This window comes from Magnolia sinica, chromosome 19, assembly GCF_029962835.1.
Source record: "Magnolia sinica isolate HGM2019 chromosome 19, MsV1, whole genome shotgun sequence".
Lineage (NCBI taxonomy): Eukaryota > Viridiplantae > Streptophyta > Magnoliopsida > Magnoliales > Magnoliaceae > Magnolia > Magnolia sinica.
Genome location: NC_080591.1, coordinates 57,487,267 through 57,559,355, shown reverse-complemented (window position 1 = coordinate 57,559,355; position 72,089 = coordinate 57,487,267). Strand labels below are relative to the sequence as shown.

The window sequence follows — 72,089 nt, the reverse complement described above, 5'->3', positions numbered from 1 at the left end:
CGATACACCTTATGTTCCTCCCTTTGCATAACAAAGCCTTCAGGCTGGTCAATATATACCTCTTCTTCCAGAATTCCATTCAAGAATGCAGATTTCACACCCAGTTGGTAGATCATCTAACTGTAACGGGGTGCAAGGGAGATAATCATCCTCACAGTGTCAAGGCGAGCAACAGGAGCGAAGACTTCTTCATAGTCCACCCCATACTTCTGTTTGTAGCCCTTTGCTACGAGCCTTGTCTTGTAGTGATCGATCTCACCATCAGTATTTTTCTTGATCTTGTACACCCATTTGACGCTAATAATTTTCTGGCAATTAGGAAGCGTAGTCAGCTCCCATGTGTCATTTTTCTCAATGGCATGAATTTCTTCTTTCATAGTGATTCTCCAACATTCTTCTTTTATTGCCTCTTGAAATGTCAGAGGCTCATGATCTACATACAAGCAGAAAAGATTAACCTCTTCAGTTTACTCATATATGTCGCTTAAGCTTTTCATTTTTATAGGTGCCATGGGTGAGGATGAGCTGGCCGAATTTTGACTTGATGGGGTACTTCCAGGAGTGATAGAATGTACTCCTGGACTTCTGTGTACTGATGATATGGCCGAAGAAGGTATTGCGGGCGTTTGCTCTTGACGGTCATGCATTTCTTCATGTTCTTTTGTTTCAACTTGAATATCTTTGGTTGATTCTTCATCGTTCCATATCCAAGCTTCTTCCTCACTAAAGACCACATCTCTACTCACCACTACTTTATTGGTTAGTGGATTATAGAGCTTGTAGGCTTTAGATTCTTCACTGTAGCCGATGAAGATACATTTCTCGCCACGATCATCAAGCTTCCTTCTTCTTGCTTTTGGAACTTGAGCGTAGGCGACACACCCAAAGATCCTTAGGTGCGCCACGCTCAGTTTGTAGCCACCTCATGCCTCCTGTGGTGTCATATTTCTTACACTCTTGGTTGGACACTGATTGAGCAAGTAGGCAATACATGCAATTGCCTCTGCCCAAAAGCTTTTTGGTAAGCCTTTCTCTTTAAGCATGGTTCTTGTCATGTTGAGAATGGTGCGGTTATTTTCTTCCACAATGCCATTCTGTTGTGGCATATAGGCTGTAGTGTGTTGCTGCTTGATGCCTTGTTCCTTGCAAAAATCTCGAAATGCATTTGAGGTGTACTCTCCACCTCTATCAGATCTGAGTACTTTAATTTTGTGACCACTTTCAACTTTAACATGAGCTTTGAAAATTTTAAAGATAGTGAAAGCGGAAGATTTTTCTTTGATGCAATACACCCAAAGTCTTCTTATGAAATCATCAATGAAGGTAATAAAGTATTTATTACCTTCAAGAGAGGGTGTTTCAAGTGGTCCGCAAATATCAATATAAACCAATTGAAGTGGTTCCTTTGCCCTTTTGGACGCTCCACTTGGGAAGGAGTTCCTTTGTTGCTTACCGAGTGTTCATACCTCACACACATGTTCTAGAGCTTCAATAGCCGGCAAGCCATGCACCATACTTGATGAGGATAAGAGTTTAAGGCCATTGAAATGGAGATGCCCAAGGCAAAGATGCCATCTCCATGAATCATTCTTCACGAGTCCATAGAGGCACTTCTCAGCCTTTGTGTTAATATGGAGCGGAAACATGCGATTCTTCACCATTTAGACTTGAGCCACAAGTCTCCTGTGACCATTTCTTATAGAGAGAGAATAATTCTCCAAGTGTATGACATACCCCTTCTCAAGGAGTTAGCCGATACTGAGGATTTTATTTTTCATGTTTGGTACGTAATACACATTAGACATATAATTTGGCTCACTATTCTTCTGATAGATTTTAACTTTTCCTTTACCTATCGCGGGTATCTTTGATGAGTTGCCAAAACTCACGTTGCCACGAACTCCTTCTATGAGTTCCACGAACAGTTCTTTGTTACCACTCATGTGGTTGCTTGCACCCGTGCCGAGATACCACACATCTGGCCGTTCACATGACTTTTCTTGTTCGAGGAGTGTAGAGTTTTCTTGTTCATGGTGTAATGCTTCACTATAGTTGGATCGTTCATCTTGATCCACTTTGCTCTAACACTCAAAGGCATAGTAACTGAATTTCTTGTAATTGTGGCATTAAACGTTCTTTGTGTTTCCATGACCACGTATGAACCGGCCTCTACCATTTCTCCTTCCATGGAAACTGGTAAACTTTTGTTGATTTTGTTGATGGCTTAGATGATATCCACGCCCTCTGCCTCTTGCACGATTGCTAGTGCCACGGCCCCCTCTTTGTGTATGCCCATTCTTTTGTTCATTTAGAATCAACTTAGACTCTAAGGCATGTTCAAGCATTGAACCAGCATTCGTTTGCATTCGTTGCTCATGCACTTGCAACGATCCCATCAGTTCTTCAATGGATAGTTTTTCTAAGTCCTTTGATTCTTCTATGGCCACAATCACATGCTCAAATTTGGTTGTGAGGGATTGGAGCACTTTTTCAATCACACGTATATCTTCGATCTTTTCACCATTTCTTTTCAAGTTGTTAACAATGACAAATAATCTTGAAAAATAATCAAAAATGGCATCACCTACCTTCATGTGTGCGGTCTCGAATTCAGCCCTAAGGGTTTGGAGACGAACCCTCTTTACACGATCAACTCCTTTGAAAATGGTGCTAAGAGTCTCCCATGCTTGCTTGCTTAACGTCGCTTCGGCAATTCTTTCAAAGGTGGATTCGTCCAACCCTTAATAGACAAGAAACATAGCCTTCTTGTCCTTCTTTCTTTGTTATTTGAGGTCAGTCTTTAGCCTAGCAGTGTAGGCAGCTTCTTGCTCCGTAGTGGGCTCTTCATACCTGTAGGTGACGATCTCCCATAGGTCTTGTGACCCAAACAGTGCCTTCATCTGAATACACCAATTTTCATAGTTGTCTTTTGACAACTTAGGAATTTACTGTTGGATTGCGGAAGCCATTTAATCAAAGTCTATGATACCAGTTTGTTGGCAGAGGGGGCCTTACACGTATTGGCTTTATCTATGCCTTAGATTTGAACTCAACAGACACGTGAAAAGAAAAATGAAAAAAGAAACTTTGTTACTTTACTGTTTCTTTTAAGCTTACTGACTTGATCTCAAATGGACTATAAGAGCTCCCTTATATAGACATTTTTCACCAAGGTGAAAAGATAAAAATGTCCTTTTAAATTACTCTATAGGGGCATGATATTAACTACTGTAACAAACACCAAAAAATTTATTAAAAGATTCTTCATTTCAAAGCATCTGGAATTGAACAGCCACATGGAGGAATGCATCTGGTTGCTGGAAGCTTCCTCTAACAATTACTCTCCTTGAGAATCCAACAGACAGCGGGGTAGATGCACTGGATTGGTTTGGAATTCCAACAAATACACTATAAATGGCTTGGAGATTCACTTACCGAAATACAAGAGTACTCTCTCTCGAAGGGCCCAAGGTGATCATTGGGTCCCCTCTACTAGACTACATCAATGCACCCATAAAATAGTTGGTTTAGTCTTTTCATTAATTGGTCTAGTTGGACCAATATTGAAAATCATCACCAATTTGGACCGATGATGCAGTTGAATGGTCTGATCTGATTGACATCAAAGATTAATGGTTAGATCAGACCAAAATTGAAGATCAGATTGGGCTGATATTGAAGATGGACAATATGTTTGTGTTGAAATAAGTTATCTTCAACATTAATCTAGTTGGATGGTTAATCTTTTTCTTTTTTAATCTAATCATCTTTGAATTGATTAAATCACACTATTGGCCACCATTATTGTCCAAATTAGACCATTCGTCTCCATCACTAGTCTAATCAGGCTATTGATTTTCCACATGGCCCCAATTGGACCAATTTATGGCAAAGATTAGACCAATCATCATTTGATTGGCCTATGATTAAGGATAAAACATGTGTCTCACAAGGGCAACATACATTCTGAAAACATAGTCATAACCATGATCTAAAATGGGAGAAATGCGTGTATTGTTGATAGGGAATTGGTAATCTTCATGTATATGTAGTTAGAGTAATGTATGTTTGCACATATACAACATGCAATTGTTTATAAGAGAAAATCATGTATTGAGTTGCTGTATTGGTTCCTGGTTGTGTTGTTGCAGTTATTTCGAGATCCTACAAGATTTAACCAGTTCTTCGAAAGCATTTTTGAAAGCATCAATCAGATCCTTCATATAGTGAGGCCGACAAAGCTATTGTATTTGGCCATTGGTGAGTTGAACCCATTGTTCTTATGCCAGCTTTGTGTTGTCATTCACTCTATAGGTTGGTAAACGCGGAATGTTTTATCAAAGGATTCTTGAAGGATTTTTGAAACAATATAAAATTTTGAGATTTTTCTTTAGAAAATTGTTATTGACATTAAAATTGAGTTTGGTTCTAAATCGCAATTGAGGAAGAGCTGTTAGTATCATGGTTCAAATTATTAGTTTTGTATTCGTCATAGTGAACACAATATGTATTTGTAGATAGGGCCATGATATTATGAGTTTTTTTTTAAAAGTAAATTTAATAGAACATTTTAATAAATTTAACAAGGCAACAATGGGTAATTATTTATGTGCCAAAGAAGAAATATTAATATATTGGTTGTCAGTGATGACGCTTGTTGCGCAGCATGCCAACAACGCAGTGAACCGAGATCCAATCTCCGGCCTCACCCATAAACAATAAACAAGAAGAAATATAAACTAGAAGAAGAATCAAAACATTCCAAACAAACCACAAGATAAGATATACGTGGAAAAACCCCAACAAGGGTAAAAAACCACGGATGCAAACTTCCACTATGAAGAAAAACGAAGATTACAAGGCAATATACTAACCTCTCCCTTGGAAGTACAAAGAAAACCATTTACCCACACCTTAGAATAACTCTCATAATACCTAGAAAAGCCCCAGGAACCCCTATTTATAGTTTAGGCAACTTCCCTTTCGCACCTATGCGAAAACCAACTCAAATTTCCGCAGTCCGCATAAGATCAGGGCTCAAAACTGTGTAAGCTCGACTGGTTGTGCAGAGTCCTCGACCAGTCGAGTGGCACCCTCGACCGGTCGAGCACATCCCACGACCGGTCGAGCACTTTGAAAATCCAAAACCGCAACACGCTGAAAACAAGTCGAGCCAGTTCCCGACTAGTCGAGCAGGCCACTCAACCGGTTGAGCAGGGCACTCGACTAGTCGAGCGGCCGTCCAGATGTGGCTCTACAACTCAAAAATCTCCCACTTGGAGATACATCGCCATAAACCTTCGTCTTCTACATTCAGAGTGCATCACCTCCCCATCTTCAAGCCTGAAGACCAATCAAAGCTGAACAGAGCTTTAGCATTTCCCCTGTGACCACCTTGGTCAGCATATCTGCAGAATTCTCACTTGTATAAATCTTCTCTAGAGCAATCGATCCATCTTCCAGTAACGAACGTACGAAGTGATATCTGATGGTAATATGCTTGGTCCTTGAATGAAAGGCTAAATTCTTAGCCAAGTGTATTGCACTCTAACTATCACTGTACAGCTTACAATCTGCTTGCTTCTTACCCAACTCTTCCATGAAACCTTGCATCCACACCATCTCCTTACACGATTTTGTAGTTGCAATATATTCTGCTTCTATTGTACTGATAGATATTATCTTCTGTAACTGAGAGACATAACTAACTGCAGCACTACCCAGAGTAAAGACATAACCTGTAGTGCTTCTTCTACTATCAATATTTCCTGCCAAATCTGAATCTACGTAGCCTTGTAGCTTGATTTTCAATCCACAATAGCACAGCCCTATATTTATAGTACCTACCAGGTATCTGAGGATCCACTTCATAGCTTCTCAATGTTCCTTCCCAGTGTTGTTCATGAACCTGCTAACAACTCTCATTGCTTGAGCAATGTCTAGCCTCGTGCTCACCATATCATACATGAGACTCTCAATAGTTGACGCGTATGGGACTTTAGCCATGTATTCCCATTCCTCCTGCATCTTTGCTCCTTACTCCTTAAAAAGCTTGAAGTGGTTGGCTATTGGAGTCCTAACCGGCTTAACACCTCCCATATTGAATGGTTCAAGTACCTTAGCTATGTACTCTGCCTGTGACAAAACCAGTTTCTTGTTTTCCCTTTCACGCTTTATCCTCATGCCTAGGATTTATTTTGCAGCTCCTAAATCCTTTATGGCAAATTCTCTAGACAGTTGTCTTTTTATATCTGAGATGTCCTTCATGCTTGAACCAACCACAAGCATATCATCAATATACAGAAGAAGGATGATGTACGACATATCAAACTTCTTCAAATAACAACAGTAGTCTGTATGACATCTCCTAAAACCGTTTCCTGACATGAAACTTCTTGTACCACTGCCTCGGGGCCTGCTTCACGCCATATAGACTCTTTTTCAGTTTGCACACTTTGTTCTCCTTTCCTAGTGCCACGTATCCTGTCGGTTGATGCATATATATCTCTTTTTTAAGGTCCCCATGAAGAAAGGTTGTCTTAACATCTAGCCACTTTAGATGTAAGTCCTCTGTAGCCACTATACCTAAGACCATGCGAATCATAGACATTTTCACCACAGGTGAAATTTTTTAAGTGAAATCGATACCTGCCTTTTATTGGAACCCTTTCACAACCAATCTAGCCTTGTACTATTTCGAACCATTGTGCTCCTCTTTCAGTCTGTAAACCCACTTGTTATGAAGAACTCTTTTACCCTTAGGTAGAGTAACTAGCTCCCATGTACGATTAGACTCAAGAGAGTCCATCTAATCATCCATGGCTTGCTCCCACTTAACCCGTGTATCTGACTGTAACGCCTCTTCAAAATACTCTGGTTCACCATTATCTGTTGGCAGTAAATAATGTAAGGAGGGTGAGTATCGGACCGTGGGTCTCCTCTCCCATGTAGACCTCCTCACAACCGGTGTCTGTGGCTTTGCCTCATAGTGCTTCTGTGCATGATCATCCTGTGGTGTTGTAACACCCATGTCCAGTAACTCTTCCAACTCTACGAATTCTTTCTCCTCAGCCTTATTTTTCTGTACACTGTCCTTATGCATCACTTTTTCATTGAAAATTACATCTTTGTTTCTGATGATTTTCCTGTTTTCTGTATCCCAAAACCTATAGCCAAAATCATACTACCTATAGCCTATAAATGTGCACCTCCTGGACTTCATATCTAGCTTATTTCTGTGCTCTGCATCAATGTGAACACATGAAGTGCAACCAAACACTTTGAGATGTGCAAGGTTCACTTCTTTCCCAGTCCACATTTCTTCTGGTAGCCCACCATTCAATGGTCCTGAGGGACTTCTATTGATGAGATATGCGGCAGTATTCACAACATCTGCCTAAAACATCTTAGGCAACCCTGCATGTAACCTCATGCTCCTGGCGCGCTCAAGGATGGTCTTGTTAATGCGCTCAGCCACACCATTCTGCTGCAGTGTCCCTGGAATCATTTTCTAACGTTTAATTTCATTTGCAGCACAATACTTCTCAAAATTCTTATCATTATACTCTCCCCCATTATCTGATCTGAGACATTTTACTGTTTTACCTGTCTCATTTTCTACCATTACTTTTACTTCTTAAATACATCAAATCATCAGATTTGTGCTTTAAAAAATAAACCAACAATTTTCTACTAGCATCATCAATAAAGGAAACAAAATAACGTGAACCACCAAGAGACGATACCTGTGCCGGTTCCCACACATCAGTGTGTACAAGCTCCAACAGATGTGTCTTTGGAGCGTGTCCTGTCTTCTTGAAACTTACCCTTTTCTGCTTGTAATACACGCAGTCCTCATAGAATTCCAAGTCAATAGACTTCAGCCCTGGTAGCTTCCCTTTTGACAATAGCACTTTCATCCCCTTCTCACTCATATGTCCCAACCTCTGATGCCATAATTGCCCATTCACTCCAGTTGATGCGACTGTGAGTGAACTATACGATCCTAAAGTCACGTACAAAGTACATTCCTTCTTGCCTCGAGATATCACCAAGGCACCTTTTGTAATCTTCCAAGAATCACTGGTGAATGTCGTCACATAACCGATATTGGCCAACTGCCCCACTGAGATCAAGTTCCGTTTCAAACTCGGTACATGTCTAACTTCCTTTAATTTCAAAGTCATTCCATCTTTCTAATTTATATGAATGTCTCCCTTTCCAACAATACTTCACGACTCATCATCACCTAGGTAGACTCTCCCAAAGTCACCTGACACATAGTTACGCAGAACTTCCTTACATGAAGTGGCATGAAATGAAGCACCCGAGTCTATGACCCAAGACTCATTCCTCACATCAAGAAATAAGATCAACGCCTCTCTGTCACTTTCCTCAGATAGATTCACTGAATCCTTCCCGCCTTGAGAGCTTCCTTCTTGTTTCTTGAGCGCCCTGCAATCACATTTCATGTACCCCTTCTTCCCACAATGCTAACACCTGTCTTTATTTTTTGGTCCCTTGGACTTCTTCCTCGACTTAGAACATTTGTGTGTACTGCTTGCTTTGTTCAACTATCTTCCTCTTCCTTCAACCTTTAGAACATTCCCTGAATCCCTTGAAACTCCTGATGTCTTTCTTCTAGATTCTTTGCTGAGAATTAGACTGGCCACATCATCAAATTTCAGCTTTGTCAACCCTTAAGAATTGCTCACAGCAATCACCAAACCATCTCAACTGTCTAGCAAACTGGACAAGATCAATAACACCCTGACCTCGTCCTCAAAAACAATGCCAACAGATTCTAACTGGCTCGTGACTGTATTGAACTCGTTTAGATGTTCAGCTACGCTCCCACTATCTGACATCTTCATGTTGAATAGTTGTTTCAGAAGATGAACCGTATTAGACGCTGAAGATTTTCCCTATATGGTGGTTAGGGCTTCCATTAATTCTTTTGTGGTCTTTAACTTGGATATATTGAAGGTGACACTCTTAGACAGAGAGAGTCGGATCATTGCTAAAGCCTTTCGATCCAATAAAAACCATTCATCATTTGTCATTTTTTCTGATTTCTTCTCTTTTCCTCCTAGAGGAATATAAAAATCCTTTTGCTATAGATAATCTTCTATCTACATCTTCCAGAAGGCAAAGTTTGAACCATTAAACTACTCAATTCTAGTCTTCCCTTCTTCCGTCATCGCTCCCAGTAGAACTAAACCAATAGTTCTGATACCAGTTGTTGCGCAGCACACCAACAACTTAGTGAAAAATAAGAAGAAATATAAACTAGAAGAAGAATCAAAGCATTCCAAACAAACCACAAGACAAGATATACGTGAAAAAACCCCAACAAGGGTAAAAAACCACGGATGCAAACTTCCACTATGAAGAAAAATGAAGATTACAAGGCAATATGCTAACCTCTCCCTTGGAAGTACAGAGAAAACCCTTTGCCCACACCTTGGAATAACTCTCATAATACCTAGAAAAACCCTAGGAACCCCTATTTATAGTTTAGGTAACTTCTCTTTCGCACCTATGCAAAAATCGACTCAAATTTCTGCAGTCCGCATAAGATCCGGACTCAAAACTGTGTAAGCTCGACTGGTCGTGGAGAGTCCTCGACCAATCGAGTGGCACCCTCGACCGGTCGAGCACATCCCATGACTAGTCGAGCACTTCAGAAATCCAAAACCACAACTCACTGAAAAAGAGTCGAGCTAGTCTACGACTGATCGAGCGGGCCACTCGACCGATCGAGCAAGGCACTCGACTGGTCGAGCGGCCGTCCAGATGTGGCTCCACATCTCAAAAATACTATCCCAATGTTTCCTTTTGGAACCATTAGGAATAATGGTCCATCGCTTTAGCTTTAGGTGAGGGGCATCTCCCTAGAGGTAGAATGGTCTTTTTTGCATGTTAGGTGAGGGACATCATTTTAAGGCAAAATGATTTTTTCACCTATATTTCTTACTGACTCTCATTCTTTTTCTTTTTAAATGAGCAATGTGATAAACGGGGGCCATTTTAAGATTTGACTTGTTTACTATCTGAATCAAGGGGTTTGTGTGTAAATAGGTCTGCAAAAAGTGTAATATGATGATGGTGAAAATTTTAAAATTAATGATCTTATAAATAGGATTGTGTCCATAATGTTTAATTAGCTAGGCTTACTTGGAAGGAAGAATGCTAAGTGTGCACCCCACTTTTTGTAGATGTTTTTGCATATGAGTCCCCATGCGGATACATGGAACCCATGCGGATACATGGAAAACCTGGAAGAGATTAGGACCGGTCATTCATAGGCCACGGCATGAAAGGGGCCATCCCATAAAAAGTAGGCTTATTGGATATTCCAATCCTCATTATAACAGGACCCAAAGAAAAAAAAAATAAAAAAATAAAGTGGGGTGTCTCTATACTTTCCTCAAACTGAGCTCTTAGGATTTTCTGGCTAAGGGCTCGTTTGGGAGCTTGTATTTTGGAATGCATTGGAATCCAAATCACAATTACATAAGGATCAAGGTTATTTCAAATCATCAATTGTGTTTGACAACTCATAATTGTAATGCACTGGAATTCAAAAATTGTGTTTGGATGCTATAATTGCAATGCATTGAAATTCTTTAGTATATTCATAATAACCTAAATTTAATTAACTAAACTTCCCTTAATATCTCAAACTAGTGTACACGTGATATTTGACAAAATGATTGTAATAAGCCCATTGAAATATATACTTTTTGGTATTAAAAAAATGACAAAATTTCGAGACTTGAGACTCGGCTGGGCCACAAATGCAAGGACCATAAATGAGCGACTCACTGATGTTTTTTAATTATCCATTTATATGGCCAACATTTGGACAGTTCAGATCATTCTACTGGTGCAATTTTAGTGTGAAACCAATAATTAGATTATTTTAGACTATCTTCAACGTGCTACATGTACAATAGATTAGTAGTCTACCAATATTTTTGTTAATGTGTGACTCTTTGTCTTTAAAAAGGGAACCAAAAAGGCATATAATTCCCATTACATTCGAATCACAACAAAAATGTGAAATTACAAAATGACGCAGGGAAGGACGTGAGGTCGAGCACTGTCTTCCTCAAGAGGATAATTATTCCGAATCCACGGAACTTCTCTAGACTCCTCACAGAGACTTCTCGAATCCACGAGAAAAAAAGCAGAAAATAGAAATAAATTCTAATAAATTCGAAATAGATTAATGAATCAATAAAAATGAGTTCACAACCCTTTAAATAGGGGTACCAAGCAATGGGAAAGAAATCAGAATCAAACTACAACTAAAACTCCTAGAATTCGCGACTTACTATAAATAGTAAACTTACTATTTATAGACGGTCGTGATGTCTACTAGTGCGCAAGGTTTTCGGCCAAAAATAGTAAGTGTCCTATTTGGCTTCACCAAACCTTTCTCCTAATTTTTCTAAGCTCTTTTCACGTTGGACGCAACTCCTAAAGCCCGACGGATGAAGAGTTATAATCAAACTAAAACTTACTATTTATAGTAAAAATAAAATTAAAACGGGAAAACGACCGTCGATCCAGGGGTATTTTGTAAATTCAAGCTACATAACCTGGCGTAGCTGGGTTGGTTGGCTAAAATAGTTCGTTCTACCCCAAAATTATTTATTTTACATCAGATAACTCATTCCGGATTGTGAGATACGCCCAATTTAAGGTCCAATGGTCTGGATCACTTCTGTCGTCGACCGGGCCTTTTCTGATCCATCTTGGCCATGTAACTGTCCGTGACCTGCTCTACATCAGTATCCTCCACTTCAAAAGAACTCGTCCTCGAGTTCTCGTCATGCCCTGGTTCATGATACTCGGTCAGGTCCGCGACGTTGAAAGTTCGTGAGATCGCCATGTCATCTAGAAGATCAACAACATAAGCGTTGTCATTGATCTTTCAGATGATTGGTACCGGTCCAATCTTTTTATTCTTTAACTTATTGTATGTTTCGGTCAAAAACCTTTCTTTGCGCAGATGGTCCATTACTTGGTCGCCCACCTCAAACACCTTTTGTCGCCGACGCTTGTCCGCTTGCTCCTTGTACTTTTCGTTCGAAGCATGTAGCTTGGTCTGTACCTCTGCATGAATGCCCATGATCCTGTCTGCCATATGTTCTGCTGTAATGCTTATACCTGGGAGCTTAGGTAGAGGGAGCAAGTCTAGTGTGTGGCTAGGTACTCATCTGTAAATAACCTGGAACAGGGATTTTCCTGTCGAGCGGTTCATCATGTTGTTGAATGCAAACTCCGCTTGAGACAAGGCTAAATCCCATTGCCTTAGTTTTTCTCCTGAAATACATCGAAGGAGGTTCCCAACTTGCGATTCACAACCTCGGTTTGCCCGTCAGTCTGTAAGTGGTAGGTACTACTGAACTGAAGTCGTGTATCGAATTGAGTCCACAAAGTTCACTAAAAGTGGCTTATGAACTTCGTGTCACGGTCAGAAGTGATAGTCTTGGGAACCCTGTGTAGCCGCACAATTTCTCTGAAGAATAGATTCGTCACGTGTGTTGTATCGAGAGTCTTCTTGCATGGAACAAAGTGTGTCATCTTAGAGAAACGATCTACTACCACGAATACCGAATCTATGCCGCGTTGTGTTCGTGAGAGACCAAGCACGAAGTCCATAAATAAATCCTCCCAAGGGCCGTCAGGCATGGGTAATGGGGTGTAGAGGCCCGTATTATGAGATTGCCTCTTGGAGGTCTGACAAATATAACAACGTTAGACTATTTTTCCCATATCACATACCAATTACGGCCAGTAATATTGTTCTTCTACAAGAACTCACGTCTTGTCTCGCCCAAGGTGTCCACTGAGGCCACCTCCATATAGATCTTGGATTATTTATTCCCTTAGTGAATTGTTCGGGATGCACAGTCGATTTCTCTTGAAAAGGAACCCGACTTGCACATGTAAGTCGTCGAGGTGACTTTCTTGGCATCTAACCCATGCGTCCTTGAAGTCGTCGTCGTCAGCATATAGATCTTTGAGGCGCTAGAACCCGACAACCTCATTGCTCATAGTGACTAACAAAGTTGCACGACGACTCAGCGCATCGGCTACCTTGTTCTGTTGTCCTGACTTATGTTTTAGCACGAACATGAATTCTTGCAAAAATGAGATCCATCTAGCATGCACACGGTTAATGTTAGCTTGGCTATTAATGAATTTGAGAGCTTGATGGTCCGTGTAAAGTATGAATTCCCTTTGAATTAAATAATGTCGCTAGTGTCGCAGTGCCTGGACCACCGCGTACAACTCGATCTCATATATAGACCACTTCTTGCGTGCATCGCTAAGTTTCTCACTGTAGAAGGCTACCGGCCTATCTTCTTGAGACAAAACTCCCCCAATCCTGACATATGAGGCATCAAATTCAACTTCAAATAATTTATCGAAGTTGAAAAGTACAAGAACCGGGGTCGTGGATAATCTACACTTAATTTCGGCAAAGCTCATGTCGACTTCGTTAGTCCACTGAAACTGCCCTTTCTTTATGTAATCAGTGATTGGTGACACAATGGTACTGAAATTTTTCACGAACCAATGATAGAATGTCGCTAGTCCATAAAAACTTCGCACTTCGTGAATATTTGTGGGAACCGGCCATTCTCTGATTGCCTTCACCTTTTCCTCATCCACTCGAATGCCCATGGGCGTAACCACAAAACCTATAAACAATAGGCTATCAGTCATGAAGCTATACTTTTTTAAATTGAGATACAATTTATTTTTAGTGAGTACTTGAAGGACCTCCTTGAGGTGTTCCATATGGGTGGCTTCGTCTTGACGTATATCAAAATATCATCAAAATAAACCACAACGAACCGCCCATTGAAAGGTTTCAGAACTTGGTTCATCAATCTCATGAATGTGCTAGGCGTATTCGAAAGACCGAAGGGCATGACCATCCACTCGTACAATCCTTCCTTGGTCTTAAAGGCCGTTTTCCACTCATCACCCGGCCGTATTCGAATCTGATAGTAGCTGCTCCTTAGGTCCAATTTAGAGAATATTTTTGCACCCTCTAGCATGTCCAGCATATCGTCCAACCATGGTATAGGAAACCTGTATTTTATGGTGATTTTGTTGATGGCTCGGCTGTCGACACACATGCACCAACTCCCATCTTTCTTGGGAATTAATAGAGCTGGTACAGCACATAGACTCATGCTTTCTTGAATAAGGCTCTTACGGATCAACTCCTCAACTTGCCCTTGCAGAATCTCGTACTTATTCGGACTCATTCGATAATAAGGATGATTGGGTAAACTAGATCCGGGGACAAAGTCGATATGGTGTTGGATATCCCGTATGGGGGTAACCCATCGGGAAGGTCATGGGGCCAGATTTCTTTGAATTCATGTAATAAGGGCCTCAATCTTTTAGGGATGACAGTAGACGCGAGTTCTTTCCCTTTTACAATTAATGCATAGGCCTGTCTTGTTTCTTTGGATTCTTCTATAAAGCCCCATATGGTTAAGAGAAAACGGCCCTCCACTTTAGAAGTTTCAGGTGGTCCCTCTGGATTCATAGGGGCCAATATGGTCTTCCAGTCATCCTTAATGAAGATATAGATGTTATCTCGCCCTTTATGAGTAGCGTCAAGGTCAGATTGCCGGGGTCGACCAAGTAGTATGTGACATGCTTCAATGTCAACCACATCACATACTACTTCATCCTTATAATGTTTGCCAATTGAAAAGGATATAGTGTACCGTTTAGTTACCTTTATTTTGCTGACCTTCTTGATCCAACCTATTGTGTATGGGTAGGGATGACGCTCCGTCTTCAATTACAATTTTTCCACCATGACTTTAGAGATGATGTTCTCACTACTTCCACTGTCAATGATCATGTCATAAACCTTTCAATTCACCATACACCTAGTGCGGAAGATGTTATGCCATTGTGGATGTACTTCTTTTCTTGGCGCATATAATAGTTGTCTCTTGACGAGCGACTCGCCGTGATCTTGCTGAACCCAACCTGAATCATCTGCCTCGTCCTTGGTGGTATGTTCCTATTCTTCAACATTTGGATCTTCATAGGCGTTATCAGCACTACCATCATTAATGGCGAGGTTATCCACTTTTCACTGGGACAAGTATTTGATAGGTAACCCGGTTGACCACAACAATAGCAGTTGTCGGGCCTTGGCCGAGCGTAGGGGTTCGGGATTCTACTTGGACCAGTAGCAGTCGATACGCCCCTTTGGGGTCTAACTTGCCCACTCCCCTGATCTTGGTTCTCAGACGTAAGAGGTTGAATGCGTGCTCCTACGAGCTCCTTCCCCTTGGGGTGTGGAGCTCCCTAGGGTGGACCTGTCGTAGGGATCCTTGCGGTAGGATAGGTCTGTGTATTAAGACGTTCAAGTTGCGCTTCTGCCCAAGTAGCCAACTTGATCGCATCATTCATCGTCCAGACGGACTACATCTGGACCCGATCCTGGATGCCCATACGTAATCTACCGTTGAATCGAGCGACTTGCTGCGATTCAATCTCAACCAAATCGTTACGCGCCGTCAAGCGGTAAAATTCTTCTACATATTCTCTCACTGACTGACTACCCTGTCCATAATTTTGGTATTATTGGAATAATACCTGATTGTAATCACTAGGGAGGAATTGGGCACGTAATAGCTGCTTTATCCGTTGCCATGTGCGGATTGGTGCTTTCAATTGCCTAGTTCATGCCAGTTACAGTTGTTCCCACCAAGCTGAAGCTCTGCCTTTTAACTTGTAGGCCACGAGCTTGACCTTCTTTGCCTCAGGGTGTCCATATAGTCAAAAAATCGCTCAACTTCAGAAAGCCAATCGAGAAAATCCTCAATGTGTAGTTGGCCATTGAAGTTAGGAATATTAACTCACATCTTGAATTCTCGATCTATTTGATCTACTCGATCGCCACCTTATTTGGGATGTTGAAAGATTATGTCGTCAATTTCCTCCTCACTGGATCCCCCTCCTCAGGAATGACCCTTAGATGCACTGCCGGTATTATCTTGCGATCAGGGCGATTATGAGTTTCAGCAATTGGTGGTGGAGGATTACCACCAGGAACACGGAGTTGCCCTAGGGTTTTAGCTAAGAGATCCGATATGCGGTTGATGGAAGCCTTCAGCCCTTGCATGGCTTGCCGATTCTCTTACTGTGCTGCTTCGAAAGCTGTGGCCATTAAAGGTAAATTCCCTAGAGCACTGCCCCTGGGATTGTTGCCCGACCCGTCGTTAGAAGTAATCGATTTGAGGGAAAAATCTTGATTTGATACCAAACTGACACAGGGAAGGACGTGAGGTCGAGCACCGTCTTCCTCAAGAGGATAACTATTCCAAATCCATGGAACTTCTCTGGACTCCTCACAGAGACTTCTCGAATCCATGAGAAAAGAAAGTAAAAAATAGAAATAAATTCTAATAAATTCGAAATAGATTAATGAATCATAAAAACGAGTTCACAACCCTTTAAATAGGGGTACCAAGAAATGGGAAAGAAATCAGAATCAAACTATAACTAAAACTCCTAGAATTCGTGACTTACTATAGACGCGCAAGGTTTTCGGCCAAAAATAGTAAGTGTCCTATTTGGCTTCACCAAACCGTTCTCCTAATTTTTCTAAGATCTTTTCACATTGGACGCAACTCCTAAAGCCTGACGGATGTAGAGTTATAATCAAACTAAAACTTACTATTTATAGTAAAAACGAAATTAAAACGGGGAAACAACCGTCGATCCAGGGGTATTTCAAAAATCTGGGTTGTGCAACCCGTCATAGCTAGGTTGGTTAGCTAAAGTAGCTCGTTCTACCCCCAAAATCATATATTTTATGTTAGATAACTCATTCCAGATTGTGAGATATGCCCGATTTAAGGTCCAATGGTCTGGATCACTTCTGTCGTCGACCGGGCCTTTTCTGATCCATCTTAGCCGTGTAACTATCCGCGACCCGCTCTACATCACAAAACACATCAAAATTATGTATTTAAAATACCTCTCATTACATATTTACTTCCAGAAACACAACACCAAACACAGAAAGCAACAATGAGGAATTCATTTACCCCCAAGTACATCCAAAATGGAGCTGCCACATGACTTGTAAATTAACTTTTGAGCATGGCTCATATTTATTATGGCCCATTAAATGATTGGTTTGGCTGTCCCCATGAGTACACGTGGAAGAATGCATGCTAGATGTGTGCAATCTACATTCCTCCATGGGAGGTAATGAGTAAACTACTTATATAGCAATAAAAACTTGCAATCAAATGGGAAGCAACCATTTGACATAAATCTTTGTTTCTAAATACCTTAATAGCAAACTCGACTTGATACTATATTAGTGGTAAATTTGTAAGTTGTGTTTATTTCTTACTAATAAGTGAGTTCTTCCGTTATTTCTTTATGGTTTCTAAAAGAAGTTGGTTTTTTTCTATAATTATAGAGGTAATGTAATGACACTCATCATCTTATCCACATTGTTACACTTCTTTTCTCTTTTCTTTCATTATCCTATTTCTACACTTCATGTCATCTTCACTTCAAGGTGCCACTCGCAGCTTTCATATAGGGGTCGTTTGGATGCCTTTAAGTTTTTAAGTTGTGACTTTCACAAAGTCACTTTCTGGTAAAAGTAACTTATAGGGATGTAACTTCCCACCCCACTCCACCAACTTGCCCAACTTACAGGCGTCCAAATGACCCCTTATAAACATCATATATGTTATAATGGCTTACCTGAATAAATTTATATCTAGATGGAGAAGCACCAATTGCCAAGATGAAGGGGCCAAGAAGTGAGCATTCGCAAAATGCAAAACAAGTCAAATTTAAGGTTTGTTTTTCTTCAGTTCTCCAGAATGGCTGCACTCATTTGATGTTGTTTTTTCTTCCATAGACAGATAAGGAAAGTAATCAAAATGTGTTATTGCATTTTTTCTTTACATGCATTCATAATATTGAATTAATTTACTTGTTGTTTAGGAAACTAGGGCGGATCTTCGAGAAAGTTTGTCGAAGAAGCTTAAATGCTACATTCATCTCAAATTGAAAAATGACCCGGGTTGGAAAGGCATCAAGGTTTAATGATGAATTTCATTGGAAATTAATTTTGAATTACGTACTTGGATAGAGGAAGTAATTGTAATTCTCTCCCTTTATTATTATTATTATTTTTCATTTCTAATTGTTAAAGTCTTAAATTTTGAAATAATTGGGGCACTTTGTTGGTACGAGGATTTTCGAATGAGCCCTACTAAGGGCACGTTTGCTTGTTTCATCATCCCACTTCACAGAATATACGCTAAAATTCTGACTCGATGGAAACCAGCACAATTGGTTTTTGTCAAGTTGATGCTAAAACCAAGCTTGAAACCCCTTTTCTGGAAACCCCTTTTTTGTGCAATTGCATCCTAATGGGCCCAGGTTCTTGTGCTAACTCTGTGAGATCTATGCAGTTCTTTTAGTGGGCCTCGCTTTGTTCATTCCATGGCTTGGAAATCTGGCCATTCAGATCATCGGGTGGGCCACATCATGCAATTTTTTCTTATACTAATGGCTAACCTAATTATCTATCTTGCCATCACATTTATGCATGATTAATGCTTGAAGGGCTTGATGTGAAACACTCATTGAGTTGTGGTGAGAGTAGGATTTCCAAATTAGACCCTAGTTGGTCATCTTCAAATTACTCCATATGCCTGTTAAGTCCATTTTTTTTTTTTTTTTCCTTCAAATCGATTTTTTTTTTCTTAGGTTATATTGTCTGATGCGAGTGTTCCTGGCGAGGGAGAAAATAAGATCATGTCATTCATACGCCTACAACAGAAATGTAACGGATACAATATGAATACTAGTCACTGCGTGTATGGCCAGGTATGATTGATCTTTTTGTTTTTTGTTAGCTTGTTAGTACACCCCTCTCAGTTCACACTTCACTGTTAGACACCCCCACTTGGGAATCGATACCATGACCTCGGTGTTGAAACGAGGTATCTTTCAGTCAGTCTACCACTTGAGGTATGATTGATCTTGGTGCTACTTGAATGAGCTACAAGTAGTAGACTTTTATTATTTGCTGGGTGTGCTCTAGTGGGCTGGTACCACCATAAGCTTACAACATGATGGGTCCCCTACGCATATCAATAGTGGGCATTTTCCCCTCTCAATGTGTTCCCTGTGTTGTGGCCCATCAGAGATTTCGATTGGTATCATTTCTAAGTTTTGGAGATTTTTGAGATGATGCATCTTATGGATGAGTTGGATTCTTTGAACGCGCATAAGAGGACCACACATTTGGCTGGTACACCATAAGCTTTCAGTGGTACTAGTGCCACCAGAGCGCGCAACATTATTTGATGGGTTATTAGTTTCACTTGCCATTACACTCTCTATTGAAGTTATGAATTTATTGACTTGCAGGACGCAGATCTGATAATGTTGGCTTTGGCCACCCGCGAAGTTCATTTCTCTATATTGAGGGATGTGAGTTTAGTGTCCAAAAACTTGCTTATGTTGAATTGAAAACTAATTTATAAGCAGAGTCTTGACTAGCCTGATTTTTTCTCACTAATCAATAGCTTACATTAAGTTCAGCGAGTCGCATGCATGATATGTCAAAACAGTTACATAACGGTTATTACATAATGGTAATGGTTGTAACCATTATGTGCTAATGGTTGTAACCGTTATGTGTTATGGGGCTGAAACGGTCATAACGGCCATTAAAAAAATAGCCCAAAACATAGTTTGAAAAGAAAGGCTGTGATGGCTGTTACAACCCGTATTATAACAGTAATGGTGGTGGCCATTATGGTCATTGTTATCATTACGGAACACCTTTACCACATATTGTTTTTCCTCTTTAAGCAATCAAAAACTTCACATAATATTTTTTTAAAAAAAATTCCATATTTGTTGAAGGACTAAATTGGGTAGTGATGTGAATTAATGGGTTAGGGAAATTGTTTGAAAAAAACTGTTAACCATATATAATTACACCTTTTTTATTGGACCCAGTGCTTGGTTTCTTGGGTAAAGGTTTGTTTATACATCAACTAATCTGAGGATGTGCAAGTAGGAGCCTGTGTACCCGAACTGTTTGACCCAATTTAATTAGATTTACTAATTGGGTCAAATTCAGGGCCATGGAATCTGATTCAACCATAAATTTAATTAGTCAGTATTAGGTCAATGACTCAGCTACTTATTGGGTAATCAGATATATGAATTTTTTGGTTTTGCTTTTTATTTAATTATATTTATTATTTAAATCGTACATAGGGCAACCTTCTGGCATGGGATTGCAATTTGGTTCTAGACCTGAACTTAATTTTCCATATTTAAAGCTGGTTTCTACTCTAATTTGTGCTTGAAATTATACATGATGGGATCCCATGGGATATGCCGATGCAATTGGATTTTGATCAGCCAATTCATATATGGTACCAGTGTTGATGTGATAAAGTCCCTTGATATGCATTGATACACCACACTCTGACAACTTAAGCTTTTGAAGTGAATGGTTGTTTGACAACCAGTATTGAAATCTAACAATGCTAAATCCAATTTCCTTATGTCCATATACAAGCGTACCCTTTTTGTATACAAAGAGGCCTTTTACACTCTCACACTCTTACATAAACAAGAAGTGAGACAAAAGAAAGTCGAACTTGAAAATAGAAATTTAGAAGAATCTCACTTGTATTATGTTTTTCTTACTTGATGCATTATAATAAAGCTATACATGCATGTGTGTGCGCACCCATACTCGAGGACCTTTCTACACACTTCATTTCTCATTTAATAACTTTTTACCTACCACAACTACTATTTTCATATGAATTTATTCTATGAACTTTCTTGTCGACTCTTTTTCTTTTTTTTAAAAAAAGAAATATTTTATTTCAAAAAGGGAGGAGACAGGAAAAAAAAAAAAAAAAAAAGCAGGCAGAACCCCGAACAACCTGCTGCCCACAAGACTGGAATTGACAAACAATACCACTACAACAAAGGAGCAAAACAAACAAAAATGTCAGCACCCCCAACACTACCCAAACCCACCTAGTCCAAGAAGATTGATCCCCGAACAATTTTATTTTATTTTTTTAAATCATGGAAACCGAACATCCATAGCACTTTTTTTTTTTTTCAAAAGAAGAGTTATATTCCAAGTGAAAACATTTACAACTCATTCGGGCCCAAGCCAGGCGAACAAAAAGACACTAGCTATGGCCTATCGTAAGAGGGAACAAAAAAATGACAATATACTGGGACCGTGCCCAAATCTAGAGCCCACTCAGATGGCTCCAAGACCTACTGTATCAAGGAAAATCGAACCTTTGATCTTGGTGGGGAGGTCCGCAACATGACGAGTCAGGAAGGAGTGCTGGAGAATGGACCCCAAATGGGCCATCCCATCCGCAAGGCCATTCCCTCCCTGATGATGTGGCTGAACGTGAGCAACCCGACTACCCTCATCCTGTCAATCCTCTTACTCCAGTATTCCCAGCGCCAACTGGGCTCCAACGAGCCATTGGGGAGGGCTACCGCTATCCCAGAATCAGATTCGACTTGAACCATGTTAAATCCTAACTCCAAGCAGAGCACTAGACCATTATACATAGCCCTAAGTTCGGCTCTGGTATTCGACTAGATGCCATGGCCCACCAAGAAAGCGAAACAAAACTCCCTGTTATCATGCCTGCAGATGCCACCTCCCCCAGGGGTTACCCATGGCAGAACCGTCAATGTTAAACTTAACATACCCACTACTTGGTCTAGCCCACTTAATAATTTTAGGAATGGAGGCGGAAAAGGAGGAAGCCTGGAAACTGAGCCTCTCAAGCCACGGATGGAGATGGCGAGAGGAGCCCTTATTCGAGCAAACCAACGACCACAATCTCCACTTTACCTTGGCGATCACCAAAGCTGCAAGTGGTTGAACACCTTCAAATCTAGCCACGTTCCTGGCTAACCATAGCTCCTATAAAATTAGGCAAGGAGCTAGGCCCCGAATGAGGGGGATGTGAGATGAAGCTGAAGGTGGGAGCTACCATTTCGACACCCAATTCACAACTGATGAAAAAGGGGAGTGGGCCATACTAAAAATCGAAGAAAAAGAGCCCCATATTCTAGACGCCAGATTGCTGCACAAGAAGACATGCTGTAAGGATTCAACTGAGGGCCTATGACCTTGATCAGCGAGGCAGCAGGAGCACATCGAGGCTAGCTAGATGCCTTTACCCTTGATCGATTCATCCATAGGAATGACGTCATGAATCAGCCTCCAGACAAAGAGAGAAATCTCATGAAGGAGGGGGACGTAAGATGAAGCGGAAGGTGGGCGCCACCATTTTGACACCCAATCCACAATTGACAAAAAAAGGCGAGTGGGCCATACTGAAAATTGAAGAAAAAAAGCCCCATATTCTGGACGACAGATTACTACGCAAGAAGACATGCTGTAAGGATTCAACTGAGAGCCTATAACCTTGATCAACGAGGCAGCAGGAGCATATCGAGGCCAGTTGGGATGCCTTTACCCTTGATCGATTCATCCACAGGAATGGCATCATGAATCAGCCTCCAAACAAAGAGAGAAATCTTAGGAGGCAGCTTGTAGTGCCAGACCCATTTGGCCCATCCAGAAAGGGGATATCGGTCTCTGGAGATGGTCTAGACTGATCTAACCGGGAAAATCTTGGACGGTTCCAGCGACCAGAAAATGCTAGCTAGTTTATCTGATAGGCAAAATCCACCCAATAAAATGACATCAATAACCTCCTAGGGAAGGAAGTTAAAGACAGAGGCAGTAGGGAGTGGCCCATCCGGGCCGAGGAAGTCTTTGATCTAAAGCTCTGATAACATTAAGGGAATTGACAGGATGAGAGGTTGGCAAGAGGGCCAAGTCCAGTCCAGTTGGCTAACCATAAGTTAGCATGGCCTTGGCCCACTGTTGACTGCGTGGTCTGGATAAGGAGAGGAACCAGGCCTTGACTACTCTTCCACAATGGGGATGGAGCAGAAGAAGATGACACAGCTAAGACATTGATGAGATCAGAGGCATATTTTGCTCTCATCGCGGAACTCTAAACATTAGAAGAGGACCCAAATTTGGCTGCCGAAGCCATCTTGAGGTGAGGGGCCTTCATCACCTCTTTCAGCTTCCTGAAGTCGAGCCCACCTTCAGCCTTAGGTCTAGATAGGTCATTCCAACTTCTCTAGTGAAGCGTCCACTTTCCATTGGCCCACCCCCAGAAAAAATCGGCAAACTTCTTGTCCAACTCTTTCAGAATTAACTTAAGCACAAGGGAGGTTGCCATGGAATGGATGGGAATGCTTCCCAAAACAAGTTGAACCAGGACCCCTCTCCCAGCCTGGGAGAGGCACCTAGCTTTCCAACCAGCAATACGAGCTTCTACTTTCTCCAAAAGAGGCTTGAATGGAGAGCAGTTGACACTGCCGACTATTAGGGGGAACACCCAGATAAACTGGGCAGGCCCTGGATTGCGCAATCCCTAGCAGACTCTCGATTGCCCTGGCCCTGGCGGGGGGAATCCTATTCGAGCAGAAAAAGGAGCATTTACTTCTATTTATCTTTTGACATGAAGCCTCTTGATAGGATGTGAGAAACTTATTCATCGCAAGAAGGGATCCCACACCGCCATTTAGGAACAGGATTGTATCGTCTACATATAGAAGGTGGGAAATCCGCGTGCATCCTTGCCGGAGTTTGTAAGGAGTGTAGCACCCACTGTCCATCAGCTGATGAATCCCTTTGCTTAGCATGTCTTCCACTAGTATGAATAGACTAGGAGATAAAGGGTTGCCTTGACGCAATCCCCTAGAAGAATGGAAGAAACCAGCCACCACACCATTGATTAGAACGGAAAACTAGCAATTGCTCCAACATTTCTGCACTAACTCAATCCAGGTGACACTGAATCCAAAAGAAGTCAAGACCTTTTTCAGGAACTCCCCTTCAATCTTGTCATATGCCTTCTCCATATCTAGTTTTACCATAAGATTTCTACCACAAATTTTCCTGCTGATCTCTCTTATCGATTCTTGGGCCAATGTTATGCTTTAAGCGATATTATGGCCTTTTATGAAGGCCCCTTGTTCTGAAGAAATCAACTTAGGCAGGAGGGACAAATGAGAAGATATGATCTTGGCAAATATTTTATAGATGCAATTACATAGGCTAATTAGCTTGAAACCTGAGAGTTTCTTCGGGTTGAGGAATTTGGGGATAAGGCAAATTGATGAGGTTGTGAATGCTCTTGGAATCTCCCCACCCCAAAAGAGACTCTCAGCTACTAGCTAAATGTCCTTACTGATGATATCCCAGCATCCAATGAAAAATGCACCTAAAAAACCATATGGGCCTGCCGCACCATCAAGAGGGAGGGAGTGCATTGCTTGATGTGTTTCCTGGAAGGATGACAGACTCATCAGGAAGGAATTGTCTTCGGCAGTAACCAGATGAGGAATCAATGACAAAATGGCAGGATCAATGGGAGAGGGAGCAGCTTTAAAAACCTCATTGAAATGCTTGACAGCCTCTGATTGAATACCCTATTGGTCTGAAACTACCTGACCCGAATCTAACACCATCTCCTTGATTTCAGCTTTGCGCATGTTCCCTTTGACTATGGCATGGAAGAATTTTGCATTTTTGTCGCCCTCGTTAAGCCAATTGATCTTGGCTTTTGTTTTTAATAGATTTCTTCTCTCAGCTCCACGCAGGCCAGCTTGTTCTTGGCTACCAGAATCTCTTGAAGAACACTATCCTCAGGGCCCATATACATTACCGCTGATTGGAGCATTGGTCAGCATCTTCTAGCTGATGCTTAACCTTCTTAACCTACTCAAAGATGTCGCTGAAATCTGTTTTGTTCCAAACTTTTAGGGCCATCTTCACCTTCTTGAGTTTGAGCAAGATGTTGATCATGGGCAGGGGCAAGCCATTGGCATCCCAAGAGGATTTCACGATATTCTAGAAATTCTCATGCTGCAGCCACATCCTTTGAAACTTAAAGGGCTTCACCACCTGGCCACCTGGCTGCTTGGGAAAGTGGAGGATAAGGGGAGCATGATTGGAGGAAGAGCGGGGGAGATGTTCCATCCGGAATAGTGGGAAGAGTTTACCCACTCCATGTTAGTCATAACTCGGTCGAGCCTGGTCCACACTCTAGCATTCCCGGATTGATTATTGCTCCACGTGAATCTGTTATCGGAGAATTCCGTGTCCACCGGCCCTGCTACATTGATGGCATCCGCAAATTCCTCCACACTAGCATTGTCAAATGTTCTGGAACTTCTTCTTTCAGCCAAGGTCGTCACCGCATTGAAATCGCCACCGACAGCCCAAGGACCTGAGTAGATCTAGAAATATCAGCCTAGCCTATCCAAAGCTCCCTTTTGTGGCTTCTAAAGCATTTGACGTAGACCACCGATAGCTGGATTTGGTCCTGGAGATTTTGGAAACTAACAGAAAATGTTATCATTTGGTTAGATGCAACAGAACAGCGATATTGATAGGACTATTAAAGAACACCCAAAAATTTCCACCCAAATCTCCATTGGAAATGGAAGAGTGGAAACCTAATTTGAGGCCAGTAGCCACTCTCTTTTCTTCCTTGAGCATAGGTTTGAGAATCGCTAGGATTTTTGGGCAATGCCTGAAGATGAGCTTCTTGATCTTGGATATGGTGGGATGATTACTCATGTCACAGGCATTCCAGATTAGGAAGCTATCCATAAGCTAACCATCCTGACTTCGTGGACTTCTTTCTCGATCTTCTCAGCCTGTGCTTCCAATTGTCTGAAGGCCCAGGCTGAGGAACCCTGATCCCCGAACATATATGGGATGGTTGGAAGGAGAAAGGAAGATTTGATGTTGTTGGTACTCACTTCCCATTCGGGCCAGACCATTTTCCATCGTATTTGCTTCTTTAGGGGAGAAGCATATCCTTAAGTTAAACTTTCTTCTAAAGGAGGAAACCTGGGTCCAAGCATATCAGAAGACCCACCCCGAGGGGCCATCCTGGTTGAGCAACCCCACCAAGAACTTGGAATCGCTCTTCATAACAATATTTGAGAAACCTCTAGCCACACATAGTGAAAGGCCCTCCAACAATGCTCTAACCTCGGCCTTGGGGTTAGAACTGAACATGTAACTGGTTGAGAAGACAAGATAAATTCCCCACCTCTCCCTCTATAAATCCCTCGAGCTGAGTCATCTACATTTACCATCACCCATCCCTCCTCATGCCTTATCCACTTCACCGAGGGCTAGATTAGATTCCCAGGGCTTGTAGCTCCAAGTGGCGCGAAAGGCTATCGTTCTTTGGAGGGGGGAGGGAAGGATTAATGAGATGAATCCATCGGAGCACCCTAGACATAGTGCGATTCCCATTTACCAACACCCCATTGAACTGAGATTTGTTCCTTTCCACCCAAATTTCCTAAAAATCGAGCAAGGGATCATCCCTCTCAAAGCCAAAAAACCATTTAAAGATGAGGCCAATCTCCACCATTGTTTATCTCAGGTATTAGATGTTTGGGATGGGAGAATTTGTAAATCAAAATGGACTCCAAAATACCCCCATACTTGCACCGCGAGATGCCCTGACGCAAATAAGTGATCTGGTGATTCTACCTTTGATGATTAGGTACTTTTCCATATTGCAGCATTTACACCTGAATGCCAAACTGGTACCTTTATCTTGGACTCAGCTATCCATTAAAACCGCTCCATGAATAACCCTCCACCCTAACATTGAAACTTTTGGCAGCAGCTTGGAGTGCCACATCCATCTTGCCCATGATTTCCTAGCTGACCATATCCTACACAAACCATAGGCCAAATTGACATCAAAATTACCTGAGGAGGATGCTTTCCGCACACATCTATCGACCCCATTCGATGTGAAAAATCCCTCTTCAAAGATGTGCTCCCACACCAACTACGACAACATACCAATGCTAGAATATAATGCATCAGCCCCTTCAGGCCCAACACATCCCTCACCCATAGATGTTGGAGTTCAATGGAGACTTCCTTGGTCACCTAAGAATTAAAGGAACCCATACCTGTCCAGTTGGTGGTTTATAAATTGCAGTTTCTCTTGCCAATCAACCACCTAAAGTGGCTACCCACAACATGAAATAGGTGCATAATCTTGTTTTTAAAAGGGGAGGGTGGAGGAGAAGCCAAACTAGTGACTACGAAAGAGAAATCGAAAGCATATTTAGCCCAAATAAAAGACACCTAAATGTTGGAGTGATCGTTGACTCTAGTTGACCATGCAACCTTTAACCTGAGGGTCTTCATAGCTTCCATAAGCTTTCTGCTACCCAAATCTACTTCCAATTTTGACAGGGATGTCTGCTTGCAACATAAGTGATCATCTCAGTGCTTTTAGTTGTCATCATCGGGATTCAACTCAATCCCATTTGTATGCAGACCATGCCCAATCATAGATTTTGGTGCACGGTATCTTACGATTATACTCAATTATTTTCATAATGATTTTGGATGGGGACTCCGGAAACATCTCCCCTTACACTAAGGACATGCCGAGCCTTGTGGGGCATGACACTCGAAAATTTTGGCAACATCTCCCTTATATAGGGGGACGTATGGGGACCGAGACAAATCAGGCATGAACCAAGTGCGAGTAGGGCTACAACACACTCACAACAGAGGCATCCATGAAGAGGATGTCAATGCTCTAGCATGGTCGTCGGTAGGGAGCGCTAGCACCCCCTTCAAGGCTTCTACGCAAGTGCGTTGTGCTCGAGGTGGGTTCCAATAGGGTATGTCAGTGCTCTGCCAAGTTCACTCATTTTCCTCAGTATTCCTCTTGACTTTACATTTCCAAGTAAATTCTACGAAAATACCCTTAACGATGCAATTAGCGGGGTATTTATAGGTAAATCTAGTGGGTATACCTCGCCATGTGACTAACTATGATTGGCCCATATGGTGTTAAGTGGTAATTATAACGTACTTGGTGGTGGCGAGTGAGTTAGATTGAATTGACTTGGAACCATCACTTACGCAGAAACACGTGACTTTAATAAAATCATAGTATCTCCCTCATTACAACTTTAATTGGGTTGATTTCAAAGTAGTTGGAAAGATAACTCAAAGGGCATCCATCTCAAAATAAGGTCCATTATTTTGAGACTAAAGGGCATCCATCTAAAAATAGGTCCATTACAACTTTCATGCAAGCCAAGTACCAATGGGACCTGTCCTCCCCTGGCCAGGAGCAGAGCGTGGCTACGGCCTCTCCTCTGTGGAAGAGGATTCGAGAGCTTTTCCCCCTACTGGAATCCAAGATGCAGTGGCAGATTGGGAGGGGGGAGCTCAGTTTTTGGAGAGATAACTAGGCTGGGAGAAGGCCCCTCTCATTCAGAATGCTGCAACCCATCCCAACTGGGCTGTTAGACCTCCAAATTAGGGACTGCCTGGGGCAGGCAGAGCCTCTTCCTCCATCTGTGGCGTTCAACTGCCTCCCTCAGGATGAGATTGACGTCATCTTCCATGGGGGGGCTTCTGCACGTCAGATGGCCCAGACGTCCCTTGCTGGCTGCCCGACCTGTCGGGTGAATTCTTGGTCAGCTTTGCTTAGAATTCATGCAGATCTCATAGCCCTCACGTTGGCTGGAGTTCTAAAGTGTGGTCCCCTCATCTCCCGCCTAAGATCTCCATGCTGGTTTGTAGGGTTCTTAAGGATGCAGTCCCAGTGGAGCTTGCAGTCCAGTCCAGAGGAGTCCACCTCGCTTCGCGCTGTGTCTGCTGTGATGGAGTGGCATCCCAGGGGCCTGCTACCGAGTCCATCAACCATCTGTTCTTGCTCAGCGCTAGGGCGACAGCGTTATGGTCCCATTTCGCCTATATCCTACTCTGGGAGGAGCCTTGGTTGTGGATAGGCTGGACCGTTGGTGGCGTGGCCCTTATCTAAGGGGCTGGGTTGGGTCTGTGTATAAAATGATTCCCTATTTAATCATGTGGGAACTATGGAGAGAAAGAAACCTTGCTAAATTCGAAGGCAGCCATCCCTCAATCCAGTTAGAGGCCTCTCGAGTTAGAGGGTGGATCCACGCTATCTCGAATTGGTGGTGTCCTCAGTTTACTCTTGTAGGGTTTGATAGTCGGACCCTTTCGGCATCGGGATGGTGGCCAAGCTCGTATTGACCCCTGCAAGAGAGGCACGGGTGATTAAGTGGGTTAAACCCCCTTTGGGATGGGTTAAGATGAATGTTGACAGGTTCGCCAGGGGCAACCCAGGTATGGTAGGGGGAGGTGGGATTTGTAAAGGGGAGAGAGGCAAGGTCCTTTTTGGCTTCGCTGTGGGCTATGGGACAACTTCTAACGTCAAAGCCAAAACCATGGCCATCCACGATGGGCTGTATCATTGTCTTAGAAAGGGATTCATTAAAATCATCATTGAATCTGATTCCTTGGTGGTGATTAATCTCATTTCTGGGAGTTTTCGCCCAAGCTGGAAGTGGAAATACTGGCTATCCAAGATTAAGGGGTTGCAGATCAAAGGGAAGTGAAGTTTCAGCATATCCTTCGGGAGGGCAATGGGCCAACAGACAAGCTGGCCAGAATGGGCAGCGGGTCTTAGACTTCAGCCATCTTCCATGCAATCACTGACCTCCTAAGGGAGGTTAGGGGCCTAATCTTCCTTGACAGGGTGGGCCTGGGGGCGCTCAGGTGCTAGCCCCGGGTCCTCCCGTATCTGCCATCCACATCTATGGAGGTTTTTTTTTTTCTTCTCTTTTCTAGCATTATGATAGGTTATGGCCAGGTTCTTTTCTTCCTGCCAAACCCGAATGTAAAGAGCCCATGTAAAGCTTCTTTGTGATATGAAATCAGCTAAGTTTCAAAAAAATAATAATAAAATAAGGTCCATTAGAGCCCAGATGAACTATTAAAAGTTGTCATAAAGTGATCACGAGTTGTGAATATCCATGGCCATTGGAGCCCAGATGGCCCACCAAAAGTGGCCACAATGTGATCACAAGCTGTAAATCTCCTTGGCTTTCCAAGCAAACTTCTTCATCTTAGCTCAGATTGAGTCAACTCGAGCTCTTTGAAAGGGTCAAGTGACCTTCGAACCCATGGAAATAATATCCTCAGTTCTGAGCCTCGTAATCCAAGGTTTCGGGCTTATTTCTATCGAGCACGTAGCGAAGTCCTCGAGTGATTTTTGAATCATACAATTTTAGGGATTCTACCTACACTTGACTCATCTGAAATCAGAATGGAGTGATTTCAGGTTCCTTGGAAGGTAATATAAATGACCTTTCCAATGGACCTAAGCTTACTTCATTCCGACTCCTTTTGGTCTTCAATCTGTTAGCCTGAAGTCGAGGTTGATCCGAAAAAGGAATTTTTTCAGTGTTAACTAAATCATGTAATTTAGCAAAAATATACTCGGGATCTCATCGCCCTTGCCCACCTTTATAATCAACGAACCATTAAAACACTGTGGAATTAAATGTTCAATATGGATGCGAATTTTGAATGCAATTTCTAGTTGTCATGTTGTTTATTTTGCGATTGTTGCTAGGTCTCCCCTTAATCTCACTGCAAGCTGCTGGGTGGTGGATGTGGCTGCTGCTCTATCCTCCTCCCACCATTGTTGTTACAACTAGGATAGTGTTTTTTAATTTCTTGTTTGTTGGTGGGTTTTAGCTATTATGGAGGTTATGATTCCTTTTGAATTAAAAAAAAAAAAAAAAAAAAAGTTGTTCCTAGATCAGGTAGGGTTGGGTAGCATTAGTGAGGCCTTGGGCCTCATTTAGTGCTTGGGGGTGTTATTTGTTCGAGGTATGATAGGTGGACCCTAGTTTTTTTTTTTGTTGCTAGGCTGGCTCGAATGTATATGATGGTTGTTGAGCCTTGTTTATATATGAATTATCTTTTCTTTTAAAAAAAAAATGTTCAATATGGTAAACAAGATGGTTATTTGTATGTAGCCTACTCTATTCCATCGCCTTATTAATAGTCTTCTTTATATGATAATGACTAGACCTGATATCACTTATGCTATTCAGATTGTTAGTCAATTTATTGTTGAGCCCTGTGCTTGCATATGCTTGTTATCTTGAAGATTATTAGATATTTAAGAAGCACCACTGGTCGATCTTTTTTCTTTCATCTACATCTCATCTTGAACTTGTCGCCTATGCTAATGCTAATTGGGTTGGATGTACCCTAACCTAATAATCTACTACAGGGTACTATATGTTTCTTAGGACTTCCCTTATATCTTGAAAATGCAAGAAACAAATAATCGTCTCCAAATCCAGTACGGAGGTTACTTATAGAACTATGTTTTTTGTCTACAGTGAGATTTTTTGGCAATGAGAACTCCTTTCAAATTTTGGGATGTTAGTGACCACCCGGACGCCACTTCATATTGATAGCACTAGTGTTATCTAGATTACTTCCAATCTTGTCTTTCATGAATAGACAAAACACATTGAAGTTTAGTGTAATTTCATTCATGGGAAATTTTAGTCTGGGATTATTTCTATCCCTCATGTGGCATTTCATGATCAGATTGCAGATAACCTTACAAATACTATAACAACTGCCAGACATTTCTTACTCGTTCGTAAACTATTGTTGGTTGATCTTCCACATTAATTTGAGAGAGGGTGATAATCAATGACTTGTTTATTATCCTCTGTATCCTTATTAATTTCCTTCTATATATATCATTTTAATTTCTTTCCATGTATACTCTAGTACATATCTATATAAACCCTATTTAGGGTTAAGCATTATACATAGAAAAGTCATTGGAGAATTCTCCAAATATCTTTGTGTCCTCACAAGTTATTAGTTAACTTGTTGAAGATGTCGTCTTTGAGGGGTTTCGTGAAAATATTAGCAATTTTTTTTTTTTTTACTAAACAAAAATAAGCTCTTTCTCTTTGTTCTTCACATTCTCTCGAGTGAAAGCGAATGTCAATATACTTGCTCCTTTCATAAAATACCGGGTTCTTTGCTTAAGGCAATAGATAAATTATTGTCAACGTAGACTTTTGTATTCTCCTCATAATGCATTTAAATTTTTTTTGAGAAAATTTTGTAGCCAAATTGATTGGCACACCCCTGATGATGCGGATGTAGATACAGCTCCACACATAGAAAGAGTGGCAATCAATTATTTCTTTGATTGCCATATAAAAATAGTGACTCCCATGTAAAATACAAAATCAGAAGTGTTTTTTCTATTATCTAAGTAACCTCCCCAATCACTGTGGAATAGCCTCCGAGTTTTTTTTTTTTTTCTTTTGGAAGATTAGCAAAAATATTATTACTTCCAAAAGGACAAAAGGTCAAAAAATAAGGCGAGCAAAGATCAAAGAAAATAAAAAGACCCATAGGTAAGGCACGCACGACTAGAGCCAAGAGAGAAAAGAAAAACATAACTCTTCTACAAATTAAAGATTTGCAAATGATGAATAAAGTAAGCCATAACCCATTGTACCTTTTATGTACCAAAGAATCCACTTAGCCGCATTAATGTAGGAATATTTTATCTCTTCCATGTATTGGCTCAGTAGCCTAACTCCATAGAAAAGCCTGGTCTTGTGCACATCAATTATCAAACACTTCCAACTAACCTCTTGAAGAGTGTAATATTTTTATTTTTTCTTTCATCATACTTTGTCAATTTGAGACCACATTCTACAAGTGTATTTACTGGCTTGTAATTGTCCATATTGAATTTCTTGAGAACTTCCCTTATGTAGCCTTCTTGAGAGATAAGGATTCCTTCATCAAATTGCTTCACTACCATGCCAAGGAAATATAACATGAAGCCAACATCTGTCATTTCAAATTCTTGAACTATTGATTGCTTGAACTCTTTGAACATACTTGAATTATTTCCTAAGAAAATCAAGTCATCCACATACAAGCAACAAGCAACATATCTCCATTTCCATTCACCTTACTATAAGGGATGATCATATAGAAATAATAAAATGATTTTCTTGAAAATGTTGCTTAATTATAATATTACATGCCCTTGGTGCTTGCTTCAAGCCATACAAAGCTTTTTTCTTAATTTTAAAACCCTATTTTTCATGCCATTTTCTAACATACCCCAATGGTTGCATCACATAAACATCTTCTTCAAAATAACTATTCAAGAAGGCAGATTTCATATCCATTTGAAATATTTTTCATTTATTTTACACGGCTAAAAAATTATCAATCGTACAATTTTTAAGTAATAGGAGTAGATACCTCATCATAGTTGATGTTGTATCCCTCACCACCAATATTGCTTTGTATCTTTCAACTTCTCTCACATTCTTCTTTGTATTGTACTCCCACTTAACTCCAATTACTTATTATCCTTTTGGTAGAGTGGTTAACTCCCATGTGTTAATTCTCTCGATTGTGTTGATTTCTTTGCCCTTGACTTCCCTCCACATCTTGTCTTGTATGGCATCTTTAAAACTTACTAGTTCACAATAAACAAACAGACAAAATAATGTAAAATTATTTTATTTTTCAATTGCTCATAAATTTCCCGTAGGCTCCTCATGCATCTTGGCCTTTCACTTGAACTTTTTTCAACGAAGATGATGATGATGATGATGATGATGATGATGATGACTCACCACGAGGAGATGAAGTTGAAGATTGAGGCGGAGTAGCGGGCATGCATATCACTTGATCATATTTTTTGTCTAGAGAAAAGATGTCTAGTGCTTTTCCTTTGTAGTCCAATCCCACGTGTCTTCTTCGTCGAACTCAACATCTCTACTTGTAATCATTTTTTTTTTTTCATTTCTTAGGTCATATAACTTGTAGTCTTTAGAGTGAGCATTGTAGCCAAGGAATATGTACTTTGCACTCTTGTCATCTATCTTGGACCTCTTTTGGTCAGGCACATGTGCATAACCCATGCTTCCAAAAACCTGAAAATGTGAAATGCTTGGCTATCTTGTATTCCATGCATTTTGTGGTATTTTGTTCCACACACTCCTTGTGGGGGAACAATTCATCAAATAAATTGCATAACCTATCATTATCGGCCAAAATTATTTTGACATCTTTTTGTTCTTGCTTTGGGTAATGTTAAGAATTGTCCTATTCATTCTTTTGACCACTCAATTTTGTTAAGGTGTGTATGGAACCATTAAGGGATGGTGAATCACATGCTCTTCACAATATGCTTCAAAATTTTTTGATGTCAATTTGCCTCCTTTGTGGATCTTATGGCTTTAATATGTAATCCAGTTTCATTTTCAATGGAAGCCTTGAATTTCTTGAAAGCACCAAAAACTTCAGAAAATAAACCCAAGTTTTTCAACTAAAACTATCAATAAAAAATAAGAAAATAGTTATTTTTACTAAAGGAGGAAAAAGTGGTCGGCCCACATATGTCCATATGAATAAGTTGAAGCAGCTTCATGGCTCTTCTTGATGCCTCTTTTAGAAAGCTTCTTTTAAAATATTTGCTAAGAAGGAAACCCTCACAAAGTTGATATGGATGATCAACCAATGGCAATCCCATTTTTTCTAGAGAAAGGTGGGACCACACCACCTGTAATTCTTTTAATATGAGAAATTGTATACAAGATTTCGGTGGGCACCACCAAAATTGTCCTGGGCTTCACCTATCATATAGCATAACATAGGTTAAAAAAGAACAAAACAGGAGGAACCATAGTATCACTAACTCTAGCCCTTTGACATAGCTCGTACCATGTTGAAGCTCCAAATCCAATAGTAAACACTCCAATTGGTATTAATCCAACACTACTGAACAAGCTGGAGGGGAAACAAAGAGCATATAACTAGTACACTATAGAAGCCAGGCTAGCGGATCCATCCATTGGAAGCTTGGGACCATCTTATGAACAAATGGCTTAAATAATAGCTTTATTCCTTCAAAATTAAGATGCCCAAATCTTAAGTGCCAAAGTCATGCCAGATCTTTTAAATAAGCATATAAACATTTTGCAACATCACTTTAGATATTTAATAGGAACACCTTATTTTTTTTATATGGCCACATTAGCAATCAAATTACTTATTTGATCACACCCTGATCTATAGCTCAAGTGGTAGACTGAGTGAAAGATACCTCGTTTCAACACCGAGGTTTTAGTATAGATTCCCTAATGGGGGGTGGCTGACAGTGAAGTGTGAACTGACCTTGACAGTGGGTGTACTAACAAGCTAACCAAAAAAAAATAAAAAAATACTTATTTGATCTCTTATCAAAAGATTTCGATTTTGCATATGAATATCATAGACTTTTTCTTAGAGTTACCCCAAGCTTAATATATTATTTTCATATCTAACACATAATAAACATTAAAGATAAATGGAGGATTTATATTTCTCAAATGAATTAGGATTTTACCTATCCATTTTATTAGAATTTTAGATGAGTCTCCAAATGTGATGTGGCCTCTTGCCCATTCATCTAGCTCAACGAACATGCTCCTTCTTCCACACAATTGGTTGCTTGCCCTAGTATCAAGATACTATGTGTTTTGCTCTCCACTTTCATCACCTTTATAAGCCAATAATACAGTTGGCACTTCATTTTCATTCATTTTAATATAATTACCTCTCCTCAATATGGTTAGTACGACTTCTACATTCTCAAGCATAGCGGCTGTATTTTTTATAACCAAAACATTGAACTTAACATTTGTCTTAAGATCTTAATTTCATACCTTGGCCGTGAAAAAATTATCTCCCACATCTTCTTGTAGGATCTAAAGTTTGACTATTTTCATATCTTCTACATCCCTCGTCGATATTTTGAAGTATAAGTTTTAGAGTGCAACTTGCTGAGGAATAATTAGAACGAGATGTATTGTTGATGCCAAAACGACATATCCTATATTGGACAAGTTGCCAAAATCATTCAAAAATAATTTTAATTAGAAAAAAATAAAAAGATCTGGAAAAATTAACAAGAGCAAGAAATTATGAAAACTCATGTTACAAACTTATATATTTGATATGGATTCTTAGAGATGAATTATTGCTAAGCCATTTATTAAGAAGTGAGTGCATATTGTTTTTTTCACTATTTATATCTAGGTCGATCGGGTCAATGGCAGCGCTTCGTTAGCTAAGATGTCGTATCAGGTCTCTCTCTCTCTCTCTCTCTCTCTCTCTCTCTCTCTCTAAATATCATTGCTTTATTCTTCATGTAAATATTTTAATTGAATGTGTATCATTGATGAGGCATCTAACCCTATGATTTTGGGTCTTGTGGGCCCCAAATGTGTGGGTATTTTCCTAAATTTCTCCCATATTGGAAGTTTATAACCTTTTGAACTGTGGCCTAGTGCTTATCTAAGAAAAATGTTACATCAATTGTCAACATATGAGCTTGTTTGGATTGAGAGATAATAAAAGAAAAGAAGAGGAAAAAGGAAGCACTTTTCCCATATTGGGACATTTCATAATGTTTAGATAGCAAAAATGGTAGCGGTTGCCAGATGGCAAATCATTACACTTTTTAATAGTCAATATTCCTAGCAACGCAAGATACAGGGTGAGCGTTGTCTCCCAAAAATGAGATTTTCACTTCTTCTTCTTCTTCTTCTTCTTCTTCTTCTTCTTTTTTTTTTTTTTTTTTTTTTTTTTAAGAAAAAAAAGAAAAAAGAAAAAAAGAAAAAGAAATGTGGGAGCACACCTATAACTTTGTTAATTTGGAAAATGCTTGACAAACATTAGGCAGGCACCACAAAAAGAGACAAACCTCATCTATCATATAGCATCCCCTCTTTTAGGCAAAACAAGAGTGGACCCATCAAAGAGAAAGGGTGCCAAAACTCAGAGACATAATCTACAAAAACTATACAAAAGACACATCCAACCAACCCAGAGAATAGAACCAAACAAACTGGAGAGGGGAACAAAGAGGCCAAAAGGCGATATCAATGCAGAACATGGACCCACAACTTCCCAAGCCAGCATCGATTAAAGTCAACTTGGAACTTTCAAAAAAAAAAAAAAAAAAAAAAAAGAAAAAAAAAGAAAAAGAAAAAAAGAGCAGCCACCCTTTGCCACCCGGTGGATAGCAACATAACATCAAGCCACTTAGGCCACGAAACTGCGTCACACGACAGTTTGGACTGCACCAGGTTAGGATTTCCAATCGTGTTCCAAGATATTTCTTTCACGGACAAGAGTTTCTTGTCCTAATGTATGTTATGCGCTCTTCCTTGTCCACGTGGTGGCTTTTTGACCTCCTTGTTGGGGTCCCTCCTCATGTTGAGTGGGACCCACATGTGTGGGCTTAAGTATCATTTTACTACCACATGTGTGAGAGGGTATTCTGGCCTTTTGGACAAGCAACTAAAATAAGAGAAAATGGTCTTTTTCTTAGATATTGTTAGAGAAACATTTGGGGTTTTCTTTCTCAAAGATAAGAGGAGAAAGAAGAAGAGAAATGGGGATTTTGCAAGAGAAGAAGAACAAGATCCTTCTACCACTGAAATCTCTGCATCCAGGTTCGTGAAGCTCCATCAACAATGCAGGTTCCTTTGATTGTCTTCTCCAACAGTTATGTGGGGGATTTTATACAATCCCTAATAAGATTTCATTTCTTTCATGTTGCTTGCAATATGCCTTTGGGTGATCTACTTGGGATATCCTAAGAGGTCTTTTTATGATTGTACTTTCATTATTTTGATTATAGTAGATTTGCGTCGGACTAGATCCCGTGGTTTTTTCCTTCAAATCAGAGGATTTTCCACGTAAAAATCTTGGTGTCTCTTGCATCCTATATATTTGATGATTTGCTTGTATGTGTTAGAAGTGATTTTCATTCATTAAATCTTTTATATTGTTAATCCCATTGATTTGCACATAGAAGGGAAAGTTATATTATTTCCCACCAAGTGGTATCAGAGCTTTGGGTTGGTTCTAATTATTTCATGTGTGAATCATAGAGACAAGCACAAGTCGGATGGTTAGTTTAAGCGAAAATAATTGGATGATTTAGAAAGCCAAGATGGAAGATTTATTGTATTATAAGGACTTGTATACACCCGTTAAAGGTGTTGGATCCAAACTGAAACGTATGAGTGATGATGAGTGGAAGAAACTAGACCCGGAAGCTGTTGGATTTATTTGGCAATGATTGGATGATAGTGTCTTTCATCATGTGTCTATAAAAACTTCGGCAAAATCACTTTGGAAGAAATTGAAAGGGTTGTATGAGAGAAAGATCACAGGCAATAAGGTGTTTCTTGATTAGGAAGCTTGTGAATTTGAAGTATATAGAAGGAAGCTAAATTGCGGAGCATTTGAATGAAATTCAAAATATTGTGAATCAGCTCTTCTATGAACATGATGTTAGATGAAGAGTTGCAGGCCTTGTTACTATTCAATTCTTTGCCTGACAGTTGGGATACCTTAGTGGCGTCTCTAAGTACCTCAGCTCCAGATAGAATTGTTATAATGAGCCGAGTAATAAGTAGTTTGTGAAATTGTGCGGTTTGTCTACTACGGTACGTGAGGAAGCTTGGCAAAGCTTAGAAGTACGGCTAAGTCACAGATGGGAGTGATTATGACCACTTTAAAATTCTTTACGTAATTAATATAATTTACCAATTAAAACTAATAATGCAAATTAACACTAAGGCTTTTAAGGCAAAGTGGGTCCAATCACATAGATTATAAGGAATGTGACAATTAAGCAACTAGTCTATAAGAGATAGTGAGCATGTGTATGCTTTATAAGTTAAGTACCTAACATACAATCCAATTCAAGCATTCATATAGTATAATTAAACAATCACATAAGCATGAATAAAATTATGCTCAATTAATAATCACAAACACAAGTATATATAATGATTCAGTTTTCCTACTCCACTCCTACTAGTTGCACTTTCCTCGAGTGTACCAATATTCATTATCTTAGGAGTTTTCAATTGGTTCACCCCTAACTTTTACAGCCCTTCACAAGGACCTAGACTCACATATAATCTTGTGTCAAAGGAACACATTTTCACCCATGTCGGTGGCTACCGCAATAGACTTTAGTTAGTTTTCCATTAGCTAACTAATAACTACTAGTGGTCCTAATCCAAGGCCCTATGTTTTGCCGGAGGCTCCTATGGAGACTAACACGTACGCACTTATGTTCGGTGATTATAGTCCTAATCCAAGGCCTTGCATACGCTCTTACTAGAGGCTCCCCAAGAATACTAACATGTACACACTCATGTCCAGTGAATTTGGCCCTACACAAGAGCTTAGGTCCTACAAAAGAACCTATTTGAGTTTGAATTATAAACTCTATACTCAATCCTACACAAGGAAAGAATGTGCGGACTATAAAATCGACAACTGGTCAGATTAAGCCCAGACCCTTGTAGCGACTTTCTTGAGATGCTTAATCAATGATCTCCTGTGTTTCAATCAGTTTCTCAATTTCTCCCCTGATCGTTGATGCTGATGCTTCAGCTCCTACGGTCAACCACGTTGCATATGATGCCCTAATGAGGTGACCAAGGTGGTGGGAGTTGGGTTGAATCTCCTATAAGTAATGGATAGTTAATTTCCAAAGGGGATTCACCTAGATGGTTATTCTAGGTGATTTAAACAAGGATTTGACTATAAGTTCATATCTAATCTCTAGAGGAAGGGAGAAATCAAGTTCATCTTCATATAAGAGGTTGAAATCCTCATTAGAGTGATAAATCTCAAGAAGAAAACTGTAATATATTTGGTTTAAAAGCTTAGAATGAGGGATATGAGTGGGGAATCAGACAGGTTTCTATTGCACCAAAAACTCATCCTCATGCCTAAGAATCAAATGCCTATTTTATAGAGTTCTTGTTTCAACGACTAGTTAATGACTATGTCAATAGGATTGAAAGGCCAATCGATAAGATGGAAGATCCTTCGATAGGATCGAGCTGACTTTGATACCATTAAGAAATTTGAAAATTTTTCTTTTTAGTTGCTGAACGGTTTCTTTGATTGCATCGAGTGGTCCTTCGATTTCATTAAAACCTATTGACAAGTTGTTGATAGGATCGAGAACCACTTGAAAACTGTTGTTTTGAGCAGAATGATTTACTGCAACTTTGCACCTCTTTTAACCTATCTTATCATGTTCCAATTTAGCTGATCTTAAGGCTATGTGATAATTAATTAAGGGTTTACCTATTAAAGTTATGATCATTTAGAGGCTAGGTTATTTTGGATCTAAGGTTAGGGTCACCAAGGCACCTCAATTTATCTATTCTTCACTTTCTTTATGCTCCAAGTCTTTATGTGTCTTTGGTTTTTAGCTTTTAAGGGCTCAACCGACTCATTGATACACAGACCCACGTGATTGACAAATATGTACACATATAAGTGCACTAACAGTTTTATTGAATGAAGAAACAAGACAAAAATCATTGGGTTCAACTTAATTAGAAGCACTTGTCACAGAAAATAGGATGAGAAGCAAAAGCGGAAAACCTCACCGCATGAGAAGTCAAAAGGCAAGTCTAAGTCTGGAAAGGATGTTGATTGCTATAATTGTGACAAGCTAGGCCACTACCAAAATGAGTACTGAAAGTTTAAGAAGGAGAAAAAGAAAGAAAAAGTGAAGGGGAAGAAGAAAGAAAGACACAACTGTAGTTGTCTCAGACGGTGATATTATTATCTTCTTGGGTTGTGAACAAGCATGTCTCAGTTTCACATGTCAAGACACAGATTAGTTTGTTGACATTGGTGCATCATATCATGCTACCCTTGTAAGGACTTTTTCACATATTATAAGTCAGGGGACTTTGGTGTTGTGAGGATGGATAATAGTGGCTCTTCAAAAAATTGTGGAGATGGTTTTGTGCATGTTGAAATAAATGTTGATTCTCAAGGATGTGAAACATGTACCCGATCTCCGCTTTAATTTAATTTCTTTGAGAATATTGGATGAAGAAGGCTTCAACAATCATTTTGGTGGCGGCTAATGGAGGCTTACAAAAGAGTCTCTTGTGGTGGCAAGAGGCAAGAGGTGTTACACTTTTTATAAGACTCAAGCGTAACCATATAAGGCTGAGGTGAACATAACGGAGAATGATTCTTCTATTGATCTATGGCACAAGCGATTGGGTCATATGAGCAAGAAGGGCCTACAAATTCTCACCAAGAAGAAGCTCCTTCCCAATATAAAAGATACATCTTTAACTAGTTGTGTTCATTACTTGGTTGGAAAATAAAATAGAATTTCATTTCATAAAAATCCTCTCAAAAAGAAAATAGATGTTTTGGAATTGGTTTATTCTGACGTTTGTGGTCCCATGAATATGAAAACTCTAAGTGGTGTTTCTTACTTTGTTACCTCCATAGATAATGCTTTTAGAAAGGTATGGGCATATGCCTTGAAGACTAGAGACCAACTCTTGGATGTGTTCAAGCATTTTCATACTATGGTGGAAAGGAAAACTGGTATACTGTTGAATTGTATTCGTACAGATAATGGTGGGGATTATATTGGGCCATTTAAATAGTATTGTAAAGGCTATGGAATTCGACATGAGCATTTTGTTCCCAAGACTCCATAGCACAATGATGTAGTAGAAATGATGAATCACACTATTGTGGAGAGAATCAGTTGTATGCTTTCAAAAGCCAAATTGCTAAGATTATTTTGGTGAGAAGTTATGCGAATTGCTTATTACTTAATTAATCTATCTCATTCAGCTCCTCTAAATGGAGCTATTACAGAAAGGGTATGGATTGGAAAAGATCGATGTTTCCTATGAACACCTAAAGGTGTTCGGTTGGCGAGCATTTTTCCATGTTCTCAAAGATGAGCGGTCTAAACTTGATGATAATTAAGGCAAAACAGTGCATCTTCTTGGGCGATGTGGATGAAATATTTGGGTACAGGTTATGGGATCCAATTGACAAGAAGGTGATCAGAGGCAGGGACGTGGTCTTTCTTGAAAACCAAACAGTTGAAGACTTTAAAAAAATTAAAAAGCATAGGCCTAGTGTTGATGATCTTATTGATGTATATCCAGTTCCTCCTCCCATGGTTTATGATAATGCGAGAGATGCACAGGGCTAAGAAGAAATAGTTGGTGATGTTAAACATAAAGAACAGGGGGAGCATCCCCCTCAAGAACCACCAGTTGAGCTTCAGTTGAGAAGGTCCACTTGTGTGATCCAACCGTCTAAGAGGTACTCACTTCATGAGAAAGCATGCTTACAGATGGGAGTGAACCTGAGAACTATTAATAAGCTCAAACCAATGAACATAAATGGGAGTGGCTAAGGTCTATGCAAGAGGAGATGGATTCTTTGTATAAGAAACGCACATATGACTTGGTGACGCTGTACTCACAGGACAAGAAAGTACTTAAGAACAATCGGGTATTCAGCTTGAAGACTGAAGGGAAGAACTCACAACTAAGGTACAAGGCAAGGTTGGTTGTGAAAGAATTTGGACAAAAAAAATGCATTGACTTTGATAAGATTTTCACCTAGTGGTGAAGATGTCATCCATACGGATCATATTGGGTTTGGCAACAAGCATGAATCTAGAAGTTGAGCAACTAGATGTCAAGACAGCTTTTCTTCATAGTGATTTGGAGGAAGAGATATATATGGAGCAGCCAGAAGGTTTTGAAGTTAAAAGCAAGGAGCACATAGTTTGCAAGTTGAAGAAGATCCCATATGAGTTAAAACAGGCCCTAATGCAATGGTACAAAAATTTAATTCATTTATGGCGGATCATGTGTATAAAAAAATCACTTCAAATCATTGTGTATTTACTATATATATATATATATATATTATTGTGATTTTGTTATTCTTTTGCTCTATGTTGATGATATGTTGATCGTTGGTCAAGATATTGGCAAATTGACAAGTTGAAAAAGGAGTTAAGCAAATCCTTTGCCATGAAGGACGTAGGACTCGTAAAATAAATTTTGGGCATGAAGATCTCTTGTGATAGGAAGGTCGGCAAACTTTGGTTATCATAAGAAATGTACATTGAGAAAGTATTTGAAAGGTTCCATTTAGATAAGTCAAAACCTGTAGGTTCTCCACTTGCAAGCCACTTCAAGTTAAGAAGTAAGCAAAGTCTCTCAAGTGAGAAAGAAAAAAAAAATGAAGAAAGTTCCCTATGCATTGGCAATAGAAAGTTTGATATATGTTATGGTGTGTATGACGCCCGATATTACACGTGCAGTTGTTGTTTTTAGCAAATTTCTTGCAAATCTTGGCAAAGAGCACTAGGAAGTAGCTAAATAGATTCTCAAATATCTCAGGGATTTTTCCAATGTGTGTTTATGCTTAGGAGGTGGTAAGATTGTGTTAGAAGGCTACATGCAAATATGGTAGGCGACATTGACTTTAAGGAGTCCACATCGGGATATATGCTTATTTTTGCAAGGGGGCAATGTTATGGCAGTCTAAGTTGCAAAAATGTGTAGCTTTATCTATTGCAAAAGCCTAGTAGATTGCAATGACAAAAGCTTGTAGGAAATGTTGTGGATAAAGATATTCCTTCAAGAACTTGGCTTGATGCAAGATAGTTATGTTATTTATTTTGATAGTTAGAATGTCATCCACCTTAATAAAAATCCAAGTCTCCATTCCAAGTCCAAGCATATAAATGTGAGATATCATTGGCTTCGAGATAGTTTTGCTGAAAAGTTACTACAACTTGAGAAGATCCATACCAACAAGAATGATTCAAATGTGATGATTAAGGCCTTACCTTGAGACAAGCATGAGTTTTGCAGAAGCATGGCATGTTTGGGCATGGCGGAGCCCTCCTCATGAGTTGAGAGGGGGAGATTGTTGGGTCCCTCCTCATGTTGAGTAGGACCTACATGTGTGGGCTTAAGTAGCATCTTAGCAATACATGTGTGTGACGGTGTTTTGGTCTTTTGGCCAAGCAACTAATATAAAGAGAAAATGGTCTTTTTCTTACAGATAGAGCAACATTTGGGGTTTTCTTTTTGGATAAAAGAGGAAAAAGAAGAATAGAAAATGGGATTTTGCAAGAGAAGAAGAATAAGAGCCTTCTACCACCGAAATCTCGGCATCCGAGCTCATGAAGCTTCATCCACAACGCTGGTTCCTTTGATTGTCTTTTCAAGAGTTATGTTGGGGATTTTATACAATCCCTAGTTGGTGAGAATTCCTTTCTTTCATGTTTCTTGTCTACCTTCGGGTGATGTAGTTGGGATATCCAAGAGAGGTCTCTTGATGATTGTACTTCCATTATTTGGATAATAGAGGATTTGTGCTGGAATAGGTCATGTGGTTTTTCCCTTCACATTGGAGGGTTTTCCACTTAAAAATTTTGGTGTCTTGCATCCTACATATTTGATAATTTGCTTATATGTGTTAGAAGTGATTTTCATCCATTAATTTTTTATATATTATTAATCCCACTGATTTGCACATAGAAGTAAAAGTTGCGTGGTTTTCCAACATTCCTCCACCGTTGCAAATCTACTCTAGAAGATGCGACTATTTCTATTCAGCCACAGCTCCCAAATGATTAAGCGTGGAACAATTCCTTTCACGCGACTCGGCCGGGAAGAGTTGCGAGCTGCTCCGCACCAAAGGAGAATTCTTTGGTGAATTGGCTGCTTATGTGTGGACTGGATATAAAAAATTCTACCAAATTGCTCCGAGACTGATGAAGCTAGGGAGCATTAGCTGAATAAGTGGTTTGATCCTTCCACTGCACTTGAGATAACATTGGAGGCCATACCTGCATGCACAGCTGGTTGATTGCTATGATCAAGCTCTGCTTGATGATGGTAATGAGATTCATCAGATCTCCCATTAAGCTGGCTACCAACCATTTCCTGGACCTAGGTTAAACTTCCCCGTCACTCTGGACTTGGGATGTTTCTTGAACCTTCACTTACATGAGCCCGTCTTTTTAAAAATTTTGCGCCAAGACTATATCAGGTATACAGCAAGGGCATATCGATGGAAAGGAGATGACTGACCTCTGAATGGAAGATTCTACCGAGACTGCACCATTTAGAACTCTTCAAGAAAAACTTAAAATTTTTGGAATGAATTTGTTCCAAATCCACTTGGACCACAGGTTTCTTTCCCTTGACAAACAAATCTGATTCCAAGCTTGCTTCGTGCTGAATTGTCCCGATGTCAATCTAACCCATATGAGTGAAGGTTCCACTAGCTATCCAAATAAGATCCCCAGAAAATAGAATCTATGTTTCAATAGCCCCCAAGAAATCATTGCGGACCTATTATTGGATAATCATTACAATTTTCTTTTCCTTTATTTTCCTTTATTTTGCCTCAATCCAAACATGCCCTCCGAAGAAGAAGAAAAAAAGAAGATCCAAAGGATGATCCAATCTGGGAATTTTTTAGTTCATTCCTGCACTGTTGGCAAATTAGATAACAAGCTAGACTACCAAGGCCCACTCTGAGTACACAATTGGGAGCCTCAGAACTGGGCCTGTTTGATTTTCCATGATACAGGTAAATCACGGTAAATAAGTAATTATTACTTTTTTTCACATGGTTTGAAAATGTGAAAGTAATTCCATATCGAAAATTGATACAAAAATGTTGACTTAAATCCGTGGACCCCACCGTAATCTATATGATACATCCGCACCGTCCATCTAATTTATTAAAACAGTTTGGTGCATGAACCGAAAAATGAGGCAGATTCAACATTCAAATGGCCCACCTGAAAGGAAACAGTGGTCTTCATTCATCCACCATTGAAAGTTGTTTCTTTCATGGGGCCCATATTGAGGTTTTTTCATCATCTAACCTGTTCATAGGGTCACACAGACATGGATAAGTAGAAAACACAAATATCAGCTTGATCAAAAACTTATAAGGACCCCAAGAAGTTTTTAATGGTATGTGTTTGATTTCCACAGTTTCATGTGGTGTGGTCCACTCTAGCTTTGGATCTTCCCTTTTTTTTTTGAATGGAGTGTGAACTCTTTAGTATTGTTCTTTATTGATATGTTTTGTACATTTTGGCAGTTCTTGAAAATCCAGGAATTACGCAAATATTTGATACACGCCATGAAAATTACTGAACCTCCCATAGGCTTCTGGATAAACCCCGACCGATTCATAGACGATTTCATCTTCCTGTGCTTCTTCTTGGGAAATGATTTTTTGCCTCCACTGCTTTCGTTGGAAACTCATGAGGTTCGTATATCAGCCCATTAGTTAAATTTTTTTGGTGCTAATGCATTTTGAAGAAGAATTTGGAATAACTGTTCGTAATGGACAAAGTTCTCATATAAGTGTTTGCATAGATGCATAGAAGTTCCTTGGGAATTAGGATAGGTGGAATGCCTTTAATTGAATGCTAAGTTCAATCGTTGGAGTGCACTTACAGCTTATCGATTGCACTTTGTAAGTGCAGTTGGTACACATGTGGAAATGAACCACATCTGTGTAATTCAGCTGAGCCGCTGTTCAAGCAATCTCTGCTGGTTAGAATGGTTCTTTAAAAAATCCAGTCAATACCTTCATCATGTGGGCCAGACACTGTTAAGAGAAAGCAAAAATTGTCCAATTGACAAAAAGAAGGCATGATTTTTAAGGTGGGAATCTCTAGATCATCGGCTCCCATCTATTGAATGAATGCACTCAACATTTCTTGTGAGGTCCAAAATGAATGAAAATATAAGGTTTGCTCGAATACATCCTAACATATTGCAATATGATATGTCGGGACTTTATGCTTTGGAATTGGGGCTTTCTCAATGACCCCAGATCTTTTATGTGATATGGCTCCCCTTGGATGGGGATTCCAAAAAAATTATAAGATCAAAATAGTTTCAACCCCTTGATTACATAAAGGTTATGGTGACCGTCCATTTGGAAAGCAAAATAACCAGATTTCAATTGGATGAAATAATCCAGTTTAAGATATCTCATTTGTTGTCTGTCCACCATACAAGTTGAAACTCATTGTATAAACAGTTTTGATTGCTAGAAGACGATCTAGATTCAAAGACAGAAGTCTTGACGTATCACATTGCAATGCATTGGAATGTATTCAAGCAAATCTTTGATATTATTATTTCATGGGGGAAATGCAGAAAAATGACATACCTGACTTGGTCAAATGTCGAATTTGTCAACTTTCTCCTCTTCTTTACCTTTTCATGAATATTTTGTGTTGCATTGTTTAGAATGCTGTGGATTTGCTAATGGTTGCTTACAAGAAGAACTTCAAAAGCATGGGTGGATATCTAATCGATACACAACAAGTAAAATACTACCTATCTGCTTTGTAGTTATAAAGCATGCACAATAATTACTATATTTGCATTGAGCAGTAGGGACAGTTGCTGAAACTTCCAATCTGGTCAATTTGGCCACTTGCTGTATTGAGCTCACCTTCTATTTCCTGCCAGTTTGATGGACTTTCTCCATTCACTCAATGCTGCATTGGGTTTCAGCACTTTCCAAGCCTGTGTTAATTGTGGCACTGTTTCATCCATTCCGTGATGGGCTGTGCAATGTTAATGGACTATACGCAATTGATTTCAAGTAGTTGACAACACTGATTGATGTTACTTCTGTTCATGGTCAGTTGCATGAGAAGCATGCCGCCTGTATAAACAGCAAAGGAGTACAACGGCTTATGGGTGATGTTAGTTCTTTTGGAGGAAAAGAATTAAAGGGACAGGAGGTATACCATATATGCAGATCCATTTGTGTGATGTGTTCTCGCATTTTAGTTTTGCTGATTCATGTTTGGCACTCCTTTTTTGATGCCCTGTATTATACAGTTCATCTATTTTGTTGGCACCTAAGAGTTTTATGTTCCTGCACCAATTCATTTGTTTAAATTTTTTGTTACTGATAGCATAGTTAAAAAGCTCAAAAACTCTACTTGACACAAATGTTTAGCCGGATTGGGTTGACTGGAAGACTCGGATGAGTCTTTAATTGACTCAACTTGATTTTTTGTATTTAAATTAATTTTATTGGTATATATGTGTGTGCACATGCGTGTGTGGTCATATAGAGCTAAAACATAAAAATAATGGAAAAAAGATGCATATGTATTGCAGTAGCTTTTTTTTTTTTTTTTTACACAAGCACACACACCCCACACACACTAGCTTACTTGTATTGCAGTAGCTTGTTAGTGAGACATGTTGCTCCCTCTAGTCGTGGTCTGGGGTTCAAAACCTGCATTTTTCATTAAAAATAAAAAAAATAAAAATAAAAACTCGTATCAAGTGACTGACTTGCTGAGTAACGCCCGCAACTGATTTTCATGCACACTTGGCTTGAAATCTCATCGAGTCAAGTTGACTTGGCTGAGTTTTAGAACTATGATGGATTGAAATAATACAAAGTCAATCTTTATTGGAAATGACACATTGCTTTTGTACATCTATAAAGATATAGTGATAATTTGATCTAGTAGAATAAATTCAGTGGAGTAATGTAATTTTCTTTTGAAAATTGTTGAATTTTACCTTCATCTCTAAAACCAGATTTCCACTTTGTTAAAATCTCCATGTAGGTCATTACCCCAAACATTAAATAGATATCAATTCATAACCATCAAGGAAAATTTTCCATTTAATCACTCCCACAGGTGAGCTTCTTTTCCCAAATTTCCTACTATTTATCTCCTTCACTGGTCGTAATAGGATAGCCAAGGGAATCAACATTCACAAAATGCTCCACTTATTGTGATTATATCCTTCACCCTCCAATCTCATCTTTAATAGACACATTTGGCACCTGCCTCTACCATGAGCTCAAAGTAGTGGTCCCAAATATCTCAGGCAAAGTTGCAGTGTAGAATGTACAATTTGTCATAGGACACACATATTAGGAGAACCAGGCCACTTTTTCAGTACATGTAGGGTGAAATTTTTATTTGCAATTGCAGTCCTTGCGAATGCTAGAACCCTACATGGAATTGAATCCTCCCACACTTTTGGCCATGAAGGCTTCACTTCAATCCACAGTGTAAAGCTAAAAGGATGGATTTTTTAAAGAAAAATTACCATCTGTCATCGACTCTCAAATCTTCTTAGGTTGACATTCTTATAATTTCTTGTAAAATGGTAACCTGCTTACAGATAAGGTTAGTTTCGTTTGGTTTCAGGTGGGATGCATGTATATGAAGAAACACACAATGCTTGATGTGAGGAAAATTACACTGCTTAGTAGTAGTCTTAGGTCAGCCCATCCCAATATACTGTATATGTGGGGCCGACCTTTTGAAATGATGGATGGTTTGGATCACATAAATTTCTTACATTGGCTGATTCTAACCATTAGAGCAGGCCCCCTTTCAATGTGGTGTATTGGTTGTAATATTGGATTTTTAATTAATGAAAGCTATAACCGTTTTCTGTTTTTCTTGATGGATGATATGTTTCTGTATGTCTTTGCTACATTTCAATCTTGGTTCTGAAGGTTGGAAAGCTCAATCTGATAAGGAGAAGTTTTCTATAAAAATCCTAATGAAATTTTAGGTAAACAGAAAGAAATTGTATGTTAAGCTGCCTTGACATTTGGACACTGGTACCTTGAATTATTTGTTAGCAGTGTCCAACTAATTGTTCCTTTCATATCTGTTCTGTGCAGTAGGGCTACTTTCAACAAACACGTTAGAAATTGGAAATAATTTTGTTCTGTTCTGCTTCTTATGCCAACACCTGCTGCTGGAGTTGGCTTGATTTCTCAATCAAATTGTGAACACTTACTCAACATAGAACAATTCTCAGTGATCAATACGAATTGGTTTTGCATGTGCTTCTGTTGGGCCCTCCCAATGACTGTATAGATGGGTCCAACATTTTTGTACTGCAACTTGTTCATATGCTGGATGGTTGGCATCACTATGCTCATCAGTAGTTGTAAAGCACTTTTGGCTTGAATTTGATTAGAATTTTATTTCATGGAGAAAATTGCTTGAGAGCTCTTCTTCTTGAATTTGGTTGGGTGTTTGGATTGTAATTTGCAATCAAAATACCTTCTATTTTACCTGAACTCCCTTCTCCCTTTACTTCCCTTGTTTTCTTTTGTGATCGAAGGCCGGGGTTCGTCAATCCATTGATCGTGTACATCATCACACACCCATTACAATTTGTGATTCGTACTCATAGTCCTGCTCTGCACTTCATAGTTGTTTATAGTTATTACCATTTTGAAACAGACACTTCCTTGCTCCTACACCTCAATCCATTGCAGCTTGACTTCAAGCTTTGTGCAACTATAAATTTAACCATTTGAAGTCTTTGTCTACTTCTCATTAATGATTGCCCATTCCATGAGTCATTTAATCCAAACCTCCCACTCATGATTTGACGAGTCGCTTAAAAGCATTGGGGACATTGCCAATTTCCCTATGAAGATGGGGACATTGGCATTACCCTTTATCATATGGATATATAGATAGATAAACAAATAAGTCTTACTCCGTATTTGAATGCTTATAATCCCTCCAAGTTGAATCTAAGCGTATGAAAAACAAAGCCCATGCTTTCAAACTTCAAAACTGCATTGAACAACATAATGGGATGAAGCGAACTTCAGTGCTTGAGAATAACAAACGCCTATTGGGTTTCATTTTATAAATAAAAGACGAAAATAGTTGCACTAATAAACATATTATGATTTCATGGTACATTAATTACTGTTGTTCAAATATATGCATTTCAACAACTATCCCATCTAGTAGTCATATTGTGATGAAGCAAACTCCTTGATGTCATTTGTAGGCAACTAATTTCATAAGCTGTACGTGGCCTCCAACCACAGTTCAAAACCTATTAACTTGACTCGACTCAATGTTCTTTTGGGTGGGTTGACATGAAGACTTGACTCATATCATTTCGACATTTAATTATCCTAAATTGAAAATATTGGGAATGTAAATAGATATTTGAAATAGCTAAATTTAGTTTAAATTATATAGAACATAACTCAATCTACCAACAACATGGATGCCTCATTGATTAAGAGCGTTGTTACCTTAGGTTGGGTGTTCGAAACACATTCCTATCTTCTTTACTTTTAATAAAATGTTCACTAGGAACTGATTGGCCCAATTTGAGTCATGCCAAGTCTTGTCTAGTTGACTCGAAGAATCTCCAAGTGCAGTTCAAATTTCCCAATGACTTGGCTTGTGATCTCACCAAGACGAGTTGCCTCGGCTGAGTCAGGCAACCTACCATTTGGCATATGGGTCATCCTGTCTCATAGTTCACAACACCTAAATATAAACAAACGTGTTGTATAAAGTACATTATATTGTCTTTTTCCCATCTAAACCCTCCAATTTCAATAAAAATGTGTGACTGATTGTCGTCTGTTTTTTCTCAATTTAAGAGCATTTTACAGTAGACTACATTTATCATTGAATCATTGTCCTTGTCGCTTCTTTGTAGCTAATATAGTTATTCCATCTCAATGCTACATCAGGCTTATTTCATTGGTCCACATTGTCTGATTCCATTGCTTTATTTTCTGTGATTTGCTTTGTAGTTTGAAAAATATGTGGAAGGCCTATATTGGGTCCTTTGCTATTATTTTGGAGGAGTATGGTCGTGGAGCTGGTAAGATACGTTGTTGAATGGAGCTCCTCTAGACATTGATCAGATGCTCTTTCCGTTTTTCAGTTTAACAAAGTTGGTTATTGGGCTTTCAGGTATTACGGTAAACATGATGATGCTACATGTCCTTCCGAAAGGTAAGAATCCATTTGTGGGATTCTTCTACTCTTCTGTGGTTCATCAGACATGACCTAACATCATCTGGTGCAGCGCCGACGCACTTCCAGAAGCAGATAAGGCCCCAATGATTTGTTCAGAATCAAATGTCCACCCCCCTGGTAAGAAACACTTGTGACCTCTACTATACATAACACCAATAGCTTTGGACAATTTAACCCTCATATTTAGTCTTCACAACATTAGTTAAGTGATGCTAAATTCGCAAAAAAAATTTAGCTGGTTGGCAGGGAACCATTGATACTTTACCCTAGAAAGGATGGCATAGATTGCAGCATGTATGCCATTAAAGATATGTGGGCCCACCATGTTGCTTTCACAAAATCTGCTCTGTCCATAGGGTGCTTTCCTTAATGGTAGGCCCTGCAGCCAAAAATCAGAATGTTTACAGCTCAGGTGGACCTCAACACAGGGAACAGCAGGGATCGAATGCCAACCATAGGTTTTCGTCTGGGGGCACAACGGTGTTTATCTTTCAGCAAACCCCTTCAGTTGTGAATCACTAAGTGTGAATCATCTTTCAGCAAACCCCTTCTTGGGGCTGTTTGAAGCTTCTAGCGAAGACCCACGAGGCTTTCTTTCGAGTGTGGCTGGGGAGTTACTGATGCCATTCTGGTGTTGTTTTGAGTTAGTTTTTTGCAGGCCTTGTATAGTTCTGTGCAGGTTGATCTGTATCCTTTGGCCCTTATCTTTTCTTTCTTTTTTGATTTGGTCTGTGCTTAGTGAGGCCAAAAGGCTGTTGTTATATGACAGGTGTGGCCCAATCTTTTTGTGGGCACACCCAAAATGCGTTAACAGCCAACTTTTTTATTGAACAAAGTTACTGGTGGTTTGTTCCCACCTTTCTGGAAAAAAAAAAAACAAAAAGGTAAAAATGGAAAAGTGAAGATACAGAGATCGGCAGAAGACTCAAGCACGCCACAATGCATGAACTAGGAGGTTTTAGGTGCAATTTTACACAGTTCCCATTGGAGGGATCCATTTTTCTTGTATCCTTCTCATATTTTGTATGTATGGTGTGAGGATAAGGGTTCTAACCTGATGGACGGAGTCGATTTCACACATACAACATGGTGGGCCCCAGAGAGATCATGTGTTATAGACGATCCCATTGCCACACCTTTCCCCCATCTCTCCCTCCCTCCTCACGTCCCCTGCGTTGTACAATACCCCTACCTGTAATTAACATCTCGAATTTCTTCTGTGAATCAGGTTCCAATGTTGACAAAGATGAAAAGCAGAATATGCCGCAGGTGAGTGAAAATGCATATTCATGAATGCAATCTTTTAAGTTGGTAATTCATTTGCCTGAGTATTGATCATAGACGTTTGGACTTATAGAATCTTCATGAACTTTACTTCTTACTGGTTGTCACACAACTGAAATTTATTGATGAAAAACACCTTCTTCCAGAGATTGAGAAACTAGAAAATAAAATAAAAAGTATGTAGGGAGGAGGGGGGATTTGTAGGGATCATCATGGGAATCTTATTTTTGCCTTCCACCTTCACTACAGCCAAGTCACAGAGCTCGGGCTATGTTGGAAGGAATTCAGATATGCAAGACACAAGGCCTTAATAGGATTACTGTAGAGTCAGACTCCAACGTAATTATTTTAAGTGTAAAAAACACCTGGTCTAATCCTCACTGGAAGATATGGTATGTGATAAGGGATATCCTAAAGCAACTTGTAGGAATTGATTGCCACCTTACACATGTCGATAGAGGATGCACTTCAGTAGGGGATAGATTAGCCCGAGCAGCGAGTGAGAAGCAAAGGCAAAGAAAACAGGATAATCAGGAATCAGTCTAACCCCCTAAAGGAGACAAGAGGAGGGCTCACATTAGATATGGCAGGGATGGTTTCCATCTGTTGGGGGTAGCCGGTTGAGCTGCCGATCTATGATAGCTCATTTCCATTATTCAGTCAAGCAGGTTGAAGATGCAGCTACAGGTAGTGATTTAGCAGGATCAGGTAGTCACAGTTGCAGCCATTCTGACCCGAGGTCTGCTACTGTTCTAGTGTTCCCATAAGTAGCAATGTCTTATGATTTGATACTTCTGGAGTTCATGGAGACCCAAAAGTGTTGTTATAGCCGGTCCTGTGCCGATGGATGGCCTGACAGCGGCGGGCAATTCTGCAATGTGGAGTGATAGTCGGTGTTTTCTGAGATAATTTTTTTGAGGATCTGTGGAGGCGGTGATGTTGGTTCTCAGCTTTGTTGCCCATCTCCAACCCCAGGCCATTCTCAGTTGGATGTCTTTGCAGGTGATTGGCCTTTTGAAGCGGTCTTTGGTGGGTGGTGTTTTTGGCTTCATGTTGGCTATTGAAGTTGGTGAAATGGCCCAGTCTCTACGAAGTGAGTTGGGCCCCCTTCCTGCCCTGTTTTTCAGTTTTTGCATCGTTGCTGTCTAGCCTTCTCATCTCCTCCTCGTGATGGTGCTGGCCCGAATGAAACATGTGGCCCGTTTTACTTGGTGTATTTGCAGTAGTCTCTGAAGTCTATTTCCAAGTCCAGGTTCAGAGCAGATTTGGGTGGGAAGCCTATGTTTCCTGAGCAGTATTTGGAGAACTAGGTAGGGTTGCTTGCTGGTCCTTGTAGTCCTGCTTGATGTTTTAGGTGGGCCGGTTCGAGTTGGTCTTTGTGCAGCTATGGAAGCAGTTGTCAGGTCCCCGTTATGTGCCACTTGCCAGAAATTCTTGTCATGGATCTATTTTCTTGTCATTCTTTAATCTTTCATCTCTTTTTTTTTTTTTTTTTTTCTTTTTTTTTTTTTTAAATAAAAAATAAAAAAAAATATCTTTTTTGGTTGTATGGTGGTTCTATACAATAGGCGAGAATCTTTCTGTAGTGCCTGCCCCAATGACTGTATAGTAGAATCGACAAAGTTACAAGTGGTGTGGTCCCACCTTTCTGAAAAGAAAAAAAAAAAAGAAAAAAAAAAGAAGAAAAAGAAAAAAGATACTAAAAGTATGACTAACTGCAAATCTGAATTTGACATTAGTCTACAGAAACCTTTGGTCGGTACTTGAGACTGACATTGTGTTTTATCTTCTCCAACCTAGGACGAAGAAGTTCGAAGGAAAGCTGTTGCGCACGAAATGATTTTTGTTCAGGCCAGTCATGATTTAGGACCACAAGTCGCTTCTCTTTATCATGGATTTGTCCATGCATCAGGGAATGAGCAGATCATAAACAAAATTACCATTGACAGTGAGAAAAGGTTTTCTTGCATGCCAAGCATGATTATGCTTTTTCTAAGGCACACACCCACTTATTGCATATTGGGTGTGTTATTTACTTTAAATTGATGTTTCCATGTAGTGATGGCTTGAATGGTTTTCTTATGAGATGCAACAAGCAAGTGTGCATAGATGATGATAGCAGCTCTCTTTTGAAGGGGATGGAGAAGAATGATGTCGTGTAAGTTTCCTCCTATTAGCTTGAGTGTGCATAATGAGTTGGTCAACACCATTCCCATCATCCAAGGGGATATATACTGGAAGCCAAACAGATTTGAAATCCATGCATTTGGAAATACATCACAACTCTCTGTGTGCATTGACATTGGGTTGCCTTGTGCAGGAAAGAATATCCAAGGATTTTTTTATATATAAAATATTTACTATGATGCAGATGTGCAATTTTCGAGAACCCACTGTTTGATCATCATAATCCTGAGCCACCTAAACATGTTACAATGCCTGAAAAGGTATATTTATGTTTTGTTATAAGTTGTCTAAATTTTCTGCATATTTCATTCTTCATCAGATTTTATTGTAAACTTCATGTTAGGTAGAATATTCTTCATCCTTAATTGGTGATGATTCTTGCAGTGTATGTGTGGTATGCACATGTATCAGTCGAGTTCAGCTGAATCTTGTGCAGATTATAAATAGGTTGAAGCCAAAAAATAATAAATAAATAAAAACACCAGTACAACATTCTCAACCAGCTGATATCAGCCATTGAATTTGGACTGGCGATCATTTTCTTTCTGACCATGTGTCGACGGAGTGGGAAAGCCCCAATGAGATGGTAGAGTCAGTTATGTCAAATTTGGGGTTGCCAATAGCCCTTTTTTGTGTATGGTTCATAAAGGCTAAAATCTTTGTTCATGGCTCAAAAATCAAAAGGAATGATTCTCTTGATTTTTGGAAATGTGAATTAGATGAGGTCTTCTCACCAATTTCCAGGTAAGGATGATGGGCATGGAGTAGGAAGGGGTTAAACACCCTACTCTACTCCCAAGATTGCACCTTACTCCACTCACAACATTGCAGTCTCTACTCAAGAAGAATGAAATTCCAAGTCGCAACTTCGTCAAATGGTTCATTGGCTCCCAAAAGGTTAAAAAAAGAAGAAGAAGAAGAAGAATCAGAGAGAAGTTGGAGTATTAGAGAGAGTATTGGGGAGAGGGATGGGAATGTGGCGAATTGGCTTTCGAGCGAACTTTGATGCTTGTTCTGGGTAGGAACTTGATCTCCTTGATAGTGTCTTCAAAATCTTATGACGAGGGTCATACCTTGTCTAGGAGAAATGAGGAAGGGAGAAGAACAAGATCACTACTCCTTCGAAAGGTTTCCGGATCCTTGGCTCACTACTCCATGGAAGAGAGTTGAACTCTTTGCCCTTAGGGGCCAAGATGATACTATAGTGTTTCCTAGAAAGCCAACAATGATTGTCATGATCATGTGCCTTGATGGCCTCATTTGTTTGGTTTCCACCTTGTTTGCTATTTAATAATATGTGGGAAACCTGATCTATCTATTATTTTATGGGCTACAAGGAGAGATTCCTCCAATTGTCCTAGGGGAAGATGACTTTGGACACAACAACTTTTGGCCAAGGGAGAGTTATTTTTCACGGATCTCAATACCCTATATTCCATGACCATAGTAGCCGGATTGGGCAATCTATGAATGGTTAGTTGGTCATCCCAGGTGAGGGAACCAACGACGAGTTGGGAGTAAAGGTCTCGACCATCAGATTAAATGTACCTTGGCCCAAACCAAGGTAAGAGTGTAAGTGCTTACTGAATGCAGGTTCTTGTGTTTTAGTCTTCATTGAGGTCTTGCATTGAAGGATTGCATCTAGTCTCTGGTCTGGGAAACCCATCATGCTTAGATTGGATTGGCTTGATTAGGCACTAGCTTTGACTAATCCTTAGACTTGAGGTCATAGTGAGACTTCATGGTTCTAGTGTTTTGGGCTTTGACTCGCCCTGCGAGGTTACATCTATGATTGAAATACAGGTGTGATCAGACCCATGCATTAGGATTCAGTATAAGAAGCCCATCAGGCTCCAACAGGGGATCCACTGTCTACCTCGAGGAACATATTTGTGGTCTATTTCTTAGTGGTTGGTTCATTTATCAAGTGGTTTTCCAGATGGGCTCGATGCTTTAAAGGTTTTTTTAATTGAAGGTTTTTAACTGTTGATCATTTGTTTAACCATTAAGAGTGCTTTATCATGCTTAATGAAACCCGAGACATGGAAATAGTTTTTCTACGTCTAGGTAACTTTCTAGAAAAAGGGAGTCCTACAACACAAATAGAGTTTTGGTCCAACTTGTTGGGTTCCAGTGGTTTAGATGAGTTTTGGTTTGTCAATAGGCTTAGGCTATGTTTGGGCTGCTATTGCTAGGCTTGGGCTTGGAAGTGAGCAATTAATCAATTTTGTGAGCTTATCACAATGAAATAGTGCAAGACTCCTTTGAAGATGAATGGGTTAACTGACCTAACACTCTCTGGAGTTGGGTGCCTACACCATGTATTTGATGCCCCGAATTGGTCAGTGGGGCCAGGTTTAGGTGCTCTGTCATGTTGTCAAATTAGTTCCTTCTATTTGATGGATGAGCTATAGTAGTTTATGAAATCATGGAAGCGCAAATTGCAATTTTGTACAAATTTGTGTGTGATTTCCCAATGCTGCATTTTGACCAGTCAAGCTGGCTTCTTAATATTTTCTCTTAGACATTTATCCAAGATACATTCCCTTTCTTGTGAAAATGAGAACATTGGTTGAAATGTACAATAGAAATGATTGTTTGGATGGAGCAGAAACCTGCTCAAGTAGTGGGTCTTGTGAGAGATATGTTACCAAGAGTTCCATGAGAGAACAAAGCACATCGAGGTTTACCATGTAGAAAATCACACAAACAACTCTAAGGAGATGAGGGTCTTGGCATCCATAGAGATGAAAGAAAAAGATAAAAGAAGAGTGTATCCATAGAGATGAAAGGAAAGGACAAAAGAAGAGTGTAGAGAGAGAGAGAGAGAGAAGGAGACTAAAAGACACAAGCTACTATATTCAAAAGTAAGAACTTTTTGTTGTTTACGTAATAGACTAGGCCTCTCTATGTAGAAGAGGGCTCCCTATTTCCTAATACTTAAACTTCAAATCTAAGAATGAAATTTTCTAACTAACCACTTCCCGAATTTGACTCAACCAAAGCATGCTTAATAACTAAGTAACCTAATTAAATTAGGACTTGGCAATGATTCTTAACATAACAAATGGGTTTTTACCCCTTTTGGGAAAGTTTCTTGAGGTCTTTTGTCAGTTGTTTGTTACGTTGTTAGTTAAGGCATTGACACCTTAGCATGGGTTAGTTTAGTGGTTAAGAGGGCTAGTTGCTAATATTTGTATACAAAGCGGTCTTTCTGTCATCAAATCAGTGAATTTGGGCTCTGAAAGAACTTTTTTCTGAAATAGACAAATTACATTTTCTGAAACAGTGCAATATTTTATGAAGGTTAATGATCACATATGTTTGAATGTATGGTAATTACCATACTTAGAGATGTGTAGGGGCCACCCATGATGTACATGTAGAACCAAAACAGTTCATCGGATGCAACTCATGTTCATTGTACATCCCAAGAATCATCTCCATCCAAAACTCAGGTGGGACACCACATTGAGCAATGTACAATCACAGGCAAACCTCTACATTCACCTGTTTTGGCCCACCTAAGTTTTGCAATGGCTTATTTCGATGAGTTCCTTCTTCCTGGTGGGGCAGACCTGATTAATTGGTTGGATGGCATGTACACCGCAGAAACCAAATTCTATCTGGAAGTTTCTACAGCAGGCATCCCCCTCTCCAATCTCCCCCATTCTTTCGTTGTACCCACCTGAGTTACGGATCAGGCTGTATTTTAGAATCTGGGCCTGATGTTGGGGGCACATCTAATGGATTGGGCAGATGGTATTCAAACATCATGGAGGGCCCCGCAAAGCCTGTAATTACCATATCACTCAATTTTCGGATTCTGATCTGATGTACTTTAATTTTGCTTGTATCTAATAATTCATCTGTATAAATTTAATTGAGCTAGAAGTGTCTGCTGCAGACAATCACTGAAGCAGATAGAGAAAAAAGAATGCCCTGGCGTGGCAATCAACAATGGGAAAATAGGTGAATTTTCTTTCTAAAAATGATGCTTTTGCAAGAAATGTTGAAATTGTAAATTCAATTATATCTGTTTAACTTGTAGGGGAATTCAGGGGAGAAAAACTGGTGGTTTTGGGCAACGGAGAGATGCTATGTTGGGCCGCATATCAGTAGATGGCTTGAGGGCTGATGGGGATGATAGCTGCAGATCCAATTCTCAGAGTCCAGAAGCACAAGGAAAGGACTCGAGGGCTTACAGGAGTGATAACCGGAGATCCACTTCTCAGCCTCTGGCAACACCAGGACATGGCTCGAGGGCTGATGTGAGTGATAAGTGGAGACCCACTCCTCAGCCTCCGGCAGCACCACGAAATGGCTTGAGGGCCGACAAGAGTGATAACAGGAAATCCTCTCCTCAGCCTCCGGCAGCACCACGAAATGGCTCGAGGGCTGACGAGAGTGATAACTGGAGATCCAACTTACCGGGGCCGAGGAAGAGGCAGTTCTAAGCCATCTTCTGCAAGTCGAAGATGGTAGTTAAGACAGTTATTTTCTTTGGGGATCTTGGATAGGGTGTTTTGGATTTTGTTTTAGGATGTATTTTGCACCCTATTTCATGAAATATGAAAATTTGCACCAAATTAGACTGATAAATGATGAAATACCATGATATTTGGTGCAACAAAACGTTGCCTCCTTTAAAAAAAGTAATAATAAATAAATGAAGGGAAAGCTATCAAAACTGTTTGGCGATTTTGATTCTGTTTTTTATGGTGTATTTCAAGCACCCTTAACTAGAATGGGTTGATCTGGGCCGTCAGGTGGGAAGGACATGGTGTAGGAAAGTTGTATGCATCAATGGCACTACAATGTCACACACCGCAGCACAAGTAGCACTAGTTTTTATCAACATGTTTAAATTACATGGGTTGCCTATAACTATCATATGCGATTGAGATGCACTGCTCACTAGTATCCTTTGGAAGGAATTGTTTCCATCTCTTCATATCATTCTCAAACAGACAGTCAGATAGAGCGGGTCAATCGTTGCATAGAGACTTATCTTCAGTGCTTTTTTAGTGAGCACCCGAAGGGGTGGGTACGATGGCTTCCATGGGCTGAGTGGTGCTGTAACACCTCTTTTCATGAATCCACTAAAATGACTCAATATGAAGCTGTCTATGGGTCACTACCTCCAACGGTGGAAATTTTACATCATATGAACAACCATGGTGCACCATGTTGAACAGGAGCTCTTGAATCAGGACTGCGTCCTACGCATGTTGCAGGAGAACTTAAGAGTTGCATAAGCTCGCATGAAATCACGGGCAGATAAAAGGCATTCTGAAGGTTCTTTTAAGGTGGCGACATGGTCTATTTGCAGTTAAAGCCATATCGACAAACTTTTGTCGCTATTAGAAGCTTGGAAAAATTAGATGCACTCTTTTATGGTCCCTATGAGGTAATTGAGAAGATTGGTTCATTAGCCTATCCAATTGCATTACCAAATACATCTCCCATACTATACACCCAATCTTCCATTTTTCATATTTAAAGAAGCGGATTGGTTCTTCTTCGGTAACTTCCTCAACTCTTCCTACTTACACTAATGGTGAGTTAGTTTATTTGGTACCCAATAAGGTCCTTAACCGGCGTTTTGTGAAGAAACATAACAAGGCAGTTACCAAAATGCTTATTCAATAGGCTAATTTACCACTAAAAGACCAAGGAACCTTGGTCAAAAATTCAAGAGAGTTTCAAAATTCCAACCTAGAGGACAATGTTGAATTATTGGAGGGTAGAATGTTGCAGCCTCCTTGGCAAATGCAAGAATTACGGATCTTAAGCAAGGGGCAATGAGCATAATCTATGAAAGAGTTAAATTATATTTATTTGAGTTTAATTACTATTTTATTAAGTTAACTTCTTTGGGTGGACCAATTAATTTGTATTTTATTAAATTATTACCTTTAGGAAGACTGTTACGTAATAAATTTTTATTAATAAGGTGTAATCCCTTCTTGCTAAGCAATGAATATCTATTAGCTTCTTCTTAGAAGTTTGGAGGTTTGGACTCTCCCTCATATAGAGATCCAGATGTATTGATCTCCCTCTAATGAGATCTATCATCCAATTTAATTTAGTTAAATCATTGACCCATCCACCAAAATCTCCCACTTTGAACAACTATAACCCTTAAATAGGGCATGTGACGAACAAGTTAGAAAGAACACATGGATATAGCATAGATTATGGTTGGGATTAGTGTGCCTGGCCCACCTGGGCGAGGCTGGGCTTGGACTTGGATTCTTCTTTTCCAAGTTGGGATTTGTTTAAGAGGCTAGCCAAGCAAACTCCAGCTCACACATGATCTGGCCTGGCACATTTAGGATTTCTAGGGCATTTTTTTCATAGATCACACATGATGGGCCACACTTAATTAATAGTTCAGATCTTACACAAAAGTGAGTAGCCAGGCTAATACAACCAAATGGCCACACGAGCTGATTGATCAAGATTTGAAGAAAAGGCATGCATTTCACGCATGCATGCTTTGCACATGTGCATAAGAAAATGCCCACCTTCCCTTTTTATCCCATCTCTACATTTCTTTTTCTTTCAAATCTCTAGATTAAGAAATTTTCTCTTCCTGTCATATCTTTATATTAGGTAGGGAATAATTTTATATTTTTCTTATTTAAGTATTTTTTTTTATTTAAGCACTTTCTTAATTACAATGTTTTTTTATTTAAGAACTTTCCTATTTTTTATTTTTTTAAAAAATTCTATAGCTTTAATTATAAATTGTAAAGCTTGATTATAAATAAAGCCTGTGGCCTATGGAATATGATAAGTTGAATGAAATTCTTTTTTATGAAATCTTCTTATTTTCTTTGTGGTAGTTGTTGAAGGGGAGGAAAGTGATCTCTAGTTTAAGACTAGAGGTCTATTAAGCTTGCTCACAGTCTTGCATTCGTGATATCTAGCATTCGGCTTTGTTGGGTCTTTCCCACAATCTCTTTCTTTTCTTATTGATTCTTTTGCTTCCCCTTTCAGGATTTACATTAAATTGGTATCAGAGCAAGTTCTACTCTTGGGAAAACTAGAAGAAGGTAATTTTCTCATCTTAATCCAACATTTTACCTTTCTCCTTCATCTATCCGTCATCTTTCATTTTATTTTCTTTCTGTTTCCCGTCCCAAAATCACCAAACCCTAAGCCATACATTTTCCTCTTTTTTCCTAAACCCTTCGAACCCTAACCATATAAAAAATTTTTTTTATTCATTTCCAACCCTACCAAATTACAATCCCATTCTAAGCAATAAATTCCCTTACCCTTTCTCTTCTCCTTGCCAAAAAAAAAATCTCAAACCCCACAACGCTTATAACCTTAGATCTAAAACCCAAGATTATAGTTCAGCCCATGTTCTTGTTTTGAGATGTCATAGATAGGAAGATATTCATATGCCTTGTATAACTATCCCCATCCAAACTCTCGTTTTCTTTTCTTTCCCTTTCCCATCTCAAAATCACCAAACCCTAAGCCATACATTTTTCCTCTTTTTTCCCCAACCCTTCGAACCCTAATTGTAAATAAATAAATAAATTATTTATATTCATTTCCAACCCTACCAAATTACAATCCCGTTCCAACCCATGAATTCCCTTGCCCTTTCTCTTCTCCTTGCCAAAATAAAAATAAAAATAAATCCGATACCCTGCAACACTCATAACCTTAGATTTAAAACCCAAGGTTATAGTTTAGCCCATGTTCTTGTTTGGAGATGTCGTGGATAGGAAGATGTTCATACGCCTCGTATAACTATCCCCATCTAGACTCTCCTACCTATCCATATCCATCAAGTTATTCTTATCCAGCTCATTCTGACTATCATGATCATCACCCCTATCATTTCGAGTCTCATCCATCTTCATATGGGTCTTTTGAAGATTCCTTTCAATGACCCTCTAAATGTTATGAGCAATGACAACCACATGTTGGCTACTCAAAAGCATCCCATTGCACGGAAATATCAGTGATTGCCAAGAATGTTCAAGAGACATGGGAAGAAAATTTAAAGGAAATTAAGAAGGGGATTAGAGCAATCAAGGAATATATTGAACTGCCACCCCAAATTGAACGCAACAAATCTTGTGTGCAAACAAGTGCTTCAATTGTTTTAGGTGCAATGGAGCTTTTATACTTGTTCACCACCTTACTACCGGTGTTAAATGTAGACTCCGATGCCACTATTGTTATCGAAAATGATAAAATATCTCGAGCCATCAACAATAGTGTAGGGTATTTTTCTTCACGAGCTCTAGTTTTCCACCAATCTAAAATGTCAAAGTCTTGGCTGGAGACCTTCATGACTGGCTCCTTGAGATATACATCTAATTCTGACTCGTTGTTTGCTAACTTGCTTCATCTTATTCTAGGGTTGAAAAGTACTCATCAAAAAAATTGTCATCACCTACAGACAAACTAGAGCCATGTTCATGCATAAGTTGTATATCCTGACTTCTGGTAGAATTACTCAAATAAGAAGAGTACAATTCTTTAATCGCCGCACGAACATTAGAAGTTTCAACTGCTGCCTTGTCAAACAGATAAATCTTCTTATAAACGTAACTAACCAGTCACATTTTGCAGTGAGGATCAAGTACAACCGCTAAAGCCATCAATAGATGACATTCACTCCAGTACTTTTCAAAATTTACTTGCATGCTTAGCGTCATATTCTGAATATAATTTGGACTTGTTGTGACACTTCTCTGAAAGCATCCTTAATCTTTTAAAGCTTTGAAAGAAACAAATTTGTCGTTAGATATTTATTTCCAGAAAATAACTTCGTGCAGTCATAGTAAACTCAAAGAAAACTACGAACATCTTCAACTCATCTCCAATCATCTTTACTAGGTAACCAAGCTATGCTTTATCACAAATCGCAAATTCTGGGAATGCAATTTTCAACTCAACTACTGCATCCAACATTTCATATGTTGAATTCCAACGGGTGCACACATCTAACTTCAATGTTTTTTGAGTTCTAATATTTAAACGTTGGAGCATATCATTCCTGTCACGCCCCAAACCCAGAAATCGGATTCACAGGAATCACGATCGCCGAGTCCGGTGCTGACAGCCTCCGTAGTACCCCATTCTCGGCTCCTAGCGTCCATACACTAGATTCCAATCTTGGGATCCTACAAGGAGGATTTTTTTTTATTTACATTTAACTCATAATAAGCATAACCATAAGATTACCCAATTCACAAAAGCAACATCATCATCACATATCCACTAATATAATCATTTGAGTACAATGCTGAAAGGGAAATACATAAATCGAAATCAAAGCTCCAGAAGACAACTGCACGCTCCAAGCTCAACGTTGCTGCAACCTAATAGCACCTGCACGCATCTATCGTGCATAAGCTTATAGAAAGCTTAGAGGGTGGTGAAAGTGTGTGCACAAGGTAAGTGCCAAGTAAGTAATATCAGAGTAATCAGAAATACTGGCAAGTTCATAAATCATACGATATTAGAGTAAACGAAAACATACTAGTAAGTCCATGAATGCTATCATCCGTACCAAGGCTATGCGATGCAAGAAAATAATAAGCCAATATCATATGTGCTGAGGATGCAATGCAATATGCAATGCGAATGAAATAACCAAACTGGAGTGTGAAGTCGGGATGATAGTACAACTATACAAATGAGGAGTCATAAAGAGTCAAATATTAGATGCTGTATCTAAACTATATAAATACAGAAACATAGGTAACAAAAAAAAATGCCATATGCCGCGGATGTAATGCAATATGCGGTGCGAATGAAATGACCATACTGGAGTGTGAAGTCAGGATGATAGTACGCAGTATCGCAGGCTATGGGGTCCATCACAAGGGACTTCTATCCAAACCAGTCCCATACCTAAATTTGGATAGTCAGACTCGATGTGGTAAACTCCTGATCTCAGGTTAGTCGCGCGCCCCAACCGAAATCCTGGCCATTGTGAAGGTACACATAACAAATAGTTGCGCACCATCAGCCCGAGTGGATAGTGAATGAATGAATAAATGAGCATGCAATTCCTGCTCAATAAGTCTACATATCAGTACGGTTCCTCTCTGGGGAAATCACCGGGGTCTATTACACTCCAAACCAGATTGCCGCCCCATCGCGCACAACAAGGTGAGTGGAAGAGACCTCACTATCTGCCTGCCAATATCGGGCCCGGCTCGTCGATAGCGGACCCATTCCTCGAGCTGGTCAGACTCAGCCTAGTATTGCCCCCTCCTCTCGGGCAGGTAAGGCCGTACCCCCTTCCAACCGACCACGACACAGTGGGAGACGCGGCCCAACGGTATATGGCCCATCATGTGCTCATGCATCCACTCAGTCTAGACGTTGGAGCAACCTCTGGAACCAAGAGGGTTTAGGGACTTTCACCCAGGAATATCTATAGCACCCCATGTAGAACAGATTTCCGGTGCCCCATCTGGCCACCCACAATATGCCTGTGGAGGCTACAGCCCTGATGTCGCTAGGGCACACAATGCAAGATGCATGAGTCATACAATCCAGTCATGCATCAAACCTGCGCATACCGTGCTCTCATGTGAGACAACCTCCTCCTATCAGGGAGTCTCATAACAATCTGCCTAATGAAATATGCAATGGTCAACCACATCTCATAACAAACATGCAGATGATGCGTATGGGCATGTATCATGATGCTATGCAGTCACATACTTATAATTGGTATCAATGACCGGCATCGACCATCGATCTCGAGAATGTGGACATTTAACCAGCATTGCCCTCAAGGAATGACCCACATAAAGCCTAATATATAGTAGACTCATGACCTCACACAAGGACCTAATATACAACACCATGGGCTTTACTCAAGGGCCACATATACACAACAGGTGGGCCCTGCTCATGGGCTTCGAATACATGACATGTGGGCCCTACACATGGGTCACGAATACATCAAATGCGTCATACATCATGAGCCTAATACATATTACAATGGTCTTGCCCATAGGCCACGAATACACGAAATTGGGCCTTGCCCATGGGCCATGAATACATCACAGTAGGCCTCAACTACAGTTCGCATATACATCATATAGGTCTCGACGATCGGAATCGACACTTGGAATCGGCCTCAACAATCGGAGTCGGCCTATACAATTGACCTCGATAATTGGAATCGGCCTCGATACTCGGCCTCGACAATCGGGATCGATCGATAATCAGAATCGGCAAATCGGTCACGACAATTGGGTCGATCGATATTCAGAATCGGCAAATAGATCACGACAATCAGGATCGATCGATAATCAAAGTCGGCAAATCGGTCACGACAATCGGATCGATCGATAATCAGAATCGGCAAATCGGTTATAACAATCGGATCGATCGGTAATCAAAATCGGCAAATCGGTCACGACAATCGGGTCGATCGATAATCAAAATCGGCAAATCGATCACGACATTCGGATCGATCGATAATGAAAATCGACAAATCGATCACAACAATCGGGATCGATTGATAATCAAAGTCGGCAAATCGCTCACGACAATCGGATCAATCAATAATCAGAATCGGCAAATCGGTCACGACAATCGGGATCGATCGATAATCAGAATCGGCAAATCGGTCACGACAATCGGGATCGATCGATAATCAGAGTCGGTAAATCGGGATAGATCAATAATTAGAATCGGCAAATCGATCACGATAATCGAGATCGATCGATAATCAAAGTCGGCAAATCGCTCACGACAATCGGATCAATCGATAATCAGAATCGGCAAATCGGTCACGATAATCGGGATCGATCGATAATCAGAATCGGCAAATCGGTCACGACAATCGGGATCGATCGATAATCAGAGTCGGCAAATCGGGATAGATCGATAATTAGAATCGGCAAATCGATCACGACAATCGAGATTGATCGATAATCAAAGTCGGTAAATCGGTCACGACAATCGGGTCGATCAATAATCAAAATCGACAAATCGGTCACGACCCCGATAATGGAAATCGGCCTCGATGAGAATGGGCCTAACGAGGCCTACGGGAAGGTCACAATATGGACATTCAACCATTATTGACCATCAATGTGGACGTTTAACCAACATTGTTCCCAAGGAATGACCCACATGGAACCAAACATATAATGGACCCATGGCCTCACACAAGGGTTTCATACATCAAGTGGGCCGCATTTCATGGGCCGAAAATACATCTGAATGGGCCTCATCATATGGGTCATAATCACATCACATCAGGCCTTGCCCATGGGCCTCAAATACATCACAACGGGCCACAACCCATGGGCCTCAAATATAACAAGTGGGCCGCATCAATGGGCCGCACCAATGGGCCTCATACACATCAAGTGAGCCTCTCAAGGTAATGAGGTATATGGCCTAAAATAAATGGACAGTGTGTGTAATACACATACATCATGGTGGGGTCCACGTCCTTGCTGGACTGTACGGCGTGGCTAAAACACGTGCCTCAAGGTGGACCATACGTCCATCAAAATGGATAGACGGCGTGCTAATAGAATATGTACAATCAAGGTGAGCCAGTCCTTAAAATTATATGGAAAACTAGATGGACGGCATAGATGTACAGTACATAAATCACGGCGGATCTCGCAGATGGCCGGCATGGATTTTAAAAAAAAGGGTGGATGACATTGATGAATTCAAAAAAAAAATCATGGTGGGTCCCACTGATCTAGATAGATGGACGGAGTGGACATAGAGTAAATACATCAAGGTGGGACCCACCTGCTGCCAAAACAGATGAACGGCTTGGATCAAAACGCAACTCAAGGTAGGTATCCATGTTGGCAAAACAAATGGACAGCTTGTATAGGACACATACATCCGAGGTGAGTCCCATCGTCCCAATCCAGCGGACGGTGTGGATGAAGTGAATACATCAAGGTGGGCCCTATAGGCTGTAGGTGAACGGCCTGCATGAAACACATGCATCACGGTGACCCTCACAACAGGTAAATTGCTGCTGGGCTGCTGCCCAGCAGTCCAACAGATGGACGGAGCTAATAAAATACATAAATCATGGTGGCCCACTAGCTGTACAACCTCCACATATGGACGGTGAATGAAACAAATACATTAAAGTGGGCCCAACCGTCCAGATGAATGGACGGTGGATAGTACACCTGCGTCAGTGGGCCCCACCGTCATTGATGGATGGTTTACATGCAAAACGTATCTCATGGGGACCACAGAACTTGGTGACGTCAATTGCTGGTGGGACCCACGGAGCTTGCTATGTCAAAGCAGCAGCTGCAGCTGCTGGCACACAGCCAAGTGGACGGACGGGATGTGACATATATGTCATATGGGTCTCACACACGTGTGGCCTACACCATGGTGATAAAACACCTACATCACTGTGCGTCCCTCACATATGGACGGCGTGGATTCTGCACACGTGCATGATGTGGGTCTTGTAGATGGAGGGCGTGGATGAAATATAAGCATCACGTGGACCACGTCCACAGAACTTGCTGTCGTAGTACAACATATTTGCTGCTGGGATCCACCGTCCCTCCAACGGACAGCGTGGATACAGAATGCATACATCGATGTGGGCCCCACCTCTACACGCGTAGCACGTGTGGTGTGGGTCCCACGGCTATCAAAAACGGACGGATGGTATAGATATAACATATGCATCATGGTAGGGTCCACACACGAGGACAATACGGCACTGCTAAACACATATATTATGGTGAGGCTCCACACACGTGGCCACACCTCATATACATATATGTAAGTATATATATTATAATATATATTTATATTTTATTTTATTATCTTACTTTCCCTGGCAAAGCCAACATCCAGCGTCCTTCCATGTCTGGACGCTGGATGCACACATACATCATGGCGGGGTCCACCATTCTCAAACGGTTGGACGGTAGGATACAAGGTAGGCCCCATGTGTACGGAATACATACAACTGATGTGAGTCTACTCGTGTGGACCCACAAGTTTTGAAGGAAGCTAATGTTTGAGTTTTACGCATCCACATATCCAGTGGGTCCTGTCCAATGGATGGACAGTGATGGATGATACACGCAGGAAAGAGAGGGAGAAGGAAAGAGAGAATTAGAGAGATCGTGATGACAGAGAAGTCCCGCCACTATGGGCCCCTCTTAATACAAAACACACATCAAGGTTGGTCCCACTACATGTGAGCCCTTAAATCACAAAACTAAAATAGAATAAAATGATAAAGATGTAGATCCAAGATCACCCACCTCGAGATCTCTCCTTCCTTCTTCCGCCAATGCATGATAGAGTCCCAAATGGACAATTTCAATGGTTGAGATGGGCTTAGGATGGTGGGATCGGGTGGTAAAAAGGTGGGCCACACTACTCTCTCCCATGGAAACCATGGACGTGAGTTGCTCCCATGGAGCTTGGGAGAAATGAGAGAGAGAGAGAGAGAGAGAGAGAGAGAGATGATGGGAGAGAAGTGATGGGAGAGAGGGATGGTGAGTGATGTAAGTAGGTACTTTGTTGTAAGAAAATATTGACTTTTGGGGAGGGTGGTTGTACTTGGGGATGGGTGTGAGTGATGGTGAGTGATGGGAGTATACTTGACATTTGATGTGATGGATTCTCTTGGGATTTGTAACGCGCGGCGTTTTCCTTGAACTGAACATAGGCCCACATCTCCTGGCTTGGGTATCGTCTCGACGCGCAAGACACGGCATCGGAACCACGGCGATGGCGCAGTCGCAAGGATACAAGTCTTGGGTTGAGTCGACTCGGGTTGACGGCATGTGACGCAGAGTCGCGCGCAAATACCGGTTAAGGGTCGAAGGTTACAGAAATTCAACCGAAAAAAATTGCGGAAGTCTACGGAACGGTACGGGTTGGGATATGAGTCTTACAATTCCATATACTAAGTCTTAATGGTGACCCCTGTATATACTTCATGCTCTCTCTTATGTTCTCAATAGTGTCGTCAATTATTTTTAGCCACTCTCGCACAATGAGATTCAGAATGTGAGCATAACATCTCACTTGAAAAAAAAATTTCCCAAAAAAAAGATTCCCTGCTATCTTGAATTGGCTCCGTAAAAAAGAAATCACAACATCATTTGTAGATGTATTATCTAGCATGATTGAAGATATCCTACTTTTGATGCCCCACTCTTGAAGACAATTGTATATGTAGTCTGAAATAACCAAACTAGTATGAGGGGGAGGAAGGTGACGAAAGTTTAAAATTGTCATTCATAGATTCCAATCTGCATCCACATAGTGTTTGGTTAGCGACATGTACCCCTTCCTTTAGTTTGATGTCGTCCACAAGTCTGAAGTAAGGCTTATACGTGAGACTGATGACAGAATGGCTTTCATCTTTGTCTTCTCATTCATATAGATCTTCATGCATTCTCTTTTCATTGTAACTCACGAACACTTCTCAAATTTTGGATTCAAGTATCTACTGTATTCGCTAAAAACACTGTTCTCTATAAATTTAAATGATTTCTCCTCAACAATAACTATTCTTACAAATCACTCTTTTAATTTGTATTTTTCAAAATTATGAGTGATGAGAGCAGCTTATATGTTAGAGTCGCTTCCTCCAAATGAGGTAAATGAGAGCAATTTTTGGCTTGAACATAGGATTTTTAGGCTCTTAACACAATTAATAGTATGTATACCATAATGTGAAGTTTATCCCCCAAAATGCTCTGCGAATGTTAACTTGAAATGCTTACATGTAACCTTCATAACACGATTCAAACCTTCTTTTACCTCAACCTCTTCAAAATCGTCCCAAACTGCTAATCTTTTTTTTTTTCCTTTATTTAACGTATATGAATTTAAGTTTCTCTCATCTTGTTTCGACATCAACAATTAGAGGGATGTGGCAGATGCATCAGCACTAGGTGTAGTAAGGAAATCCTCACTAGCTATCTTTAAATATGAAAATAAAAAAACACGTGTAAGATATGTGAAGTTGGAAGGTGTGATTGTAATATGTGATTTATAAGTAGGCATTTTCTAACGTCTTCTAAATTTTAATTTTATTTTTTATCCCATTCAGTAATATATCATGTAATCTACTCACACAATTTACATGTGAGTTGAAAAATCAACAGCATCTCCCCATAATTCTCCAAATATATGTAAAAAAAAATTCTACTGTTTGAGTGTCATCACCATTATCTATTATTCACAGATTAGAGATAATCAACCAGTTGAAAAATATATATTTGGAGAATTAATTGGGTTGATGCACCGAATCTTGAACTCTATGTAAATTGTGTAAGCAACATTAAGGTAAATGATATATTACCAAACTGTCCAACTTGGACAACCTAAGAATTATATATATATATATATATATATATATATATATAAGGAAAAGGTACTATGCGCTCGACCTCACGATTAGCTCCCGTGAGGTCGAGCTGTGTGGGCCCCACCGTGATGCGTGTCGACCATCAACACCTTGCATTTGATGGGTACCCTCTAAATTATGGGATATCCCAAAAATCAGCCGTATACGGAACTCAGGTAGGCCATACCATCTAAAATCATGTGAAACACCGTTAAAACATATAAAAGCACTTGGTGGGGCCCACATGAGTTTTGAATGCTGCTGAAACTTGGTCTGAACCCTCAAGCAAGTGGGACACACATAATGGATGGACTGGATTTACAAACCACATCTCGGTGGGCCCAAAAAACGGATTATGAATGTTTTAATGGTGCACGGCCCCTCCCCACTTTTGTATGTGGTGTGGCCCACAAAAGTCA

The 72,089-nt window shown here is 40.1% G+C and overlaps 1 protein-coding gene across 4 annotated transcripts; it reads left to right on the top strand.

Moving 5' to 3' along the window:
* Nucleotides 1-43,866: 43,866 nt before the first annotated feature.
* LOC131235119 (5'-3' exoribonuclease 3-like) lies at nt 43,867-59,704 on the top strand. Of its 4 annotated transcripts, none has more exons than XM_058232250.1 (12): nt 43,869-44,197; nt 46,091-46,261; nt 47,257-47,334; nt 47,661-47,759; nt 51,587-51,657; nt 51,750-51,791; nt 51,865-51,932; nt 53,044-53,084; nt 54,900-55,057; nt 55,159-55,257; nt 55,471-55,546; nt 59,443-59,704. In XM_058232250.1, the coding sequence occupies exons 1-12, from the start codon at nt 44,087-44,089 to the stop codon at nt 59,497-59,499; spliced, it is 1,071 nt and encodes a 356-aa protein (XP_058088233.1). In that variant the 5' UTR covers nt 43,869-44,086; the 3' UTR covers nt 59,500-59,704. The 4 variants fall into 4 exon arrangements, 3 of the variants coding, with proteins under 3 accessions (XP_058088234.1, XP_058088233.1, XP_058088235.1); XM_058232252.1 differs by lacking the exon at nt 43,869-44,197 and adding an exon at nt 44,389-45,960; XR_009165954.1 differs by lacking the exon at nt 59,443-59,704 and having other exon boundaries at nt 43,867-44,197; nt 54,900-55,047; nt 55,471-55,521.
* Nucleotides 59,705-72,089: the final 12,385 nt, after the last annotated feature.

Coding starts and splice junctions, on each gene's coding strand:
- LOC131235119 (XM_058232250.1), top strand. CDS start 44,087: ATGGGATTTTGCAAGAGAAGAAGAATAAGAGCCTTCTACCACCGAAAT. Junction 44,198..46,090: donor CTTTGATTGTCTTTTCAAGA/GTTATGTTGGGG, acceptor ACATTTTGGCAG/TTCTTGAAAATCCAGGAATT. Junction 46,262..47,256: donor TTTCGTTGGAAACTCATGAG/GTTCGTATATCA, acceptor TGCATTGTTTAG/AATGCTGTGGATTTGCTAAT.